This window comes from Henckelia pumila, chromosome 2 (genome assembly GCF_033568475.1).
Source record: "Henckelia pumila isolate YLH828 chromosome 2, ASM3356847v2, whole genome shotgun sequence".
Taxonomy (NCBI): domain Eukaryota; kingdom Viridiplantae; phylum Streptophyta; class Magnoliopsida; order Lamiales; family Gesneriaceae; genus Henckelia; species Henckelia pumila.
Window position 1 is genome coordinate 157,098,563 of NC_133121.1, and position 72,089 is coordinate 157,170,651.

The 72,089-nt window shown below is 36.2% G+C and overlaps 2 protein-coding genes across 2 annotated transcripts; one reads left to right on the forward strand and one right to left on the reverse strand.

Moving 5' to 3' along the window:
* The first annotated feature begins 18,264 nt into the window (after positions 1-18,264).
* Positions 18,265-27,497, forward strand: LOC140885295 (uncharacterized). Its single transcript, XM_073292256.1, has 15 exons — positions 18,265-18,465; positions 18,608-18,702; positions 18,822-18,935; positions 19,305-19,409; positions 19,525-19,596; positions 22,274-22,386; positions 22,585-22,716; positions 23,843-23,911; positions 24,223-24,310; positions 24,429-24,500; positions 24,591-24,691; positions 25,252-25,369; positions 25,840-25,899; positions 26,017-26,127; positions 27,046-27,497. Exons 1-15 carry the CDS (start codon positions 18,306-18,308, stop codon positions 27,154-27,156), a joined length of 1,521 nt encoding a protein of 506 aa, XP_073148357.1. The 5' UTR covers positions 18,265-18,305; the 3' UTR covers positions 27,157-27,497.
* A 3-nt stretch (positions 27,498-27,500) lies between these two features.
* On the reverse strand, positions 27,501-47,689 carry LOC140885294 (ALBINO3-like protein 2, chloroplastic). Its single transcript, XM_073292255.1, has 14 exons — positions 47,358-47,689; positions 46,773-46,879; positions 45,121-45,248; positions 43,963-44,034; positions 39,313-39,414; positions 38,036-38,095; positions 36,673-36,738; positions 35,316-35,363; positions 33,577-33,753; positions 33,348-33,403; positions 33,158-33,275; positions 28,916-29,005; positions 28,052-28,161; positions 27,501-27,887 (listed from the first exon to the last, which is right to left on the reverse strand). Exons 1-14 carry the CDS (start codon positions 47,657-47,659, stop codon positions 27,695-27,697), a joined length of 1,629 nt encoding a protein of 542 aa, XP_073148356.1. The 5' UTR covers positions 47,660-47,689; the 3' UTR covers positions 27,501-27,694.
* Positions 47,690-72,089: the final 24,400 nt, after the last annotated feature.

Consider the following 72,089-nt stretch of genomic DNA (forward strand, 5'->3'; position numbering starts at 1 on the left):
TCTTAGAACCAACTCTCCCTTCTCAACATCAACTAGGGCTCTACTAGCAGCAAGAAAAGGACGCCCTAAAATCAGTGGAACCTCACAGTCCTCATCCATGTCAAGAATAACAAAATCTACAGGGTATATAAAGTGTTCTATCTTGACTAGGACATTCTCTACGATCCCTCTCGGATATTTAATAGAACCATCAGCAAATTTAAGAGAGATAGCAGCAGGTTCTATATTTTCAACTCCTAATTTTCGAGCAATAGAATAAGGCATTAAATTAATGCTCGACCCAAGATCACACAACACATTCTCAAAAGACAAACTTCCAATATGACAGGGTATAGAAAAACTCCCTGGATCCTGAGATTTTGTTGGAAGCTTCTTTTGCAACACCGCCGAGCACTCCTCCTTCATTGTGACTTGCGTAAGATCATTCAGCTTCTTTTTATTTTTCAGCAAGTCTTTCAGAAACTTTGCATATCTCGGCATCTGAGCTAAAGCATCTGCAAAAGGTATGTTAATATGCAGTTTCTTGAAAATTTCAAGAAACTTTTTAAATTGAGACTCAAATAATATTTGCTTAGCTCTAAGGGGGAAAGGTAAAGTAGATAAATCAACATTTTCATTAACTTCAAATTTTGAACTCTTACCTTTCTTACTTGCCTTGGAGGAATTTTCAACCCGCACATCTTCCATAACTTCTGTACTTTTCGGCCTCTCCATGGTCTCTTCTTCGTCCATCTGCTTCTCCTCAGACTGTGCTCGAGTCACGACCATAATAGCATTCACGCCTCTTGGATTTGGTTCAGTGTTGCTAGGCAACGCTCCAGTAGGACGAGTAGAGAGTTGGGTTGCGATTTGACTCATCTGATTTTCCAACCTCTGCATCATAGCTTCTTGATTTTGTAAACGAGCCTCAGTACCCGCCACATATTTCATCATTATTTCCTCGAAGCTCGGCTTCTTCTCCTCTTGCTTGGACTGCCAGTTTTGATTATAAGTGTTGTTGTAGGAGTTGTACGGCTGCCGTCCTTGATTTCCCATAAAATTTACCGCATCAACTTCAAACAACTGCTAATCTTCTTTCAGATTCCCTTGTGCTGGCGCTGTTTTCATGAGTGCCACTTGATGTGTTAGAGAGTCGATCTTAGCGTTCAGGGCCATCAAAGCATCGACCTCTAGAATTCCACCCTTCTTTTCCTTCTTTACATCTGGCCACCCAATATTACTCTCTGCCATGTTGCCAATGATCTCCCAAGCTTCAGCTGGCGTCTTCCTGAATAAGCATCCATTGGCGGCAGCATCCAGCATAGATCGAACCGACTGATCGGCTCCGTTGTAGAACGTCTGGGTCTGCTGGCTTTGAGTAAGATTATGCTGAGGACATGTCCTCAACATCTTTTTGAACCTGGTCCACGCCGCATGTAGAGATTCTCCCTCCTTTTGCTTGAAAGATATAATATCAGAGAATAACTTAGCCATCTTCGTAGGAGGGAAATATTTCTTTAAGAATTCTTGGACAAGTCCCGTCCAAGTAGTAATAGAACCAGTCGGCAGGTCATCAAGCCACTCCAAGGCTTCGCACTGTAATGAGAAGGGGAATAACCGCAGTCTCACTGCATCAGAGGTTACCCCATTGACTTTGAAGGTGTCGTAGATCGACAGGAATCTCTCCAGATGAGCGTAAAGATCTTCAGTAGAAGTGCCTCCAAACCGTGCTTGAAGTTGGATCATCTGAATAGTGAAGGGTTTAAGCTCAAAGCTGTTCGCCTCAACAGCGGGGCGAACGATGCTGGATCCATAACCTTCAACCGGAGGCCTAATAAGATCCCAAACAGTGCGGTTGTCAACTTCGTCAGCCATCTCTTCCTCAGACTCAGAATCAAGCTCCAAATTAAGATATTTCCTAGCTCTCCGAATCCTGCTAAGTGTGCGTTCTATCTCCAAATCGAGTGGTAGAAGATTTTTGAATAGTCTAGATCGACGCATGCACTAGAAGATGAGTACCTGACAACACAAATAAAAAAAAAATTTAGAAAGCAAATAAATAAAAAAAAAATAGTCTAATCTCAAGAGAAATAAAAATTTTGATATCAAACAGTCCCCGGCAACGGCGCCAAAAACTTGACCGCGTTAATCGGTGTGAATAAATTCAACTGGCAAGCGTACCAGGTCAAGTAATAATATAGTGGACAAAGGTCCAAGTGTCGAACCCACAGGGACTGTATAAAAATGATTATCAAAATAGATTTATTTCTACTTAATCTAGACTAATTAAAAAGGATGATTTCATATTTTATAAAAATTAATAAAATTGCAATAAAGATCAAATTAATTAAAACGCAGCTGAAAACTTTGGATTAACTTAAATTTGGAAAAGTTTGATCAAGGACTCACGTAGGTACCAGACAATTCATGTAACAAGCAGTAAATCTAAGATATCAGACTTAATCGTAATTCACGGGAATTTTCCTAATTTGTTTGAAGGACTATTTCTAGAACAATCAACCTATTCAAATATTGATGAACTAATCTTTCGTAATTCTAATCAAATTTGAATGCATAAATTGCTGTGAAAATTCAGTAAAAACCTAAACCGCATAATGAAACCGAATTCTATTTCTAGTCAGTTTTACACTATGTTGATTATCGAAGTGATCAAAATCGAGACCTCCTCTGTCGACTTGGAATCGATTAACAAGCAAACAAATAACTGGCCAAGAAATTTGTAAGACAAATATAAATTCGATAATTAATAAATTCAAATCAAGTCTAAAAATCCCAAATAAACAAACAAGTTTTATACATAAATTGTCTGGCCCAATCACCTGGCCTTGATCGAAAAAGAAAAACTACTCACAATTCATAATTCAAAACCAAGTTTTAATCATGAATTGATAAAAGAAAAATAAAAGAAAAGAGAAAAGAATTCTTCTCCCAAGCGTGTAGCCGTCTCTGCCTCCGTCTCCAACTCAGAAAAATTGTGGAACCCTTGTAAAATAATAAAAACTCCTATTTATAGTGTTTGGAAAGCCTTAAAAATTAATTTCCTAGTTGAAATATAATTTTTGGAATTTTCTGGCCCGTCAACACGCGCGCGTGCGCCTTGGAGTCCTCGCGCACGCGCTTCATTAAAATACAGAGACTCAGGTTTCCTCTCTCGCGCGCGCGCGAGATAACAGCTCGCCCGCGCGCGTTCTTCTCAAAATTCTCTGGAAATTTCTTCTGCGCGCGCGCGAGATAATGCCCTCGCGCGCGCGCGTTATTTAATTGCTGAACATGCGCGATAGCGCTGCTTCTTGCGCCAACCACGGCCATAAAGCGCGATAGCGCTAATTCTTGTGCTAACAACTTGTTTCTCAGCGCGTTAGCGCTTCTCCCATGCTTATCAGCGCCTAGACAAGGGCAAACGCGCAACAACTCTCATCATCAGCGCAACCTTCAACCTGCTCCGAGCGACGATTTTGAAAAATTCATATCTTGAGTTCTAGCCGTCGGATTGAGCTGAAATTTGGAATTCAGCTTCAAAACATCTTGAACTTCATTCTGACTGGTGGAGATTGGATTTGGATCTCTCAAAAATTAAATATGATTTTTAGATTAAGGTTGCTCCGTTATTCGCTCTTCAAAAATCTAATTTCCTACAAAATTAACCGGGGAAGTGAAATACACACATATGAACTAAAACACATAAAAACACATAAAAATAATATGAATGCACACAAAATAGACATAAAAATAACATGAAATAATGCATACAAAATGCACTTATCAATGATCCTACACCTCAGGAACCATTGATGGACACGCCTATACCTAGAAGATCCGAGAGGACTTCTAGACCTCCTATTCGATATGGTCTTCTTCTTGAAGGGGATCAAGATGAACCCGACGTTGGATGTGATCCAAGAAACTTCAAGGAAGCAATTTCTGATGCGGATTCAAATTTATGGCTTGAAGCTATGCAGTCGGAAATAGATTCGATGCATACAAACCAAGTTTGGTCTTTAGTAGATCCTCCCGATGGAATTGTTCCAATAGGGTGTAAATGGATCTACAAGAGAAAGCTTGGGCCTGATGGTAAGGTATTGACCTACAAGGCACGATTGGTGGCGAAAGGTTATACTCAAAGACAAGGAGTTGACTATGATGAAACCTTTTCACCAGTTGCAATGTTCAAGTCCATAAGAATCCTTATTGCCATAGCTGCTTGGTATGACTATGAGATATGGCAAATGGATGTGAAGACTGCATTTCTTAATGGAAACATTAAGGAAGAGATCTATATGACGCAGCCTGAGGGATACACATCCATGGGAAGCGAGCATAAGGTATGCAAGCTTCAGAGATCGATCTATGGTCTCAAACAAGCATCAAGAAGTTGGAACCAGAAATTTGATGAAACAATAAAGGATTTTGGTTTCATCAAGAACCCGGAGGAACCGTGCGTGTACAAGAAAGTAGTTAAGGATGCTGTGACATTCTTAGTACTTTATGTTGATGACATCCTACTCATTGGGAATGATGTAGGGATGTTGTAGTCAACAAAGATATGGTTATCAGGTAGATTCTCGATGAAGGATTTAGGTGAGGCATCCTATATTCTAGGGATACAAATCTATAGAGATAGATCTAAGAGAATGATAGGACTCACTCAAGCAACCTACATTGACACAATATTGAAAAGGTTTTCAATGGATGGGTCCAAGAGAGGACATCTACCTATGTGTCATGGAGTTTCTCTATCCAAGTCCATGTGTCCCAAGACTGATGAAGAGATAGAGAAAATGACACATGTACCATATGCGTCAGCCATAGGTAGTATCATGTATGGAATGATATCTACCAGACCGGATGTAGCATTTGCTCTGAGTGTCACAAGCAGATATCAAGCAAATCCCGGTCAAATGCATTGGAAAGCCGTGAAGGACATTCTTAAGTACTTACGAAGGACTAAGAATATGTTCATGGTATATGGAGGAAGAGAACTGAAATTGGAAGGCTATACCGACTCTAGCTTCCAAAGTGACGTGGATGACTCAAAGTCAACCTCTGGATTTGTGTTCATGCTCAATGATGGTGCTGTCTCTTGGAAGAGTTCCAAGCAAGACACCACAGCGGATTCCACCACTGAGGCAGAATACATTGCGGCATCAGCTGCTGCTAAAGAGGCCGTTTGGATGAGGAATTTCGTCCAAGAGTTGGGCGTCATTCCTGAAGCTGTTGGTCCAGTCCCGGTGTACTGTGACAACACGGGTGCCGTTGCTCAGGCAAAGGAACCAAGGTCTCATCAAAGATCCAAACACGTACTGAGGAAATACCACATCATCCGGGAGATCGTGGAAAGAGGAGACATCACTGTCGAGAGAGTGGCCTCTACAGACAATATCGCTGATCCACTTACTAAGCCCTTGCCAGGACCATTATTTGACAAATATCGCGAAGCAATGGGACTGCGTAGTATGACTAGTTGGCTTTAGGGCAAGTGGGAGATTGAAAGAGTGGGTGCCCGGTGAGCCAACTTGTGGCTAAGGGCTTTTATGACTCTATGTATAAACAATCTTTTGTTTAATATAATTTACACTTTTATAATGGCGTTTACTTTATTTTTTATCATATTATTATGTTGTGACATACTATAAGATGTTTAGATGAAGACCTTGAATATACTATAGTGTATGTAAGATGTGGTGGCACATGGGGATGGCTATCATGAAACACATCTTATAGTCACTGTATATTCTAAACAGTTCCTAGTCGATTGAGCCGTCCGTTAATGAGGATAAGGATCGCTCGAGATTGAGACTAGCATTTGCGATGCCGAGTACCACGTTTCATTGGTATGGAATATAGAGATGTTCAAAGCATGCAAATGGATATTCATACGATGAATGATCGAACTACCCTATCCGGACTTTCCAAGTGGTTATCACTTATCGAGTGGATAAAGTCCGCGGTTTTGGTTGTACACCATTAGTCCTTACTACTTGAAACATCATTGAGACTCTATATGCTAGTACTGTACTTTGACTCGTTTACCGACTCTATTGGGGTCATCAGGTGTCGGGATTGGGTGCAGTTACGACACATAGGAGTCGATGCTTTGTTGTCAAGGATTCACCACATACTTGCTAGTGTGGATATCCTATGCAATCTGAGGAGATATTAGTGTGACGAATCTCTGGCCAGAGTACATGATGTGTTTTAAGAAATGGTTTCTTAGTAGCACATGCGATGTCACTATTTGATCTTCAAGATGCATTGCATAGTTATCGAATCTCGAACGACTCTCGATTTACCAATAGTTGTTGATTCGATCGGGATATATGGATGAAGGGACCGTACTGTACGCTAACCAAAATCTATTGGTTCTTGCAGGCACTATCAGTGATACCTAGGGAATCATGGGGCGATGTTGCTAGGCGCTCTTACCATGATTCGATGGGCAAGTCGGAAATTATTGTTCCGAGTCACAAGGAGTTGTGAGCCCACGGCTAGCTGTATCCCTGAACCATTGAGGGTCACACAAGTAATGGATTTTTAATCCCCGTTGAGATAATTAAATTTAAAGAGTTAAATTTAGTGAATAAAGAAGTGGGACTTCTTATTTAAGAGTAGAGGGAGTAAGATTTCCTAAAATGACATAGGGATTGACATTTTTGGAAACCACTGAATTCGGATTCAGAAAATTTATCTTGACTCTAAAAGATGCAGAAATGGTTTCTGTGCACATTGGTGAAATTGGTTTATCAATCTGAGTCACGATGAATTTTATATTAATTTCTGAACATGCGGGCTTTGCTTGTCAGGCTTGAACTTATGACTAATGGGCCCTAAGCTGTTAGCAGCCCACATTATAAATAAGTTATTGCAGTACAGAAATTACACAACAGAGTTCACAAAATTTTCGAAAACCCTAGCTGTTTTCTCTCTAGTGGCCGCCGCCCCTCTCCTCTCTCTGTCAGAAAATCCAGCCTGTGAATTTTGAATTTGCAGTCTGGTTTAACGGATCAAATTCGTTAATTCTCTTCGTAGAAACTTCTGATAGATTTTCTAATGCAATCTATCAGAGGGATTAAACTTCTGTTCGTGGACCTGATTGAAGAATTGTTCGTCCATCAGTTCCTGGGATATACGACAAGAGCAGAGTAATCTGTTGGTGTCCATAATCTCGTTTCGAGATTTCAAGGTAAAAATTTAATTGTTATTTAATTTTTACACGCACAATTTAATCGTAAAGTTTTGATACCCATGATATGGAATCGTTCCATATAAAAATTTAAAACTTCCGCTGCACCGGGTATCAATTCTGATTGATCTGAACACAGTTTTCCAACATGATCAAGGTGCGGGTCACTACATAACTTATCTGAACTGCAAAGCCTTGATATCGAATAGAAGGAATAGTGATCATGGCAGTAAGAACTTTGAACAGTACCTCAAACCAGTTGATTTTTGTACTGGTGGAGATGGCTGACATGACATCAAACTTTTCCACTGTAATAACATCGAAATATCCTGCTTTGTCCAGGAGAGATTTGGATACAATATCATTAAGAAACATGAATTCCATCTTGAGTTCATTCTTCTTGCAATGAATCTTGATCGGAGATGCAGTGTGGGAATACATAGACTTCATCTGAGTCTGTTGAGCACTAATGATGGTAGAAATCTCTGTCAGTCCAGAGGTAGGCAGATCAAATGCTGTGGAGAAAATGTCTTGAGAGATAGTGATAGATTCTCGTTCGATCAATAGTACTTTTAATCGAACCGTCGGCAATAGTGACAGCTTGAAAGAATTTAGGTAGAGCCTATTTGAAAATATGGCTTCTGTAACTTAAGAATTTTCGGAGACCAGAGGCTTCGACAGCGTGGAACAAATCCTCCAATCATGGGTCTTGAAGATCAAGTACTGTATGAAAATCAACGAGTAGAACGTTCTGGGTGATTGGAGAACGTAAGGTGAATGGTAAAATTGAATTTTTAGTAAATTAAGTTATTTATAATAATTCATGTACCAATGTATCAATTTATCAATAGTTCGTGCATCAAAATATTTTATAATATATATATATATATATTTATATAATATATATGTTATCACTTTATATAATACATAAGCTTGCACCTTATACTAACTATAAAGCCATTATGTAATTTTGGATTTACCTAAACATCATCCATCTAATCAAACTAACATTATATTTTGATTGCATATTTTATATTTCATTTTTCTCTCCTACCATTTCAGTTTTAAAAATTAATAACTTTTATTTTAATTTTTTTTTTAAATACTTCTTTCTTTGATTTTTTTTTTAACAAAACACATGAATCATGTCACCATCGAAAAACATTACATTTTTAGATTTAAAAAATATATATTGCTTTTAACTTTATATTTGATTCAACTAGACATGTCTCAAAAGATAACCATTTAAAAAAAACTATCTTAATTTTTCCAAAAAAAAAAAATCTATCTAAAAATATATGTATACCTATATGAGGAAACCGATTCTTTTTCCTATATTAATCATCATGTCATAAAATGTATATATATATATATATATATATATATAATTTTGATCTCCTGCACCCTAATTTTGATCTCTTGCACTGAATCTGTGAGCAATCACTAAAACCCGGTAGTGGATTTTAGTGGTGCAAAAAAATAAAAAAAAAGGCCACTAGAACCCGGCCTGCATCTTAAGGTGCAGGGGATCATTTTTGTATATATATATATATTTGGAAAAATATTGAATGAATTGTATTGAATGAATTGTTGGAATAAAATGGCTTGAAATGAGCTTGAAATGCTTGTCCCAAAGGCTTGTCCCAAGTGTTGAAAATTTTGAATTTGGTGAAATAAATTGGAGGGAAAGTTGTCCCACATTGGAACAACTCCAATGTATTGCTCACCTTATATAATCCAACTTTGAATTATGGGATTGGGCCCTTAGGGAACCGATGTTTTGTAAAGGGGCAAGACGTTAATCGATGCAACAAACACATGCGCGCGGCCGCCCGCCCGGCTCGACGTGGCGAGGCGAGGTCTTATGATCTTATTATTCTTTTTGGAGAAGATTTAATCAAAAATATGTGCAGCCGAGCGGTTAAATATTCCAAAAGTTGGCCGCCCGAGCGGTCAAAAATTACCGCTCGGGCGCAGCGCCAAAAGTGCGAGGCGGTAAGTTGGCTAATGTTGGCTGCCCGAGCGGTTGTTTTATGCCCCTCAAGCGCACCATTCTTTTTCGAGACATAAAGGTTGGGCGCCCGAGCGGTAAAATATTATCGCTTGAGCGTGCCTTCTGGGCTCCGACAAGTTGCGTCTCTTTTGGGCTTTTTCTGTCATGAGTTGCATCCTTAGGCCATAAAACGTTATCTTTAGAGTCATCGTATATATATATATATATATATGACTGTTATAACGCAGAGAAGGGATCTGAAAAACATCTGATAACGTGTAAACATCAAATTTGTGCTTTCTCTGTGATTTCTCCCTCACTCGCTCAAAAGAAAGTTTTGCTTATTTTTAATTCGCTGAAGTTCGTGATATTTGTAGTGCTGTTATATCACGATCGTTAGTCGTTGTATCTTAGAGACGATTGTCGCCAACGTTGAGCACTGTTAACGGGCAATTTCGTCTTGCGGATAGAGAGTTTCTCTCGCCTCGACTTGTTTGCTGCTATTGTTGTTGCTGTTGTTAAAGTTTTTTAGAATTCGAAATACATCCTTATAACAATCGCAAGACAAAATTTTGTGTTTCTTGGATTCTGAAGATGTCTACCGTTTCATTCACTCAGCTCGCTTCCGCCCCCGCACATGGAGAAAAGCCGCCAAAGTTTTCAGGTGCCGATTTCAAACGTTGGTAGCAGAAGATGCTATTCTATCTGACTACACTCAATATGTCTAGATTTCTCAAGGAGGATCCCCCTGTTGTTGTTGAAGGCGATTCTGACACCCAAAGAAGGACCGCTGTTGATGCATGAAACCACAACGATTTTCTGTGCAGAAACTACATCTTGAATGGCCTTGATGACACTCTCTATAGTGTCTACTCCTCTGTGAAGACTGCCAAGGAACTCTGGAATTCCTTGGAAAAGAAATACAAAACTGAATACACAGGCATAAAGAAGTTCGTGATTGGCAAATTTTTGGACTTCAAAATGGTAGACTCAAAAACTGTGATGAGTCAAGTGCAAGAGATACATATCATTTTGCATGACTTATTGGCCGAAGGGATGTAAATAAATGAACCATTCCAAGTCGCGTCTATCATTGAGAAGTTACCTCCGATGTGAAAAGATTTCAAGAACTACCTTAAGCACAAATGTAAGGAGTTGAAACTTGAAGATCTGATTGTGAGACTTTGCATCGAGGAGGACAACATGAATATCGAGGCCAAGTCACATAAAAATATGTTGGAAACCGAGGCCAAAGTAAATCTGGCGGAATCTAGTACGATTCACAAGAGGAAGCGCCCCCATGAAGGAAAACAAAAGGGGAAAGCAAAGAAATTTCAAGGAAGTTGCTACAACTGTGGCAAACCGAATCATATGACAAGGGACTGCCGAATTCCAAGGAAAAACAACAAAAATCTGAAACCAAAGCAAACGAACATGGTTAAAGAAAGGTATGTACCTTGAGCAATTTCTGATATTGATATTAGTGCTGTTATTTGTGAGACCAACATGGTGGATGATCCAAGAGGATGGTGGATCGATACCGGCTCTACGAGCCACATTTGTGCCGATAAAGATATTAATTCCACATATGCCACCATTGGTGATAGAACATTGTTCATGGGAAACTCTGCAACTTCGGATGTCGTTGGAGTTGGCAATGTAGTGCTGAAGATGACGTCGGGCAAGGAGATGACGCTAAAAAATGTGCTACATGTGTCAGACATTCGTAAGAATTTAGTTTCGGGCTCTCTTTTGAGCAAGGCAGGGTTTAGAATGATGTTTGAGTCTGAAAAGTTTCTGTTGACAAAATTCGGTGTATTTGTTGGTAAAGGGTACCAAGATAGTGGTCTCTTTAAATTGAATGTAATGAATGTTATCCGCCATGAGGCGAAGAATAAAGTTGTTGGTTCTGCTTACTTGCTTGAAAGCTATGAATTATGGCATGAACGATTACGACATGTTAACTTCAATACGTTGCAACAACTTGCAAATTTAAATGTAATACCTACGTTTAAAAGAAATCCACAAAACACGTGTGAGATTTGTGTTGAAGCGAAAATGGTTAAAGCTCTATTTCATAATGTCACGAGAAGTACTACGCCACTTGAATTAATACATACTGATGTATGTGATTTAAAAATGGTACAAACATGAGGTGAAAATAAGTACTTTATAACATTCATTGATGATTGCACCAGATTTTGTTATGTATATTTATTGAAAAGCAAAGATGAAGCAATTGAAGCTTTCAAGAAATATAAGACTGAGATTGAAAATCAACAAAGTTCAAAGATTAAAATGATTCGAAGTGATCGAGGTGGAGAGTATGTGGCTCCTTTTGAAAAATTTTGCTCAACTTCGGGCATCATTCATCAAACGACAGTCCCTTACTCACCTCAATCTAATGGCGTTGCAGAACGCAAAAATCGAACATTAAAGAAAATGATGAACGCGTTGTTAATAAATTCTGGCTTACCTCAAAATATGTGGGGTGAAGCGATTCTCTCAGTAACTCACATTCTAAATAAGATTTCAATCAAAGAGAAAGATGAAACACCATATGAACAGTAAAAAGGTCGTAAACCTTCTTACCAATACCTCAAAGTGTGAGGGTGTTTGGCTAAATTACAAGTACATAAGCCAAAACAAATAAAAATTGGGCCTAAAATGGTTGACTGTATATTTATTGGTTATGCATACAATAGTAGTGCATATCAATTTTTAGTACATAAGTCAACGATTCTTGATGTACATGAAGGCACAATTATGGAGTCAAGGATGTTGTATTCTTTGAAAATATCTTTTCATGTAAAGAAATGAAAGAAATAAGTTCGAACAAGCGAACTCATGAAAACACAACTAAAATTCCACAAAACAACGAGGAACCAAGACGCAGCAAGCGTGTAAGATTTGAAAAGTCGTTTGGTCCTGATTTTCTAACATACATGTTAGATAATGAACCAAGAACTCTTCAAGAGGCTTTATCAAATCCTGAGAATCTTTTTTGGAAGGAATCGTGTTCTCATAGCTATTGCAACATTGCATGATTTTGAGATACATCAAATAGATGTTAAAACAACGTTTTTGAATGGAGAGTTGGAAGAAGAAATATATATAAAACAACCAGAAGAGTTTGTTGTACCCGGAAAAGAACAAAAGATGTGTAACTTGTCAAGTCATTGTATGGACTTAAACAAACACCTAAACAGTGTCATCAAAAGTTTGGCACTGCTATGTTGTCAAATGGTTTCACAATAAATGAATGTGACAAATGTGTCTATATTAAAGGTACTACAAATGCATATGTAATTGTTTGCCTTTATGTAGATGACATGTTAATCATTGGAAGCAACCATGAATTGATTGTGAAAACCAAGAAAATGTTGAGACAACATTTTGACATGAAGGATTTGGGATTGTGTGATATTATTCTAGGGATTAAAGTCTCTAGACTTCCTGCTGGAATTATGTTATCCCAAACTCATTATGTAGAAAAGGTTCTTGAACGATTTAATGCCACAAATCGTCCTCCGGCTAGAACACCTATGGAATTGGGTATACATTTAGTCAAAAATAGAGGAGAACCTGTTTCACACGTGGAATATGCAAGGGTGATAGGAAGTTTGATGTACTTAACTAACTGTACACGTCCTGATCTTGCATATACAGTAAACAAACTTAGTCGGTTCATAAGTAATCCAAGCGAGAATCATTGAAAAGCATTAATGAAAGTGCTTGGATATTTGAAATACACTTCAAGTTATGGAATAGTGTATACAAAATATCTTGCGGTCCTAGAAGGATATTGTGATGCAAATTGAATTTCTGACACAAAAGACTCCAAGTCTACGAGTGGATATGTATTCACAATCGGTGGAGGAGCGATGTCATGGAGATCCTCTAAACAAACTTGTATAGCTCGGTCGACTATGGAGTCCGAGTTCATTGCTTTAGATAAAGCTGGAGAAGAAGCCGAGTGGCTTCGAAACTTTCTAGAAAATATTCTATGTTGGAATAAACCGGTGTCTTCCATTACGATTCATTGTGACAGTCAATCAGCAATAGAAAAAACACAAAGTAGTATGTACAATGGTAAATCTCGACATATTCGTCGGAGACACAATACCATTAGACAATTGATCTCGAATGGGGTTATTTCGGTTGACTATGTGAAGTCAAAGGAAAACCTTGCGGATCCGCTTACAAAAAGTATAAATAGAGATCAAATGTACAAACTACTTGGAGGAATGGGTTTAAAATTCACAATGGTTCAATGGGACAACTAAGTTATAAATATTAGTTTGAGTGCTTGGAATTGTTACTTGCTCATTCCTGAAATATCCAAGTATAAATGACCTGTAAAATGTGGTGAGGTTAAGTTTTCTTTTAATGATTTCTATACCTATGAGGTAGAGTAACACATGATACTCTTGATAGGAGATTACCTATATAAGTGCAAAGTATTGGCCGCTTTGATTGAAACGCTTATGAATCTAAGATATGGTCCAGGGCCGAAATGGACACAACGTGAGAACAAAATATATTAGAGCATTGTTATGTAAATACTATTGACTTGGTTTACATAAACGGTTGACTGGTTCAAGACATCGTATCACTATGCAACTAGTAAATCCGATAGTATTTTACTAAGGTAGATTCAAAGCCACAAGCTACCTATCCTGATGTACCAATAACTCAAAAAAACTTTCTACTGAGAATGCTAATATACGTGAAATTCATTCATGTGAAGGATTGTTTGAAAAATATTGAATGAATTGTATTGAATGAATTGTTTGAATAAAATGGCTTGAAATGGGCTTGTCCCAAAGGCTTGTCCCAAGTGTTGAAAAATTTGACTTTGGTGAAATAAATTGGAGGAAAAGTTGTCCCACATTGGAACAACTCCAATGTATTGCTCACCTTATATAATCCAACTTTGGATTATGGGATTGGGCCCTTAGGGCACCGATGTTTTGTAAAAGGGCAAGACGCTAATCGATGCAACAAACACATGCGCGCGCGGCCGGCCGGCGTGGCGAGTTCTTATGATCTTATTATTCTTTTTGGAGAAGATTTAATTAAAAAAAAAATAATATTTGTTATTATTTTTGTGTGCGTCCGAGCGGTTAAATATTACCGCCCGCGCGCAGCACCTCGTCGGTAAAAATTTACGCTCGGGCGCAGCGCCAAAAGTGCGAGACAGTAAGTTGGCTAATGTTGGCCGTCCGAGCGGTTGTTTTATACCGCTCGAGCGCACCCTTCTTTTTCGAGACAGAAAGGTTGGGCGCCCGAGCGGTAAAATATTAACGCTCGAGCGCGCCTTCTGGGCTCCGAAAAGTTGCGTCTTTTTTGGGCTTTTTCTGTCATGAGTTGCATTCTTAGGCCATAAAACGTAATCTTTGGAGTCATAATATATATATATATATATATATATATATATATATATATATATGATTGTTTTAACGCAGAGAAGGGATCTTAAAAACACTGATAACGTATAAACATCAGATTTGTGCTTTCTCTGTGATTTCTCCCTCACTCTCTCAAAAGAAAGTTTTGCTTATTTTTAGTTCGCTGAAGTTCGTGATATTTGTAGTACTGCTATATCACGATCGTTAGTCGTTGTATCTTAGAGACAATTGACGCCAACGTTGAGCGCTGTTAACGAGCAATTTCGTCTTGCGGATAAAGAGTTTATCTTGCTTCGACTTGTTTGGAGCTATTGTTACTGCTATTGTTAAAGTTTTTCAGAATTCGAAATACATTCTTACAACATATATATATATATATATATATATATGTACACACATTCGTTTTTTAAAATAATAATAATAATAAGCAAATAAATAAATACAGTTGGACTTGGAGTGAGGGGGTGGTTAAAGAAAAGGGACTTTCTTAGGTATTATTTAAAAAATAAGGATTTTGACTTTTTTTTTTAAGAAAAAAGGAGTTGACTACCCACCCGTACACTTTTTTCAAAAGAAATGAATAAACCAAAAAAAAATTTGAGTCGACTAACCAAGACATCAAAGTTGGTCGAACCAAACTTGAAAAAATGCTTGGTTGACCCAAGCATTCATTGTGCTTGGGTCGACCAAGCACAATCATATGCTTGGGTCAACCTAAGAATTTAAATGCTTGGATTGACCCAAGCATATATGTTCTTGGTCGACCCAAGCACAATATTATGTTTGGATCAACCCAAGAATTTAAATGCTTGGGTCGACCATAAACCTTGGGTTTATGGTCAACCCAAGCAAATACTTGGGTCAACCCAAGCATGGGTTGACCCAATCATATTTTATGGTCGACCCAAGCAAATATTTGGGTCAACCCAAGCATGGGTTGACCCAAGCATAATCATATGTTTGGGTCAACCCAAAAATTTAAATGCTTGGGTCGACCATAAACCTTGGGTTTATGGTCAACCCAAGCAAATACTTGGGTCAACCCAAGTATGGATTGACCCAATCATATTTTATGGTCGACCCAAGCAAATATTTGGGTCAACCCAAGCATGGGTTGACCCAAGCATATGCTTGGGTCGACCATAAACCTTATATGTTTGGGTCAACCCAAGGTTTATGGTCGACCCAAGCATATGTTTGGGTCAACCCATGCTTGGGTTGACCCAAGTATTTGCTTGGGTCGACCATAAACCCAAGCATATGCTTGGTCGACCCAAGTCAAGTTAGTTGGATTGACCAAGCTTGTGCTCCGTAAAAATGGGTCGACCCAAGATTGTGCTGGGTCGACCAGACACAATTGATACTTGGGTTGACCCAAGTTTGGGTTTTGTGAAATTAGCAGATTCATATGTTAATACATGTATAATTATATAACATATTTGTGATATTAGTGGATTCATATGTTAAAATATTTACGAACATACTTGTTAAATTACTGGATTCATATGTTAAAACATATATCATTGTAGAACATAATCGTGAAATTAACGGATTCTTGTGTTAAAACATATATCATTACAGAATATATTTGTGAAATTAGCGTATTCATGTGTTAAAACATGTACGGTTATATCACATACTTGTCAAATTAGCGGATTCATATGTTAAAATATGTACGATTATATAATATAGTTGTGAAATAATTGGATTCACATATTATGTATCATTATAGAACATACTTGTGATATTAGCAGATTCATATGTTAAAACATGTACGATTATATAACATATTTGTGAAATTAACGGATTCATATGTTAAAATATATACGATTCTATGTCAACATACTTGTGATATTAGCGGTTTCATATGTTAAAATATGTACGATTTTAGAACATATTTGTGAAATTAGTGAATTGTATATGTTAAAACATGTACGATTATGGAACATACTTGTGGATTGTTGAAATATGTACAATTATCAATGAACATCGGACAAAATGTTGTAATTATGAGTCAAATTTATTTAATTATTGGTCAAACTTATATAATTATGTTACAATATGTATAATCATATAACATAATCGCGAAATCAGTCAATTAATATTTTACATGTATAATCATATAACATAATCGCGAAATCAGTCAATTAATATGCTACAATGTTTATAATCATACAACATAATCTTGAAAAATAATGGATATATATGTTATACTAACTAATGTTATAGTTTGTGAAATAAATGGATTCATATATTAAATCATGTATGATTATATAACTTGTGACATTAGCGGATTCATATGTTAAAAATTGTTAAAAATACAGATAAATATGTTATAAAGAAAAATGTATTATTGAATTGATAAATGTGTTATAAAATGTGGATACTAATGTTATAATTTGCACGATTATATATCAAACCTTAAATTCATAAATTTGAAAGAAACTAAATATCAAAACAATGTCCAGTAATTATCAAGCATATTACAAGCTAAAAAATATATAAACTCAGTTACAAGTCTATCATATGTTAAAATATATACTTGTCAAATTAGCGGATTCATATGTTAAATTAGCGGATTAATGTGTTAAAATACTTACGATTATATCACATACTTGTCAAATTAGCGGATTCATATGTTAATACATGTACGATTATATAATATAGTTGTGAAATAATTGGATTCATATATTTAAAAATGTATCATTATAGAACATACTTATGATATTAGCAGATTATATGTTAAAACATGTACGATTATATAACATATTTGTGAAATTAACGGATTCATATGTTAAAATATATACGATTCTAGGTCAACATATGCTACAACTTAAATTGTAAGTCACCCAAGTGTAGGTTATCATATGTTAAAACATGTACGATTATCGATCAACATTAGTGGATAAAAACATGCATGTGAAATTTGCGGTTTCATACGTTAATATGTACGAATATAAAACATACTAGTGAAATTAGTAGATAAATTGTTAAAAAATGTACAATTGTCAATAAACATTAAACAAAATTGTGTAATTACATGTCAAAATTATGTAATTATCGGTCAAACTTGTGAAATTAATGAATTCATATGTTAAAATGTGTACGATTATTGAACAAACTTGTGAAATTAGTGGATCAAATGTTGCAACATATACGATTATATGTAAAAATTATGTAAATTTTGATCAAAATTATGTAAAATTAGCAACGAAAAAATTATTTAACTGTCTAATTTTTTTTACAAACATAAATGTTAAAAATACAAATAAATGAGTTACAAACAAAAATGTATTATGGAATTGATAATCAGCATATTCTCTTATGTATCGCATCCTGAATTTTTGCGGCACGCAAATGCGCGCTGCGAAAAGGGTTTTCCACAGCGTGCAGCGCGCTGCGAAAACATCTTTCCGCAGCACAAGTTGAATCGACGCAAGCATGAGCAATCTTGGGTCGACCCCAAGCAGGTCGACCCAAGATTGCTCTGGGTCGACCCAAGATCTTACTTGGGTCGACCCAAACATTAAGAAAATTTGGTTTTTAAAATTTATTAATTTTTTTTTATTTTTTATTAAGTAAACAGAAGGACATACACGTAAATTACATGTCCAATCCTTTTTTTTAAATTGGATAGATTTCACTCCCTTTTACCTAAATATCCCTTGGAGTGTGTCGGTACGTTTGCCTCGTCTAGACGTTTTAGGAACAAGAGAAAATAATGGCCACATCAATGGAGGAGGAGACCACCACCACAGACGCCGCCGCGGCGGCCACCACCACCACGAGGAATCATAGGAAAGAGGTTATCCGGTTGGAGAGAGAATCCGTCATTCCGATTCTCAAGCCCAAGCTCATCGTGCACTTGGCTAACCTCATTCGTACGTATTAATTTGTGCGCCTTTTTGCTTTGCCCGATTATTTTAATCTTCTCGATCGATTTAAACCATTTTGTGGTGAAAATGCTGTTTTAATTTTGATAATATCTGAATTCGAGCGCTTTGTTTCGACAATTGCTTGCAGAACATAATTCTGATCGTGCCGAGTTTTTGAAATTCTGCAAGAGAGTTGAATACACAATTCGAGCTTGGTACCTCTTACAGTTCGAGGATCTTATGGTGATTTCCTTCAAACTTCTTTGTTTTTTAGCTGCTGATTATACGGACATTATCATACTTTTCTTCTTCTTCTGGGTTACGTTCCATAATTTGTTTATATCCTTATTATTTGATTACAGCAACTCTACTCCCTCTTCGATCCTGTACACGGTTCGAAAAAATTGGAGCAGCAGAATTTAGCTAAGGATGAAGTTGACATTCTTGAACAGAATTTTTTGACCTATTTATTCCAGGTAACGTGGCATCAGGCCAACGGGTGGAGGCTCATTTCTGATTCTGAAATTCAGAAACCTTGTCATCATGGTCATATATAAGATTCCACAAATAAAAATCCGTAATGTTAAGTATACCTGCCTATGATTTTGCTGCAGACCACCATCCGTTAAGTGGTCTCAGCTATCACTCTCTAGTTAGGAGTTTACTTTACAGTTGGGACTAAACTTTATACTCTTCTGCCAAATCTGTCTGTCCTAGGGGACCGGGGGGGTGGGGTGGTGGAGGGGGGATTGGAGAGGGGAAATAAAATCCTGGAACAACCTTTCTCTTTTTGTTTCTCCTGAATACTTTTTTGCAGGTTAACTACAATTTATTTGATCATGCAGGTTATGGAAAAGAGCAATTTTAAGTTAGCCACTGATGAAGAAATCGATGTTGCACAGTCAGGGCAATATCTTCTCAATCTTCCCATTACCGTCGATGACTCGAAGGTGAAACTGTAAACATGAGTTTCATTGGAAGACACTGTGCAAAAATAAGATTATTCCACTCACATGCATATACAAAACAATATTTGTTCATGTTACAATTGTTTTCTGAATGCAGCTTGATAAAAAGCTTTTGAAGAGTTTTTTTGAAGCACATCCTCATGAAAACCTCCCCAACTTTGCTGATAAGGTCTGTCTGTCACTCACTCTCTCTCTCTCTCTCTGCGGCATAATGCTAAAGGGTTTTTTGAGATGAATATCATTTTGATCCTTATATAATCTTGACTCTGGAAAAATTTTCGGTATTCCTTAAATTTGACCTTTCTAATTACTATTCTCAATTTGTTGTCACCAACATAAATTTGTTGCACTTTATGTAGAGAATGATAAATAAAGAAAAAGAGAAATTAGATTATATAAAAATCTTTAATGATATTTCATAATGATTAATGAATGAAATGTTCAAATTATATAAATGCAACTGAAAAAAGAAGAAAGGATTAGCAAATTCATGTAAACAAGTAAAGAAAATAATAACAAGATCAAACAGCAATCATCTAATAAAATCGAACAGATTGTAAATCAACTTATCTATCTTTGTTATGGATGCAACTCCAAAACTTATTCTTGAAGGTTTTCAACACCTTGCCTCAAGCTGAACTATATATATTTATGAGAAACAATAATATATTATATACGATAAAGATATGATTACAGAAAGCTGACAAGAGGTCCGCGAATGACAAAAAGAAAATACCGACTCCCTAATCATATCAACAGTAAGCAAAAATCCAATCTCTCAATAAATCTGAGATGGAAACATTCTTAAACTCTTTTAGAGATCTACTCCATGTAGTATTCGTAATCTTGATCTTTTCCCAACACTCTTACTCTTATACCGTTAATTTGGTATTTTCGAAGATTCTTCCATTCCTCCCCAACCACACCGACCAGCAAAAACCATGAACCACCATCGTCCAAAATAATCTCCCCCTCTTGCCTAGAAGATATCCAAGATCCGTTGCGAATAAATCCTGCGTTGATCTTGGTGTTACCCACATTAATCTCATCTCCCTCAAAGCACTACACCACAATCCATACGTGAAAGGACAATGTATTAGCATGTGATCCTGAGTTTCCTTCTCTTTTCGACAAAGCACACACCAATTTAGACTCAAAGCACACGAAGGCCATCGCCTCTGCATCAAATCCGAAGTCGGCTATTTACCTAGCACTGCTGACCACGAGAAAACTTGAATCTTTGTTGGGATCGGCACTTTCCAGATAACGTTAAAAAAAAAAAGCACGGGAGAACCACTATTAGGAAAGAAAGACTCAAAAAAGATTTGACTGAGAAAAGACCCGAAGAATCCGCGCCCCACACTCTTAAAATCGTCAGCCCCATCAATCAATCTAACCCTTATCAAATCTCCTAACAGTGAGGTTAACTCGACTATTTCCTGATCCCTCAAATCCCTCCGAAAATGAATGTCCCATGAAAAGGGGACGTTAGTCAACGAATTGTCACGAATCACAAAATGAGAAATATGCATATTATGTGCAGAAGAAATCTGAAACAAAGAAGGAAATAACTCCCGAAACGTGGAATCCCCCCACCATCTATCTTTTCAAAACCTAACTTTGGTACCCCTTTAACCACGGTCCTCACTAAAGAATGAAAAGTCTGGTAAGATCTTGAGATAAACTTCCATGGACTCGTAAACGTTACATTTCTTGCCAAATCACCATACCAACCGTTATCTTGTAACCCATACTTGCTCGTAATGACTTTCTTCCACAAACGGAAAACCTCCACCACCATTTCCCCGGCAAAGCCCTATTTCTCAAACCAAGATTCTCTATTCCCAAACCATATATTTTGATCATTCATGGCTTTCCAATTAGCTCTATAAAGCTTGGTTTTGATAAATCTTTTGCATGGTGGCATCATTTCAACCTACCTTTACAGGCATTATCCCCATGATAGATCCTAGGGTCATCATTTATCAATACATGTGGGGTCCACTAAAAAATAATGGACCCCACATTTATTGATAAATGTCAACCGTTAGATGTATGTCGAGGCAGTGCCTGTATAGATAGGATCTAACTTACCTGCATGGAGGTCTACAACTTGTTGCCTGATTGGAATATAATTCATCCACATAATGCCACTTTCTATCCTTTTCTTTTGGAAAATGATTTAGTGTTTATCAATCTATATGTGTTTAGATTAGCTGCATTAATTGGATTGTGAGCCACTCACATTTTTTCCTTGTTACCTCAATACATCATCGGACCATCCAAAGTTGCTTTCAAATTCTTCCAATATTCTTTAACCGGGTACCATCCTTGTGCGGTAGCACGGAATTCAAATTTGGGACCACTCCTTTGCAAAAACTGATTGTCTATCGCTACTCTTAGTTGTCTTATACATATGCACATACTAAAATTACCTAATGCTGCTCGTCTGACAAGTACAGACCCGACCAAATCTGCATCTATTTAAATTTTTTATATTTCTTTCATGATGGTATTAAAAAGCAAATTTTTCCTTGGAATGCATTTAAGATATATACGGATTCTATGAAAGAAATCTTGCTTAGTGTAGTTGCCTTTCAGCAAGTTCGAGAGGGTATTCTTGTAAGCTACTAACAGCATTATCTGAGAGTTATCTACTCCATGATTTTGACCTAATTCATTTCTTGTCATCTCATTTATGTTCTACATCCTGTTAGTCCCACGAAAATTTGAAGTATGATCTGTGAAAAATTAGTTTCAAGTGAAGTACTTTGTTTTTGCTTCATAATCAATTTTAATATGCACACAACATTCTAATATTGTATTTGTGCTCATTTTGTGTTTAGTATATAATCTTCCGACGCGGGATTGGCATTGATAAGACCACTGATTATTTTTTTATGGAGAAAGTGGATGTGATCATTGCACGTTTCTGGTCATGGATTTTGAGGAAAACCAGGTGATTGACTGCTTACGATTTATTGATAATAGCAATATAAAATACTAGGGCATTGATACAAGTACATGTAAAATGCAGGTTATCTGTTCGGGGCTCTATTTGGCACTTTTGTCTTCCCTTTTGCTTACAAAGTATATTTGCTGCATCCTTCCATGTTTATCTAAACTGAACTTGAAGCGATCATTTTTTTTAATATAGGTTAGAAAAGGTATTACGGAGGAGGTCAAGCTCACGCCATAAAAAGGATCCAAAAAAGGATGATGAAGTTATCTCTGGGAATGTAAATGAATTAGAAGTTGAACGCATTCGCCTCGAGAACATGGAAACCAGGTTTGAAAATTTTCTTATTCCTAGTTCTTATGGTCTTTTACCTTTTTTCTCTTATCCTTCAGTTATTTTCTCTCTACTCTCATTCAACTATTGAGATTTTTTTCTTTTAATGTTATACACTCAATAGAACGGAACTTAATCATGGAAATTTTTATACGTGTTTAAGTTTTTAAATAAATTGGGCATCAATTTGTAATTCATTCTGATAATGTTTCCTTTAACTCCTCGTGTGTTCCTTACAAGTATCTAGGCTTCCCTGTATTTTCTCACGAGGGACTCAGGCTGCCTTTTATCCTAGAGGGATTATTTTTCCGTCCTCAGTTGTTTTTTCCCTACGAGTACCATTACCTTCACCTTGTACATAGAAACATATATTTTCTTCAATTTTTCAGGTCCATTTCATAGGCCAAATCATCTTTTTACCACGAAATCATAGCTCAACAACATTTTCCACTGTCTACATTTCTCCAGCATTCCCATGGAATTGGCAGTATGCACTGTCAATAATTTCCAATCAAATCAACTTTGGAAAATTATTATACAAACACCATCTATTAAATATACTCTCTCAAATTTATTAATAATTTGAGATGGAAAAATACGAATTCTAACAGAAAATAGCTTAATATTAACATGCTTTTCCATCTTTTGAATATTCATGAACATAGAGTTGAGTTATGCTAAACTGTTAATTTCAGCATGTTGTATAATCATGGTTCGCAAAAACGGTCGCGGAACGGGAACGGCAGCTGCCGCCACAAAGTTCCGGGTGAAAACGGTTGATTAATATAACGCTGTTCTTATTTAAAATATCGGCGATTTCGCGGACGTCGCGGAACGGAACGACGATTTCACGGATTTCGCGGCCATCACGGAACGTTTTATGTAATTTTTTCAATTTTTTTGAATTAAAAATATACCAAATTATATAATTATTTATATTTTTATTATTATTATTAAAATACTCCGCGACGATAACCGCGACCGTTCCGTGAAATATCAATGGAACTGGAACGGCAGCCTCCGCGACGCTCTCCGCGACCGCGATTGCGAACCATGTGTATAATATATATTATTTGTATATTGATAAGAGTATCTTCTTAATTGTTTTTATTGTATGATTCAGCTTTCGGAATTTTCTGAGCAAAATTACAATTCAAGAACCCACTTTTGATAGGATCATTGTTGTCTACAGGTAATATCTGATATCTTGTTAATGCATACGATTCACATTCTTTTGCAAATTTTTTCTTGTAATTTTCATGTTCGCCATTATGAAAATTCTCTAGATGAGTGCATCAGTCTATAAGATCATTGTCTGAAAGAAACTCATGAACAACCTATTTGACATTCTTCTTCTCAATGTTATTCATTGGTTTTTACCCAAGGTGGCGTGCTTACCAACAGCTTACACTAATTTGAAGATCTTGGGTTTGTATGAACAGCAATTGTCTATCCTTTGTTATAAGTTAGGCTGAAGGTTAATGGAAATTAGTTGTTGTGTAGGAGAGCTACTTCCTTGACAAAGCCAGAACGAGGCATATTTGTGAAGCATTTCAAAAACATCCCTATGGCTGATATGGAAATTGTTCTTGTGAGATATATTTTTTCCTTGTACTTACCTCGTTTCCATTTGTACTATTTTGTCTACTACAATCATATTGAATTGCAAAGGCATTAACCAATTTCAAACTTTTGTTCTCTTTTGATAGCCAGAGAAAAAAAATCCGAGTTTAACCCCGATGGACTGGGTTAAATTTATTGTATCGGCTGTGGTTGGACTGGTTAGCTACCTCATGACATTAATAATCGTTAGTTGGAGTATCCTAAAAACATTAATGTTTTTGATATGCATGTGTCATGGACTCTTCCAGGTTGCTGTAGCTGGTTCTATTGAAATGCCCAAAGCTGACCTCTGGGTCATGTTTGCTATCCTTTCTACGGTGATTGGTTATTGTGCAAAGATATACTTCACGTAAGCGTTCCTTTCATTAGATTTTGATACTTGTAAATTATATTATTCCGTTGAAAATACTAAAAATCTGAAATCAGTCTGCAAGATAAACTGTTTACTGGCGTTAATCTCTTCGAGAGGAACAATATGTTATTTGTAAATCATAAACATAAATATCCACCATGGGTGTCCCTTAATGGCCATTTCTGGAACTTCAGGATAAAATAGGTCCCATGTCCCTTAATGGTCATTTCTGGAACTTCAGGATAAAATAGGTTCTCCATGTCCAGTGGAATTTTCGAATACTGTTTCGTGATAACTTCTTGCTTGCTAGTACTTGACCATGTAATGAACTGAACCACACTCTACTCTTAAAACTTTACTGAGAATTAGAACGGGCCAACCTTTTCCATATCATGTGGCAGCTTAAAATGATCTTCTCCATCCATCATCCTCATAGTCTTTAACATGAATTGTCTGATTATTTGATATTCTATGGTTGCATCAATATTTATTGCCCTACATTGCCTTTTTATTGTTAATTCTATGTTTCTAACTAAAGTTTGTTTAACTACCCTTAGGTTTCAGCAGAATATGGCTACATATCAGAACCTAATCACACAGTCGATGTATGACAAACAACTGGATAGTGGAAAGGGCACTCTTCTCCATTTGTGTGATGATGTTATTCAACAAGAAGTAAGTTGTAAGAATGTTCTTTTTTAATTAAAAGTTGGTAGCCAACTTATACTTGGTTTTTTTTGGCCAAAAAGAAAAATCCGTCTATAATGTTTTGGTGGGCTTGTTTAAACAACTTTGCAAACTCGATATATGGGGTACAACTCGTGCAATATAATAATAGCTTACATTCATCAAGTAATAATCGCAAACAAGTGTCTGTTAACATCATATTGTTTTTTCACTCTGTTTTTTGTGAGGCTGACAAGGCTCAAGAAATTTATCGACTCTTCCAATGGAAATGTACTGACTTGCTTGGCAGGATATAGGAAGTTTTGTTTATACATGTGGCTCATTTGGTTTTTTGTATAATTGTTTTCCATGTTCGTTCATGAATTTCAAATATGCTAAAATCCATGTTTCTTAATGACATATGCTGCCATTTATTTAGATGCTTCCTACTGCGTAACCTCCATGTTGCAAATGTGCAGGTAAAGGAGGTCATTATTTCATTCTTCATACTAATGGAGCAAGGAAAGGCTACTCTAGAGGTTCGCAGACTGTTGGGCTGGTCGTATGGACATCATGATGTTTATGTGCCTGTTTGATTTCGAGTTTGAAATGCTTAGATCTACAAGTACTGACATGTCATTTTTATTACACAAAAGGATCTTGACCGGCAGTGTGAAGAGCTGATACAAGATGAATTTGGCGAAGAATGTAATTTTGATGTTGATGATGCAGTTCACAAATTGGAGAAATTAGGCGTTGTTTGTCAGGTGAGATTCTTTTCCATCTGTTTTGTGGGGAGTCTAGGGGTGTCCCCAGATACAAAACTAGGGTTGAAATTAAATTTAAAAAATAATACAGAAAAGGCTTCGAGCTTTGTAACGTATGTTGCTGACGTGACCATTTTGCCCCAGGCATTCCCTGCAACTATTCTCGTGCACAGGCACTGTGTGCCACTACACAAACCATTTAGTTTACTGCTGTTTGAAATAACGTCATTTTTTGGGGGCTCAGTTTAAAGGCTTAAAATCGTGCACAAGACATGTTGGAGGGCAAAATATATTTTGATTGATTTTGATCGTGATCAAGTTTTTTGTTTTTTCATTTAACTTGACCATAATTTTGTAAGCTGGTTGAAAACGTCATGAGTGAAAAATAATCACTAGAGTTTTTGAGTATAGAAAGAAAAGTGTGGTGGCCCAAGTCTGGAGAAAAAGATTAAATTGACCATTTTGATTTGAAATTGAAAGGTGCAGTGGCAGATGTCACTTCTACAGAGTGGCAGTGCCTGTAGATGTGGAAAGGAGGAAATTAGAGAAAGAGGTTAAGGGTTTTTAAGAAGGTTGAGTTTTTAAGTTTAATTTTGAATCTGGTATTGTAGCTAGCCAGGGTCCAAATATAAAATAGAGGAAGAAAGAACGATACAGAAATTAAAAATAAGAGAGAGAGAGAGAGGATGATGGGAGTTGCAGAGACTCGTTGATTGTTATATAATTTAGTTTCTACATGTTCTTCAATGATGATGATGGTTCACTCAGGGTTTAACCCCAGTTTTGAGTAAAGCCTTTTTTACGCCTTAAATTTTCATGGTGGTTTTGGCAATGCTAATAGGCGTTGAAGATGTGAATATTTCAAGTAAGGCTTACTTATTTTTAACATAATAATAACGGAGTGATTGTTTATTTTAGGATACAATTGGAAGGTATTATTGTGTTGGCCTAAAGCGTGCCAATGAAATTATCGGTACTACGACTGAAGAACTTGTGCTGAAAGCTAAACAGGGTTCTGGTAATTCTTGATCCTTCACTGAATGTCGGGCTACAGTAATTCTTGATCCTTCACTGAATGTCGGGCTACAGCTGCCAAAATCAAAGATTGATTGTTTACTGTGTGTATATTCTTTTCCTTTGCTTATTAATCATGTTTCGGTTTGAGGATATGCTCGAGTTTATTTAATGTTAGTTGAAATTGATTTTGTAAATTAAGTAGAAGTTTTGTTTGTTTTATATGAGGTTTTGAGATGAGTAGTAGACATGGAGCTTCGACTTGCGCAGTCATGTAATAAGAGTGTATCTGGAGTAATTTAAAATTATGAATTTAAAAATGATATCAAATCTAATGTAGTTACGTGGATTGTTCTGACTCAGCAGAATCTCAATTTCATTCTTTATTAATTTGCATCATTATAGTAATCAATGCAATCAATTTCAGGGTTTCAGCTGAAAAGTGCCAATATTTTATGGTCGGTAAAAATGGTAAAACTCAAAAAGTCACATCATATCTTCGGTTAAAAAAATACAAATGACGACTAATCCCAAATCATGAACGGGGCCGGGCCTATTTCGACGAGGTTTCAATGGTCTTGAAGCATAAGTTTTTAACATCTCCGCTCTGAATCAATAAATGATTAGCAAAATCATCTGTGTCTTCTTCACATTGTTTTAAATACACATGGTAAGTAGGACTATAGGCAGCGGCTTTGCGCAAGTGCTTCAAGGCCTCAGCTTTGCGTCCCATATTCAGTAAAGCACTGAAAGCAAGCCCAAGTTACATGGAATGGTCGTTAGGTAGAGTGACTCACCAAAAAGCAAATAACAAATTTAGTTTTGAACTGGTGGATCAGAGCAAAATAATCAATAAAAGCGTTTCAAAATGTAAAAGTTGAGAAAAAGAAATTTTACATCAATCTCATACCTTGCCAAAATAATCAAACCGTCATAGTAGTAGGACTTGGTCTTCAAACCCTCGGGCTCTGTCAGCTGCGCTATTCTTTCCAGATGAAAAAGACCTTCATCCATTTTTCCCTGCACAAGAGACGAAATGTAGTAGTGGAAACAAGAAAAATTGTCCCCAAATGGTACAATTTAAACCCACTGGATACATGAAGTGATTGGGTCAACACACAATTACGTCAAATCCAAGATCCTTACTGTAGGAATAGAAACCACATCAGCACAATTGCAAGTTAGGCCGTATCCATAAAGCAATGTATAATACATTTATCCGCAGTTTATAGTTGATGTTCAGGGTGACAGTACATAATGATTTTCTTGAAGGCTGATGCAATGCCTGAAGATTTAGCAGCTGTAAAATGATTACGATAGCAATCTGTAGTGTCTCACTGGACCAACTTTCCTCTAGAAATCATAATTACTTAGATTTGTTTGTTATGGACCACAATAAAAAATCTCCCCGGATGAGTATATAGCAGCTAACAAGAACTATTATACACTATTTTTGTGGCTTCATATCATCACTTCTCCCACTAGCTAATATAGTTACACAAACACAATGAATGAGCAACCTCTTGTAAACAACTAGCTATATCACTATTAATTATGTACCCCTTACATTTGGGATATTTTCGGAAACAGTAATATGGGCCTTATACGGAACATCGCAATTATAGAAATGTCTTTTACCCCTCAAGTGCTGGTTCTTCTGGGTAAAAGTTTCTCATTTCATGTATGAAAATAACAGCCATTGTGATCACTTTCACTCTGGGGAACAAAATATACAAATATGAACAAGTATAAAATAAGCATTGTTCTGTATTACCTGCCGCATGCAAGCAATACCAGCCCATTGAGAGGACAGAATCAGAAGATCAAGTTCTTCAACCTCTACTGGATGGCCAGCAACAAGAAGCTGAATCGAAGTTCGAACCAATCCTCGAGTCAGAGACGGTAAATAGAAGAGTACATGTTATAAGCTAAAAGGAAAGAACGATAAGATTCAAAACTTAAAATGAATTATGTGAAGTAGATAATAGAGTACAGTCATAATTAATACAATAAAATCTGTTGAATTTTGAATATTAGACCATTATCAAGTGGTTAAATGATAACTTATCTACTAGTTTAGATTCTAAGGAGTTGATAGACTTTTATCTTATTGTATCTGATCAGATTCCTTACTATAAGGAATTCTTGTACGTTCTCTATTCTGAAATTAATGAGAAGAACCATCTTCTTCATGCCTTTAATTCTCATAAACTACATGGTATCAGAGCGCTGAAAAACCCCATGACAATACGGCATGGCATCCCCATCGGAATCCTTGATCGTCGACCCCTCCAAACCCTCTGCGCCAGTCGCACCTGTGGTCGCGACAACACTCTTGTTCCAATCGCCACAAATTAAACGGAACATAATTATCTTTAGTGGTCACAATCCGTTGTGATGTTCATATGTGGCAGAGGGAAGGATGAACTCTCCGGCGCATCGACCCGTCCAGAAAAATCGAGTTCTACATTCCGGGCCTGGAATTCGGAAAGCAGTATGGTCATGTCTTGGTTAATTAACTCCATGACTACGTAGATAGGTGAAAACTTCCTCCTTTATACTACTGGAAAGGATATTTGGGACGCCGCTCTAGATACTTTTTCCTCCAAGTAAAATAGGTCCAAACTCTTTGAGAATGAAAGCATCCTAAAGGATCTCCGGCAAGGTGAATCCACTGTCACCACCTACTTTACCTCTCTCACTCATCCACTGGCAACAGCTAGACCTCTTTGAGGTCCATGAATGGAAATGCCCAGGGTCCCAGACGATTAACGTTGCTACAAGGCAATTGTGAAGAAGCGACTGATCTTTAAATTTATATCAGACCTTAATAGCACACTTGATGAAGTTCATGGTCAAAGTTTGGTCACCAAACCTTTACCCAACCTTCGTACTGTGTTCTCCGATGTCCGACATGAAGAGAACTGCAGGAAATTTATGTTGGGTTCCACAGCCACTCTGCCTGTTGACTGCAGACCCTTGTTGGCATAAAACACCGATTCCTCACCCAAGTGATTCAGAATCTGGATGCCTTACCGAATTGTTTGCCACCACTGGAAGAGACAAAACCCGAACCGGCTTTGGTGTCCAAAATGCAAGAGACATAGTCATACGCTGGAGAACTGTTCGAAGATCCATGAGAAACCCGCGGATTGGAAACCAGCTCGTGAAAAAATAATTCGAAGGGGCAGCAACCCTTCACCAAAGAACTGGATGTACTCCAAAAACTCTTCAGTCAGTCAAACTCTCTGGCTCCAAGTACTTGTAATATGATGCATCGAGCTAATTTCTCATGTGCTTTACTTTCGCAGCACGACCTATGCACCTCATGGACTGTTGACTCGGGTGTTTCAGACCATATGACTGGAAACTTGGAATTTTTTAAATCATTCAACCCATGCACAGATTCACACAGTTCGCATTGTTAATGGGTCGTGCAACAAAGTAGTCGGTTACAGACTGGTTCAGTTGACACCATAAATTTTGCTTCAACAAGTTCTATATGTGCCTGATCTTAATTGCAATTTGTTGCCGGTGAGCAAAATGAATTACCCCAAATCCACGTAAATTCTATGTTAACTCGTGTGTTTTTCAGGATTTGGCGTCGGGGAAGACAATTGGCAGTGCTGATATTTGTGATGGACTACATCTCCTCAAGGTGAATGTTTCCATGAGAAGTCTGACCACCTCTTCCCTCGCACCCTTGATGTCTTATTCTCTATCAGTTACGGCATCCGAATTTCTTGTATCTTGAAATTTTTTTTCCTTTTTGTTCAATAATAAAGTTTCTCACTCTCTTCAAAGTGATATTTGCCATTGGCTAAAACCGCTCGCATTACATTCACTCAACTCCATTACAAACCACCTAAACCGTTCTCTCTCGTATACAGGATATCTGGGGTCCTTCCATTTGTCCATGACCATAAGCGGTTGTCTTGGGTTTTCCTAATGAAGGAGAAATCTGAAACTTCTGGTATCTTCATACAATTCCACACCATGATCCTTTTCTACCAAAATCCAGGTTTTACGAATAGACATAGCCTGAGATTACTTCAATCCAATCTTAGGTGACTACTTGGAATCCCATGGAATTGTTCACCAAAGCTCTTGTGTTGACACCCCACAACAAAATGAGGGGATGTCATTCTCAAATCCCAATTACCTTATCCATAAGATGCCTTCTCAGGTCCTCAATTTCAAAACTCCAATCCAATCCTTCTTGAATTTTATCACCAAGAAAGAAAACAGTTGGGTGCAAATGGATCTTCGTAGTCAAACATAAGTCTGATGGAAACATAGAAATTAGAACGGCTTAAGGCATGACTTGTAGCCAAAGGATATACACAATCCCATGGTATTGACAATCAGAAGACATTTGCTCCAGTTGCCTCTTGCCAGGCTCAACACAATCCAGATACTCTTATCAATTCCTGCTAACTTAGATTGGCCTGTGTATCAACTTGACGAGAAACCTTAATGGAGATCTTTAGAATGTAGTGAATATGGACATTCCTTCAGGTTTTGAGTCAGAAAAAACAACCAATAAGGTGCACAAATTAATGAAGTCACTTTATGGTCTCAAACAATCACCTCGGCCAGGTTCTTCCGATTTACCAATGTTTTGAAAGGAGATGGCTACACACAGTGCCAAGCTGATCACACCTTATTTGTCAAAGGTCCCGAGGAAGGTAAAATAACATTTCTTATAGTCACATCCCGAGGAAGGTAAAATCACATTTCTTATAGTCCATGTCGATGACATTGTTCTCACACGAAATCATGAAGAAGAAATCATCCATGTGAAAGTCTGTGTGGTCAAAAGAATTTGAGATGAAAGACCTCCGGCACCTAAAGTATTTTTTGGGAATGGAAGTGGCAAAGTCATCTCTCGGTATGTCAGTTTCACAACGAAAGTATGTGATAGATCTCTTGAAGGAAGCTGGTATGTTGGGGTGCAAACCAGTGGATACACCAACGGATCCGACAATCAAGATAGGATTGAAAAAGAATTGTCCACCCGTTCACAAACGAAGATACTAGAGACTAGTTGGCAAACTAATATATCTGTCACACACAACAAGATATTAGCTTTGGTTTGAGTGTCATTAGCCAATTCATGAACAATCCAACTGAAAAGCACATGGATGCAACATATCGAGTGTTAAGATATCTGAAAAACTCCACGGAAAGAGCTATTTTTCATAAAAAAAACTCCACCTCCGGGTATTGCAAGTTTGTATGGGCCCTATGGGGAAATCTAGTAACCTGACGTAGCAAAATGCAGTGCATTGTTGCATGGAGCAACGCTGAAGCTGAATTTCGAGCGTTGACACATGGAATTTGTGAAGGAATGTGGCTCCGGAAATTACTTGGCGAATTATGTGGAAGGGAGTCATTTAGTAGAGTTGATGTGTGACAATCAGGCAACCATTAGCATAGCAAAAAGTCTTGTACATCACAATCAAACCAAACATATTAAAGTGGATCGACATTTTATAAGTGAGAAGATCGAAAATGGGAGTTTCTACCTGAACTACATTCCTACCAAATTGCGAGCAGACATTCTGACAAAGGCACTTTTTCGGTCTAATTATGAAGATTCGTGTTCCAAGCTAGGCATGATCAACCTATATGACCAAACTTGAGGGAGAGTGTTGACTATTTGATTATTAAACCATTATCAAGTACTTAAATAATAATTTATCTGCTAGTTTAAATTCTTATAAGTTGATAGACTTTTATCCTATTGCATTGACAAATTCCTGACTTTAAGGAATTAGGTAGATGCTTTTCTGAAATTAATGAGAAGAATAATCTTCTTCATGCCTTTAATTCTCATAAACTACACAATCTACAAATTTAACTCTGTAATTAAATGAGAGTTCTTTAAAATATCAAGTTACTACAGATAAATGCAGATATTAATCACAACCAAAATAAAATAGAACACATTATCCATAATCTTTCTTCACCCCCAAGATAAAATGCGTAAATTGACTTTAAAATGGAACAAGACCTTTGAAACAGCACTTTCTAAATACACAGAAGCCTCGACAAGTTCTTGTTTCTGCAACAGTATCTGCCCCATGATAAGCAAAGCCCTAACACATCCAGGATCCTTTTTAAGCGCAAGTCTGCATTTGTATTTTACAAGAAAACCATTAGAAAGGAGGTAAATTATCCCAAGAACAAAGGATTTTTATTACCTTAATAATTTAATTGCCGCATCTTTATGGCCGTCAGTTAGAACTTTGACTGAGAACTGTTGAAATGTCTTGAGATAAATTGATTGGAAATTTTGACATGGAAAAGTAAAGCATACTAAGGTAGTGTTTGGGATTGCTTCTAGGAAGCGCTTTTGAGCTTTTCCTTCACAAATTTCTAGAAGCAATCACAAACACTGCCTAAACATTGTGGCATAACATCATAACTCACAGCAACAAGTTCTTTTGGCGACAAGGATTCAGCAGAGATTTTTCCCTGCTTTGTTGATACAAATATCTCCGGTCCTTCATTATTGCCTCGTCGGTCATTGATTGGAGCTGTTACAGAAGTCTTCTTTACAGGAAGCCCTAAATAGTTTAGAACTTCAGGATTTTTTAGACATAATTTCTGTGAAAAAGAGAAAATGGATTACCAGATGTGCATCCAAATACAAACCAAACACCTATTTCACAGACGGGCATTCGAATATTCACACTTTTTGATCGACTATCATGCGCCACACCTTATCTTCTTCATTAACTTAAAATATCTGAGTGTCACTTTCATAACTGCCAGATCCCGTCTTTCATCGTACCATCATTTATCTTCTACTACCTAGCTTATGCGAATCTTACTCAATTTCATGTAAGTTAACAGTTTAGCCTTCTATCCGCCAATTACATGAAGGCTCTCTTCCACTTCCACTTCTAAAACCAAGGGCATGGATGACTCTACATATTCTCAGGGAAAAGCAGGACAAATTACTTTCAACACCTCTGTGAAAATTTAAAAAAGCATAAAACCCAACATGTAAAATAAATTGTCTTTTCTGAAACCTATATTTTTAAAAGTCAGGCATAACACCCTCACAAATGGAACAAATGCATCCGATTTTTTAAAACACAGTTTAAAAAATTATTGATTTTATATAGATGTTTTTGTGTTTTTTATTTTTTATTTTTTATTTTTAGGAGGGTACCAAACCCCATTTACCTAGGGAAAGCATAAATACGTGGAAAAGTATATTCTAGTCAACAAAACTCAAATGTACCTCCCAAATTTCAGCTCAAGTTTCTATAATAGAAATAATATACCAAGTAGAGGTCTCTTATTTCATAAAGCACAATAATCAAATTAGAAAGAAAACAAGTCATTTGAACCACTTAAAGTAAAGAGACAAAAGAAGATGCAGAAGAATGACGATCACTGCTCTAGAATATCATAAGTTACATACATTTGATGTTTTGAGAAAGATTTTAATTTTTTTTTCTGTTAAGAATAATATTCCAGCACTGGATGTCAAGTAGTCACTGAAACTTCTGAACACTTGACTGACCAAAACCTTTAGGAGTGGAGTTTAAAGTACAGCATTAGTCAAGTCACAAAAAAGTAATTACGGCTAGAGGAGGTTGCCCATGAGCAACAAAATAAAGTTAAAATTTGTTGGAGAATATTGAAAATATATTCTGTTGTATTTTTTCCTTAGATAGAATAGGAAAGTATCAACAATATAATTATAAAGATAGAGTAGGATTTGACTAAGATCAATTAGGGATTTTCTTATAATTTGCTTCCTTAAATTGTACATAGACAAGCATGTATATATTGTGTATCTTTGTTAATGAGAAGCAAGAAAGTTTTCTTTCTAATTCTTGTTTCAAAATTTAATAGGAAAAATGAGTAACGTAGAAAATGGAAACCAAGAGAGATGTGAGGTGACTAAAGGCTTGCTCGGTTAGTATCAGATCTGAGCAACCAAAAAATGATTAAAGAATGGTGTTAGGCTAGTTTAATGTAAAGTAACTAGAAAACTTAAATATATAGTTAAAGTTCAGTAACTACTCACTGAATGGATGATACATTAATATAACTAATAGTACCATCATATTTTTCTCAGACATGAAAAGATACAAAAATCAATTGAATTTCAAACATATTTGGGGCTAATTTGAAAAAACAAAAGTACCAACCTGTATCAAAGTCAGTGAACTATTTGTAAACCAGTATACCAAACTTCCCTGAAAGTATGAAAAAAAAGAGAGATTCAAATAAACAACCTATGATAAAGAAGATGAAATAATTCAGGACAAACTCTTTATAAGATACAAAAGGGACGAGTTAAGAAAGTCATTGTCACACCACTTGATTGGAGAGATCCATTGTATGATAGAGAGATCCATTGTATGATACGCCTTTTAAAAGAAAAAATATGCACATTTTGAAAGTCTTCCAATGATGGGAAAAATAAGATTTTAAATTCGTAATCCATTTACATTCGCAAAATTCAGTAATTTGTACATGAAACTTGGACCAATAAATTCAGAAGCTGAATAAAGACTTGTTCATTCCTTAAACCAGTGTTCTAAAAGGCGCCACCTAGACTGTCGGTGGGCGGTTGCCCACTGACCCGTTTTTTCCCATAAGTGTAGCCTCTAGGCGTAAGGAGACTAATCGGGCGGCCCAAAATCCGCCTAGGCAGGCTTCCGCCTAGGCCTTTCATTTTTTTTTATTACTTAGCCCAACAAATAATCGGTTCCCCCCCCCCCCACCAACCCCCCACCCCAAAATTCCCCTTTCTTATTTCTGCCTAAACTTGTACTGGCCCAGCCAGAGACTATAGAGAGAAATTTTTTCTCTCTCGCCTCCAGACGCCGTCGCTGCCCTCAGCCACCCTTGTTACCCGCGGCCACCCTCTCCCGCGCTCTCTCGTTGGCCGCCGTCGCTCCTGCCGTTAGGTAATAGGTATTTTAATTTCATGTTTAATTTTGAATGATTTAATCTTCATTCTTCACATACAGAAAAACAATGGTGTACTATGAGCTAACATTTATCGATTAAAAATTTAAAATATAGATATATTTTTTATTTGCATTATTATTTGAGCGTGTGATATGAGGATTTCCTGGGTTTAAGGTTTTCTGCATATTGGCTCTTGATTGTGTTATCAATTAAGATATGGAAAAGCAAGATTGTTGGTACTTTTTAGTTTTAATTGAGGTGTATAATTGAGAATGTATAATTGAGATGCAAGTGCAAAAGAGAGGAACACTTTCATAGTAAAACTCATGAATGTCTAAGGTATTTACTATTTAGGCTATTAAAAAAAACCGCCTAGGCCCCACCTAGACGGTCACCCAGGCGCCTAGGCGCTAGGTGGTGGGTAGCCGCCCGCCTACCGCCTACCGTTTTTTAGAATACTGCCTTAAACAACCCTCCAAAATAACACAACAAAAAGAAAATAAATGAATATGTTAAGAGCTCATTTTTTAGATAAGATCAGCATGCCCGACCAATCCAAGAAAGGACCGAGATATAATTACCATTTACCTGGGGAACATTGAAGGTGATGAACAAAATTGGCAGTGTCAGCAGTTGCAGATAAAACTCATAACCCTACAAAGCAAGTAATGCAGTCCATTTATCATCCTTATTTATACACCTGACAGATAAAAACAGAGAAAAAAAAACTCATTGAGGTTTTCTTTTGCATAGTTTGAAACCTATGTTGCATGGATACGGGTACGAGTATCGTATCGGACACGACACGGATACGGCGATGCGGAAAATTTTGAAAATATAAGACACGATACGGCTAGGATACGGCGAATATTAAATAATATAAAAATATTATATATATATATATATATATAAATTTAGTATTAGAAATTAAAAATCTTAGAAACTGGAGGGCGGCGGGTGGTGGCGAGTGGTGTTAGGAATTTGTGATGATCGATGGACGATGATGAAAGAACGAGAGCATCACAAGAAATAATTGGGAGAAGAAAGACCGAAGAAAGTACTAATTAGGGCTTTCTAGGCCCAATTCATTTTAATATATTCATTAAATAGTCCTCAGAAATTTATTGCTTTTCAATTTAACCCTTGAAACTTTAAATTTTTTGCAATTGAGCCCATACGTATCCGAAAACGTGTCCAATCCGTGTCCGACTGGTCAAACTTCAAAAAAGTCAATGACACGGTTTTGGCCGTGTCCGACACGCGTATTTGCGTGTCGTGTCCGTATCCGTATCGAATACTTCCAAAAAAAAAATCTGCCGTGTCCATGCTACATAGTTTGAAACTTATAGTAAACCTTGATGTTTTCGCTTGGTTAAAAATTCATTATCCAGAAGTTGGATCAAAAGAGGTACAAATGGCAGGGACAGCTGCACATCTTTCGGGAAGTATTCATGTCTCTACATTTAAGTCACTAGGTCACCAGAATGCACGGATACTCCTAAAACATGCCAGTCAGTATAGTACATGACTTGAACAGGCCAAGATTATCCACAATTTTTTTTTTAAAAAAAACCACACATTGCTGTTGTACGCATGGGATACAGGTCCAATATGCTGAAGATATGAGGGGTTCCTCATTTTAATTTGGTTTTTAGTTATTGATCGAACTTTTACCTTTAAAGGCTGAATCATAAGTGCATGTGGGACTTAGCCTGTTGCATCTATCCATGTCTGCATAACATAGCGAGATTTAAGTGCTGAAGTGACTGTCACAACTGCTGCTTCACCTTGAATAATCGTTGGATTGAATTTATTTTTTGATAATCATTGGGTTGAGTGTTTTTCAGAAAAATTTAGACAGGTAGACCAAGCAGGCTAGATTGCAAAAGTTACTAAATAGGATGTAATAAAGAGGGAGAAGAAAGAACAAGCACAAGTTTCATGAACTCACCTTTGCTAATGATCCTAAGGTGCCAGGCAACTCTTGAAATGATGATTTTTGAATTGTGATCTAAAAATTAAAGAGAAGACTCAATACATGCCAATTAAAATGCAAAATAACTAAAAACATATGTCATTATGTAGGAATTCACAAATTCAATCAAAAAAGAAGTCCTACAAGTTACCATATTTTGCAACATCAAGGTTATTAGGTCTGTTTTGAACTACAAAGAAGTTAGCAACAACGGTTAAAGAGAAACTGAAAAGAATGTGAAGCAATGATGGCCATCATGGGAATCAGATGAGCCCAGTCCTGCTTTCACCAAGGAATGCCATTTATAGATCTAATTTAAGAAATCAAACAGCAAAGATCTCATCGAATGTAAACCTCACTTTTTTCGTTACAATTTTCAACTGCGTCTAAATGTGCTCCTCTCATTTATAAGATAGCGGGTAATAATGTCTTCCATCAATGCAAAATTACATTAAATATCCACTTTTTCAAGTCTCACCGACAATTCTAGATTAATTGATCTGATGGGAAAGCCAAAAAATAAAACAATAAAAAATTTATTTCCTCCATTTGAATGGAAAGAAAATGAGTCTAAATCAAAGAGAAGCACTGTTTGATTGGCCTTTTGAACATACACTTCTCAACTCAAAAGTTAAAATGTATTTTTTGGTTTCATCATCTTCAGAACAAACCATCAAAATAAAATTAATCTCCATATCACTACATTCCCAAAAAAAGCACACCATAAATAAGTTTTAAAATTTTATTGTTTCTTCTCCATCCAAAAACCAAACTAAACACAATTTCAAATAACAAATCATCACATAAACTTCCAAAAATTTCTTAAGAGACACTTTCAGAAGATCCACGAAACTATTTGCAAAAAAAAAAAACCTCTTAAAATAATAAAAAGACCAACAAAACAGCAAAACCATGATGGAAAATTAATAAAACCATTAGCTAGTTATCAGAGAATTAATAAGTTGGAAAAACTTAACAGCGAGCAAATTACAATACTGACTCAGAGATCCAATGAAATAAGTCATAAATTTATGTCCCACATCAAAGAATTATCAAGCGCTATTATGGCAAAGAAAAAAGAACATTCTGATGATAGCATAAATCAATTCATCTAGAAACCAAAATCTTTTTCACAGCACAGAAAATGATAATTTCTTGGGACATTGATTCTTAAATCATCATCGACCCTGTATTCCAAAAACATTGAAAATAATAACATTAATAGAGCTTGCAAATGTTGGTTGTTCTTGTACCTGAACATTACTGTAATGCAATCCTGCAATGAGTAAAGGGAAAATGGGACCCAAAACACCATTTGGATATTCAGTCAAGTTTTGAAACCACAGAGTTCCTCCCTGTAAGATTATGAGAGACTCTTTTGTTAGTTACCCAAAAAACAAAAAAACTCAAAAAACAAAAAGGATTCGTAGATGCCAATCAACCAAGTGTGTATTACAAGATATCAACCAAAAAAATAAATACAAATAGATACGTGAACACAACATATGCTGTCACCTATATTATTACCGGGGCTGAGAGTATTGTAGTATAGAAGAGACAAAAAAGTAGTATTCATTGTACAAGTCTCGATGGCTTCTTGGTTTTGATTCTGTTTATTCCAAAGCCTTATATATAATGATCCAGTAGGTGAATGGCTAAAGGGCTCATCAAGCAAGCTAATAATACAAGATCTTTGCTAGTTAAAAAAAAGTCTTAGATACTTAAAACTACTAAAACCTATGATTTTTTTCTTATGTTGTATATCTGCAATACACTACCCTCGAGAGAAATGCTTTCCTTACAGCCAAGTACAAATATAATCCCAACGAGTCTTGATACCAATCATTTGCCAACTTAAGTTCAAGGCTAGAAGTAGAGACAAGAAAAAGGTTCAAACAGGAAGAATATAATCAGTGTAATTGGAGTTAACAGTTAAAAAAAGGATTTAGAGCTTCTCGCATCACACCAAATCACTATCTTAGGTAATTAGATAATGCTCATTATCAAACTTTCAGCATTTTTCTGCTTAATAAAAACATTTAACATTGCATAAAAGTCCAAAAGAAGATTCTGGCATGCAAACCTGTCACTCAAAACCGCTACTGATAAACTACACCAATAAATGTTTGAATGGAGAGAGTTAGAGAAGGGTGGGGGGTGGGGGGGGTGGTGGGTGGGTTTGTGATACATGAAATTCAAGGTTATAAAATCCGTTAGGCGCTAGTTGGGCACCAGACCAGCCTAGACCGCCTAGGCGCCGCTAGGCGGATTCCATGTTATCTTGAAGGATCAGAAAAAGATGGGTCTGGATCTCCTGCGGGAATGATTTGAAAGATCCAAAATAAAAAAAAGACGGTATCTGCTAGCAACAACATAATGGAGGCAGTCATCGGCGCCTGACCTTGTATTAATATTTAAGATTGATATTATCAGCCGTGTTTTCGTTTGGGGTTGTAAAAGTACTTAAGTTGTTTCCGCTGTTTATTTGTTGTTGTTAAGTCTAATTATGCATGTTTATTAGTTTATTTCGTGGTGGCTCGAGTAAGGGCGCTACGGTTGGAGTTTAAGAACTTGAGCTCTAGTGGTTTCCCCATCTTTCGATGTAGTCTTTTTGCCGCTGGTTTGAATCCGGCAAATCGAACGAATTGTTAGGAACAATAATTCCTAACGACTCAAACACAGAAACAACTCAAGATTCAATATGTAAATCTGAGTATTGCTACTCAGGCAAGGTTTTATTCCCTTTACAAGAGGAAAACTCTTGCCCCTAGCACAAACTCGTCTAGTTCAACCAAATAAACGTGAATGCCCCTCCCTAACAATCTCCTCTCTGTTTATTCCCTCTCCCGATCTAGATCCTTCTGATGACTCTTAAGATAAGGGCTTGGACCTTCTTTTGGGCCTGCTTGGTCTATTGAGCCTAACAATACCGCTCTCTTCAAAACAACCTTGTCCTCAAGGTTGGTGTAATCCGAATCCTTATTTGAATAAAGTATAATTCAAGATGACATTATTAATTAATCGGTTAATTGAGGATCAGCATGTGGGGATCCACCGGGCAATAATTCAGATTATCTTATCCCAAGTAATCCAACTAGACGAATGAGATTGTGATACGTGCCAGATAAGATAAAGTCGGGATCTTCTGAACTAATCTGGATCCAGCCAATGAATAGGAGTCGATTTCATTGATTTCCTTCACCGATTTCCCTCGAGTTCTAGCCATATACCTTAGGTTTTATAGCCAGTACTAGGGCAGTTTAGTGTTGGAAAGCTTCAGAGCTAGTGACGGCTTGAGGAGGGATCACCATCAGATTGAGGCGTCATCAGCGGGCTGACGACGGACACAGTAATAACCCTAAAGCCTTCAGTAGTGAGTTTCTGGATCTGGTTTGATAGTAATTTCAGTGTTGGTATTGTTAAGGTTCAGACGTGTAGACTTTGGTCAGATTGTTTAAGTGAGGTACGTGATGTGCTGACTGAGATATTCAAGCGTAGTATATACACTTATATGCTGCATTCTTATCTGTTGCAAATTACACGATTTACTGCTTTGGCGTATTAAACATGACATATCACGTTGGACCTGATATCTTTGAGATATGCCTCATTGTTTGGGCCGCTCAACCTGTTATGTTTTGTGGACGGTTGGGTATTGAGAGTTACAGTGTCCGACGGGACTCGCGAGCTCCGATGACCCTGGATTATCCAAAGAAATGGGTGGATTGGTTATCATGGGCATTTGTTATAACAAGAGCTTTCACTCATCCTTGAAGGTGACACTGTTCGAAGTTGTTTATGGCCAACAACCCCCTCGCTTTTTCATGCCCAGAATGTGATGAAGACCAATTATGATGCCAAGCACAAGGATGTTCAGTTCCGCTAGGGAGAACTGGTCCTTCTGAAGTTGCAACCATATCATGAATTGAGCCTAGCTGCCCATGCAAATAGGAAGTTGTATCCTCGCTTAAGGGACCATTCAAGATCCTATGCCGTGTCAGCCAAGTGGCATACAAATTAGAGTTCCCTGTTTCAGCCAAAATGCACCCGGCGTTTCATGTTTCGTGCCTCAAGAAGTACAAAGTGGATGAGCACAACAATCCAACTTTACCACCTATGCAACCAGGAGACAGCCACCTGATTCCGCAAGTTGTGCAAGATATAGGAGTCCATAAGGGCAGAACTGAGATGTTAATTGATTGGCCTGCTGAAGCTTCTTGGGAGAATGCATCTTGGTTGACTAATAGTTATACTTCCTTCATGTTAGAGGTCAAACACGCGTCTCAAGGGGGAGGTGATGTGATGGACGCATCACAGATTCTGGATGATTCCACGCTGCACGTCTATATGCGTTTATGTAGCATGGACGCACTCCAAAAAAAAAAGATTTGAAGTGTCGGACACGAACACGACACGTAAATACGCGTGTCGGACACGGCAAAAACCGTCATTGACTTTTTAAAAATTTGATCAGTCGGATACAGCCAGGACATGGCTGGGACACATTTCCGGATACGTTTGGGATCAATTGCAAAAAAAATAAAAGTTTCAAGGGTTATATTGAAAAACAATAAATTTATGAGAACTAATAAATAAATAAATTAAATGAATTTTTTTCTTTGATCAGAAACAAATGTCATGTTATCATTCTTTCTTCAGTCTTTCTTGTTCTCGTTTCTTTCCCGCTCTCGTTCTTTCATCATCGATGAAATATGGTTTTCTATTCTAGGATTTTTAAATTTTAATACTAAATTTATATATACATATATACAATATTTTTATAGGTTTTAATAATCGTTGTATCTTAACCGTATCGTGTCATATATTTTCAAAATTTTTCGTATCGCCGTATCCGTGTCGTATTCGATACGATATCAGTATCCATGCAACATAGATATGCGGTGCACTCATGGTTCAAGAAGCAACGGTAGAATACAACAATTTCTGATTTCATTCCATGTAGAATGGATAGGCTAGGATTTGGTTTATATTTGTTATCTTTACTTTAATTTTTAATTCTTCCATTGAGTATTGGGACTGGGATAGGAATAGAGGAGTTTATCCTCTAGATTTGTTTTATCCTTTGGGTTGTTTAGTTAGAGGATGGAGTACTGTCTAATTAAACAAGGACGTGAATGAATAAAGCAATCTACATTTTTCTCAAAATTCTCTAGAATAGATCCGATTTCTCTAGTTAACCAGCCTGTAACGCCTCAGATTTGACGACTGTTCCCCACCGTCAAGACGGGTCTTTCCAGCGTGCTTATGTCCTCACTCACATGCACCCTGAGAAACTTCCTGGGAGTCACCCATTTAGAGTTCTTATGTGATGAGCTCCCGAAAAGAAGATGCAACTTCGTGATATTAGTAGTACTTATCAAATTTTTTAAGCTCTCCTCAACTGTGCAGTCTCATACCTACACAAACTCATAATCCCTCTCATTCCGACACGGGATCGGTTCATTCATGTCTCCCTTCGCCTAGAAGCCTGCCAAGAGCCGCTCATTGTCCGTGCAACCTCTTGGCACCGGCAATCACTCTCCGCCCTTTTATCAACCCCGGGCGTCACAAAGCCTCAATTACAACTATCATCATAGGGTGTCAAGGGCGAAAAGCTAACAACAAAGGAGATCTTTCTGACTTGGAGGAATTCGCGGTTCGTCGTCCCTTAATTAGATCCAAATTAAGAAATGCAACACATAAGACAATTTATGGGATGAGACAACTATGCAAATCTAGAGGCTATTCAAAATCAAAATAAGGCAATTACGGAGGCTTCTACAGCCAAGTATTCCAAAACCACCACGAGAAGCGTCCAGCTTCAAAAAAATTAAACGTCAAAAAAGTCAAATCATGCCAACAAACTTTCATGCCAATGATATAAGTGGCATCTAAGTACCTACACAATCAAAACCGGAGTGATGCTCCAATGACATTCTCCGAATACTCATGATCCACAGAAGAAAGCAAGGGACCTACAAATTACAAGAGCATGAAAAGAAAAGGTGAGATGCATCCCATTTATTTTGCTCAAGTAGATAAACGAAAAAAAAGGGATAAATTTCCAGTAAAAATCATTTTTAATTTTCTTACACAAAGCAAAAAACGTGAAATAAATGTCAGTTAGTACCCTACACATCAACTGAAATTATCGTTGTATCATTTATTCATGCTTCTGACTATACATCAAATTTATCTTTTGTATTATCATTTTTTGGTTATATCATTATTTATCGACAAAATTTCTCCACACTAGGATCCTTGATAGAGAGTATGACTCTTTTGGACAAGTACTTTCAAAATATTTTTAGTGTTTTATAAGAGGAAAAAACCCTTAAAATATGTGTTTGGATAAGATTTTTGTAAATTATTTATGAATTATTTTTCAAAAAAATTGATTCTCAAGTATAATTTCTAAAAAAATAATTTAGAGGTATTTTTTATGTTTTTAGAAATAAAGACAATGGAGGAAATCAAAACAGATTACTTCTTATATTTAAAAACGTTTTTACAGAATAGTAGTCCAAATCATATTTATTCTTAAAACAACTTTTAAAATTTTTATAAAAATAAAATAAAAAACACTTTTATAAAAACGTTATATAAGTATTTGTCCAAACGAAGCCTATTATTTTTTAGGCCACATTGCATGCCGTTTTTGGAAGATATTATGTTATATGTTTGATACATGTCCATATAATGGTCCGGTATTTTAAAATATTCCACATTTTGGCATGAATATATATTGGACGATACTTATTTTTATTTCTGTTATTCATCGATGGCAGAACTATATATATATCTACATATAATAATTTAAAATTGAAAAAATGATCGTCGTTTTAAATGGACCTTAATAATTAAAAAGAAAATATTCTCCATATCATATCGTCATCCATTAAAGCTAATCAAGTTGCATGTTAATAACTAAACCAGGCTCAGGGCCTCACATCACAGTCCACCCAGCATACAATATATACTTTAGAAATATAGAACTGTTATAAAACAAAATTTCATTACTGTACAAGCAAATATGAAAGTCTCATAAAGAGGTGTTTAACCTGGACAGAAAATGATGCAAAGAACCAAAAGAATGAAGGACAACCAGCAGCTTGTTTTTCTTTCCAAAAAAAGGTAATTTGATCTTTAAAACTTCGTCCGGATAGAGGTGGTGGAAATGGTGGAGGCACTATGAGATGCAAAACAAAGGGTGATATTTCAACATCAGAAAATAATAATATATGGCTTACTTTGAAATCATATGCATACCAAATACTGATTCAAAAAATAAATCCAAAAAAAAAAAGCTCTTGCTCTTACAAATTGTCAGTGTTTCATAAAACTAATCGTAGGAAAGATAAAATTGTGGTATCATGTTCAGTGGGGGCTCTTAAACCCATGACTCATAGTGACTTGACATGTAAAAGTAGCAATAGCTTCCTACATAACACACCAATACTGGACCATGAATGATGAGGGCCATAAGGCTAATTCCAGACTACCTATTCCACGAAGGGAATAAGGATATAATTAAGTAAGTTGATCATCAAATCAGCAGAAGTAAAACAACTATTTAAAACCCAGGTTCTGGGCCAAATTCATAAACTGGTAGCACATATGAAATGATAAAAGCATAAAAAAGTAGAGGGGATTGTTGGATGTTATCTTAAAAGTGTTGAATGATAACAAATCATATTAACTCAATCAGCCAAGAGTGACAAATCAGTTAAGAAGTCTTCAAGAAAATAGTTACGACACTGGCAATGGCAAAGTACAGGAAAGAGCAGATCAATCAAGGTGCATAAAGATAGCCAAGTGTTTTGACCGATTAAGACAAAAGATCAGATTACCATGTCCATGAATATTAAACAACACAAACTATAACAAATAAGATAAAAGTTTAGTACTGGTCTACTGGACATAAATAAATCGGTTTATATAGCAACTGTAGGAAGGTTCAGAGCATCAAGGCATGAGAATCAACTGCTCCAATGTTCTAAATCCTAAAGTTATGCAGATAATCTGATGAGCCAGTTTTTTTGGCCAAGATGGTTATTTTAACTTATTTTGTAACCAAGTTAAATTGTTGTCATTGAAGATGTTCATCTAATTAAAGAACAAAGAGAGTTCACCAAGCCTTTAGTTATAAGAACATACTAAGTTTTGCAATATGACATCCGAGAAGTCAAGCTCACCCATGATTGGAGAACCATAAATTCTTTCAATATTCACTTTGTGATAATTCTGCCGTATATTCAAGTGATCCATCTAGTCTAGAACTCAAATTGTTGTATGGAATACTCTTAAGTAATCTGAGCAGAGAGAGTATTATAGACTTAGACGACTTAGACAAACTAAGTAATGTCTTAGGTGGTTGACTGGAATTACCCTCAGGTGTTTTAAAAGTGACCCTAAAGGATTATGCAAAATCAAATCTTCTAGTGGATTTCTTCTAAAGAAGAAGAAGAGATTACACCAACTTTGAACCTCTATAAAGTCTCTTGTTATTGTTTCTTCCATGTTTTATTGTTCTATTAATTTGATGTTGTCCACACATCTATTCTCTTAGTAATTCAATTTAACCGGGACCAACAAAAAGCCAAGTACTTATTATTTATGAATTACAACTGTTCAAAATCCTTCTAAATCATAAGCAAAAAAAATATTCCTAAGACAAGTTAAAATAAATGGTTATATGTTGTATAAAACTCACATTTGGGTAAGAGTTCTCCAATCCTCTTTAACCTTTTTAGTTGCAACACAAAAAAAGGAAATAATAACACTCTCATTGCCAGAGTGGACGAAGAGATTATAATCCACCTGAAAAAAACAACTGAATTATTTATCCGAGAAGTAGAATGTACTAAACACAACTCTGGCAACTAGAAGACAAATCCTGGTTAATAAGATGCATAGGTAAAACACTATAATCTATAATAAAGAGTTGTCCAAATTAAGTTTTCACTAAATTAGAGTCGCTCCCTTCACTTAACTTACATAGTGAGTCTCCTGCTGTCCAGAATCTCTCAGCATAGAGACGAATGAAAAGTTCAAAAAAGTGATCATACAATAACTTTTCCAAAATAAATTGAATGCGAAAGGAGCAATTGGGAAGAAAATCAAGCAATAGAAAAGGGTTTACTGCGGCGCAAGTCCAGCTACAAGATGACAGATCATTCTTAAGCAAAAATGTAAGCAATATAGCTGATGTGCTTCGTACACAATAAAAGAAACCCCAGAATGAATTGCAAAGAGATAAATAGCGATGAAATGTAGAAGGGTGGTGGTTTGTAGTTACCAAGGAAGGCCAGTATGATCGTGATAACCGTCAAGCAAGGAAATTAAGGCCCGAATAGGAAGAAGAGGCTCCTCCGGTTGAGTTGATAATCGGCGGCAAAAGGAAAAGCAAATGTGAGGTGAAAGCAAGTGGGACCTAGACCGCAATTGAGGTCCACCAACATGATTTAGTTGGTAGAGAGGGACAAAGTGATGAGAAAAAGGAGATGATGAAGAAGTAAAAGTAGAGAGGCATTGAAAGAGCGGCGGCGGCGGCGAAAGGCGGATGAGTTTCGATAGGAGGCGTCTCGACGGCGCCACCATTGTTGTGAGAATGTTTTTCTGTATTTTGGGTTTCCAGTTTCCACAGGAGTTGCAAATCGGAAGAAATGGGGATATATATACTCGCTCTTTTTTTAAAAAAAAATTTTAAATAAATTCAATTCCATAGGTACATGTTTGAGCAAAAGGATCATTTAAAATATTACATAAAGTCTACGTATGTGTAGAGGCGTTTAAACTTCGGATAAAATCGAAAAAATCGTAAATTCAAACCGAAAAAGCTAATTATCGAACCAAATCGAAAACCAAAAGTTAAAATTCGGATATAAATGTTAAAATCAAAATTTATTTGGTTCAGTTTCGGATTATATATCTCAAAATTGAACAGTCCCTCAGTATTCCAAAACACAAAGATTGAGTGCACAAATTAACAACTTGAATATGATTATTGAAATTGGAGATTTTCAATGTATCGTCAATTTGAGGATGGATCGAAATTCCTTTGCACAGTTATGTTACTTACTCACTCATGTTGGAGGAGTGAGAGATTCAAGATATGTTAGGATTGAAGAAAAAGTTGCCATGTTTTTGTCGATCATAGCACATCAATAGAAAAATCGGATAATTGGTCATGATTATATACGAAGCGGTCAAACAATTTGTAAGGTATAATTGCAGCTTATCTTAAATTCGTGTAGAGTTCGTGTTGTCTACGGTGTTACAATACCAGAGACAACATGCAGTGGAATTAATAAAACACAAATATTTAACAAAAATAAATAACATAAGAAATTAATTTTGCATGAATAAAAACTCGTGTGGGTGCCTTAGGGCTAAAGAACCACTAGAAAAGTGTAGATAAGTCTTACAATGTAATATTAGTATTTTACAAAAATAGTAAAACTCAACTTCATTCGGGTCATGGACGAGAAATTGAAATCCTCATTACTATGTCCAAGGCTAAGTATGCGGATTAAATAGGGTTGATTTTCCAATAAAGATAAATAAATTAATTTTTTTTAAAATTAATAATAACAACTCCATCTGGGTTTCAGACAAGGGATTGAAACCATAATCATCTTGTCTGAAACTAAGTATGCGAATGCAATGGGGTTGATGCTACATTCGGGCTATAGACGAGGGGATTGAAATCCGAATTCAATCAAAGTTATAGCTAAGTTTGCGAGTAATTTATGGGGCTTAAGAAATTCGGGTACAAAATCCGATGGTGCGTAAGTAAAATCTCGAGAGAGCCCAAGATTTTGTTGCATTTTGGTATGAGTTTTAGTGGCATTTTCGAAAAATTGATTGTGGTGTTGAAGGGGATACCCTAGCTAGTTGCTTGTGATCTCATTATGGTGTTTTGAATGTGTTTGGAGTGGTCCAAGTGTGGTCATGAAAGGCTGATCGATTAGGAGTTAGAATCTTGAGGATTGGTTGGTGATCGAAGGAAGTATGGTTGTGTTGGGGATCGACTTTGGGTGACTTTGATAGCTGCCTCATGAGGTCTAGGGGCTAATGATGGTTATAGAGTTGTCTCGTGGTGTGTGGAAAGGTCTGGTCTTGAGTAAATTTATGGGGAATTGGTTCGTAAAAAGTTAAGATGAGTTTGGACTAGAGCAGAATTTTTGTTGTCCTTGAATTGGTCTCAAGTGTTTGGTCTGGTGGGTTAGGATAAGGAGGTCTGGACGGGGTGTAGATTGGTCCTAAGTAAGTTCAAGATGTTGTGGTCATGTCGATTTAAATTGGGATCAATTCGGTTAAGTTTTGGTTAAGATAAGGATAATTTAAGTTAAAGCGGTTGGCGCATATTTTTTTTGGAAAGTTAGAGGCTGTCCGGAAATTCATTTCTATCGGGCTGCTTGGTTTGTCATTGGAGGTCATAACCTGGTCCTTGGGTTAGTTTAAAGTGTATAGAAAGTGCCAGTTCAAGCAGGATTGAATTCGGTTAAGGTAAGGTTGAGTTAGGGACTTTTCGGGAGAATCGCTCGAGATAAGCCATGATTGAGGAAAAGAGAGCATCGATTGGGTAACCATCCTAGGGACAGCCACTTAATCACCAATCTTTCTTGTTTTTAAGTTGTGTTTCATACCCTAAGGTCGCTTGTTCGCGTGTGTGTTCTCTTCTTCGAGTTGAATAAGGTTTAAGCAAGTTGAATTATTCCTTTGCATTTCGAGTAAAAGTTAAAAGTTTAATGTTAATGAAAGTAAAGTTTGAATAATGAAGTGTGTTGATTGTTACACTAGACATGCAATGATGGGTCGAGGGATGTCTCGGCTTTCCTACCAAATCAGGCATGTAGTATAGGATTGGGAGGCATCTCAACTTCCCTACCAAATCAGAGGGCAATGTGGGGCCGAGAAAAACTCGGTTTCCTTGTCAGTATAGTACTATAGCCATTGATCGATCAAAACCATGAGTCACAATCGAGGATTTAAATTCACAGAGGAAAGTTAAAGGAAAGTTAAAATTAATGATTATGAAAGTCACAAAGAAAGTTCTAAGTAAAGTTTAAGAAAGTTACAAGTTTAAAGTGAGAGTGTAAGACCCAAAATTATTTAATTTGAATTCGAGAATATATAATTTGATAATATTTAGAGTTTGAAATTAAATTATAATATACTTAAATTATTTAGGATTGAAATGAAATCGCTTGTCCGGGGACTGATTTTCAATTATGTCAAAGTTCAGGGACTAAACTGCAATTTGGCTAATATATATCTTAAGACCCACTTGTTTCTCACCATCTTCACGTGAATAGAAGAGGAAATAAAGGGAGAGATCAGATTACATACAAGACGCCAGTTTCATCCTCTTCAACCTTCGATTTCTTGTGATCCTGCAATCAAAATTTAGAATTGATCGTATATTTGCGATCACCGCTCCGAGAGCTATGTTTTGACGTAAGTTTTCTAAAGTTCTATCATACTTGATTTTAAATTTGAAGATGGAATTTAATGATTTTTGGTTATACATGTTCATGAGATAGCCAAGATTATGTATTCGAATACAGATCGGAAAAAGAACGTCGTACGAATTTGTTATGAATTATTGAAGCATTCTTGAAAAATCTGAAAAGTGGGGCTGTGCAATTTCAAAAATTGGATGTTGGGTTGTTGATATTGTTGAGTTTAGAGTGATGAATAAATGATGTTGCGATTGTTGGAAATGTCGGTTTTAACCGTTATGCCGCCGATTTGACTCCAAACAAATTTATCAAGTATTTAATTAAAATGGATATTGAAATGAGTTTGGAAATGATATTGATGAAATTATATTATCCAATTCAGTGTGGACTTGGAGTTTATCGAATTCGAGTTGCAAGAATTCGAGTCGTTGAAGAATCGATCAAGGTTTGGATCGAGTATTGACTTGAGATACGCTTGTTTGAATCGATATGAGTTTAAATGCTTTATTGAATGAATTGATATGAATTTCAGATTGGAATTGAAATATATCGAGTCGAGTTCGCAACGATTCGAATCAATTGAAGATTGATCAAGGTTTGAGTCTAGCTTTAAGATTGCTGCTATTCTCGCTAGTGAGTTAATTCAAGCCTTGTGTATTGTAGTTTGAGGATTGGAGCTACTTAGCTATCAAGATTGAAAGATATGATTCAAAGATAATTGAATTGGGGAATGAGTATCGAGATATGTTTGCCTTCTCGATCCCTTAAATCACACAATTTTTCTATCTTATATGTTTATTTGTTTTGATATGCCTTGCTTGAGTTTATAGCATAGTTGTTAGGCCTTGTATGAGGTGATTGTGTATAGTATCATCTCTTGGTGCATGTCGAGCCTAACTTTCTTTCAGCCTTGTCATGATAACGTCGATGATCTATTAACTTCGATATCAAGTATCAGTGATGAGCTTGTAGCATTGATACTTCGACTACGATATAACATCAGTGATGAGTTTTTAGCCTGATGATGAGTTGATGCGCTTTAGCATCTAAACCATTGTCGTCTATTGATCCTTGTTTCTTGATAGCCTTGTCATTTTCCTTGCATTTCATAGTCGTGATTTATAATTGAAATGCATGAATCTTGCCATATACGTTTCATTATATGTTTCCATTGTTTCATACTAAGTTTTATACTTACCGGTTTTTCCGGCTGTTGCTTTGTTTTTGTGTGTGCATTACAACAGATGATTCAGGGTCAAGTCATAGGAGGCCATGAAATTTGGAAAGAGTTTAGAAGTGGTACTCCGGGTTGTGTTATAGAAGATTGTCAAACACTTACGTTTAAATTTGTTGAGGTTGTAATGTATACATCATTTGTCTTTTCTAGTGATTGCATAGCCTAGAAGATTTATATATGGTGTTGCATTCTTTGTTGGATTATGTTTTTGGGTAGGTGTATAACTTCTTGTTGTTGCGGTATTTTTGAATATGAAAGTTGGAACCATTTTATCAGCCAATTTCACGATAGCAGCAGCAAAGGGCTGAACCATCGCAATTCTCGCTCGAGCGGTTGATTATCGCCGCTAGAGCGAGCGTTGTTGTTAATCTCGGGCAGAAATTTTCTCACTCGAGCGGCAATAGATTGCAGCTCGAGCGAGACATTGTTCATGATATAAAAAAAATTTTGTTTGCTACTGAGTTTATATACCATATTTATTTAATCATGGTATTTTAGTAGACGAGCCCCGGGATCCCACATTGTTTGGTATCAGAGCTTAGGATGTCTTGAGTCGACATTAGAAGCTGAGCAGGGTAGATTGAGTCGCATGAATTCATTATGCATGAGTTTAATGCATTCCTTGATTACGTGAATTCAATGCGAGCATGTTTCTACCTTTGAAAATTTCATGGCTATATGCTAGCATGTTCAGTTTTAACAATTATGTGCTTACATGCTTGTGTGCCTATTTGAGTATTTTGGAGCTAGGTACATATGTGATTTTCTTAGCCATGATTTTATTTTTAAAAAAAAATTGTGTGAATTAAAGGCAAGAAAATCAGACTCGAATCGGGGTGAGGATTGCATGCTCATGAGTTTTATGAGCAGGGAACCCGATAACGGTTGGATGAAATATTTAATGCTTGAGCTTAAAGAGCTGAGAATGATTGAACTGAGATGCTAAGCATGATCTGGATTGTGTTGTATGATCTCAGTATAGCAGATATATCTCCCTGTCGACGAGCGAGAAATTTAATATTCTTGAGTTTGACGAACGAAAATATGATTGAAAATGAGATTAAATCTATTCTCGAGGAGACTGATTTAAAATCCTTTAAGACCTGTTGTGGCCAGGATTGAGCGAGGTAAGATCTGATGTTTTGATTCCTATCGATGAATGAATTGATTTTGTCAGATGACCTCAAGCAGAACAGATATAAACCCTCGAGACTGAGGATTTCAGAATATTTCAGAAATTGATCAGACTGGATCAGCGATTGTCAAGATGTGGTAAGAATTCTTGAGGTTAGAATTATGTGGTTTCTAATTATTTTGATTGTAGGAATGGGTTGTAAGCTTTGTGATGGTGTTGTAAACACTTCGAGACCAAAGCTAGAATTGAATATACCCCATCCTGAGTAGATGAATCAATTTATCAGTGATGCTAAGTTTGATGTATTAGTAGCAAAGGATTGAATAGAGATGATTTGATGAACCAAAAGTAACCAGTAAGGTGATTGAGTTATTATACCTTTTGGGGTTCATGTGTATGCTTGTAGTGTTGAATGAATGAATTATTTCAGACTGCTTAGATTTATCGCGCGGATATTTTGGCGATATACTGAATTATTGAGAATTGATCTAAGCATGTGATATATTTGAAAGTAATTCGAGAATATCAGCACTCATACTCTAAGGATTGGGATGAGTTGAATAATAGAATGTCTTGAGAATTTTATTAGAGACCAATCAATTGTATCAAGAATTTATTGATTTATCCGATACTGTTTTGTGAGAATGATTTTACGATTGAGTTATACTAAAATATATTAAATTCTAGCATTGAATTGACTTGATGAGATATTGTGTACTGAATCATTGAGATATGGGTTTGAAAAAATGTTGAGGAGAAACTCGATTCCTCTAGAACAAGAGGATGAAATTAGTGCTTTGGGATGACACAGAATTCAGTTACACTTGAGCCTTTCTTCGATTATTTTGATGATACTTGAATCTTATTTTAGTCATTTATCCTTGATTTGCATGACATTGAATTTTATGGTTTTGCCATTCGATAGTGATTGCTATTCGAGTTTGAACTTGGAATTCATTATTATTGATATTTAAATAAAAATTCTGGACATTGATATCGATTCGAGTGAGTTTCGATTATTTGATTCCATGGTGATCTTATTGTCTTTGTTGCAATAATTGAAAATGCTTAGGACTGTGTCCTAATTGATAAGCGTGTGTGGATATATCATCATAAAGCCGCGCTATCGACCCTGATTTGGGGTATTGATATAATATTGATTATTGATGAATGATCACCAGATATAATTGTTATTGATTGGTTCGTCTTCTTTATGCTTAAAGCCATGATTTGATTCACTCACCCTTCATATTGACATGCAAGTGAGTTATTTTCACTGAGCAGAGTTTGTTGTCCAGAATTTATTCTATCAAGTGATCATGATTTGAGTGATCTCCTTCAATCGTGAAATCATTTCTGACTCTAAGTGTGACGCCTGGGGCTGAAGAGGCAGGGAGTGATCGTCGGTGCCAAGAGATTGCACGGACAATGAGCGGCTCCTGTAGGCTTCTAGGCGGAGGGAGACATGAATGAACCGATCCCGTGCCGGAATGAGAGGGATTCTAAGACTGTGTAGGTATGAGACTACATGGTTGAGGAGGGCTTAAAAGATTTCATATGTACTATTCATATCAAGAAGGTGCATCTTCTTTTCGGAAGCTCATCACATAAGAACTCCAAAGTTAAGCGTGCTTGATTTGAGGCAATTATAGGATGGGTGACCCCTTGGAAAGTTTTCCAGGATGCGTGTAAGTGAGGACATAAGCACGCTGAAAAGACCCGTCTTGATATAGTGGGTCGTTACACTAAGAGTCATTTATTCGTTGACGTATATCTTCAGTATATTTTGAAGTGATGACTTGTAACTGATAAATATTGATAGCCAAAAGATACGTTAAACCGTGTGTTCTGCTTTGAAACTCTTTAATGCTAATTGCGAAGAGTAGGATGAGTCGATGAGATGGTGTTTCGACTATAGCCTAGTGAATAAGGCCACGGTAACGAATAAAGATCCTTTGCACCGAATAGACAATTTGTTTAACCAATTACATGGTGCTATTGTTTATTCAAAGATTGATTTGAGGTTGGATATCATCAATTGAGAGGCAAAGGAACATATGTGCTTAAGACTGCATTGGAACCAGGTATGTCATTTTGAGTTCCTGGTTATGTCATTTGGAGTGATGAATACTCCAGCGATGTTTATGAGTTTGATGAACAGAATCTTTCGAAGATTCATTAATGAGTTTATTGCGATATTTATCGATGATATCCTGAATTATGCGAAGAATGAGTAAGTATACAGAGCAATTGTATGCCAAGTTGTCCAGATGCAAATTTCGACTGGATAGTGTGGATAACACAGAAGGATATGAATTAGAAAAGGCGTTGATTAGTTTAACGCCCAAAAAATTAATTACCGAATTAATTAGCAATTAAAATAACTATTGAGTTGATGAAATAATTATTACTGCTAATGAGATTATAGAGTGTATTTACAAAATACACGTGTCAATTAATCAATGGGTTTGACTATTTCTGGATATCTGGTAATTTTTGACACTGTGAGATAATTATTGTATTATTGGAATTGTAATAATTATCTATGCCATATTATTTAATTTGGAAAATATTGGTTGAGATGACTGGTCAGAGTCTAAGTTGGACTTAGTAATTAATTTGGAAAAATTATGAGTCCAATTGACTGATCAAAGTCAATAATTACAGAAACTGGTGTTAATAGATGTGGAGTATGTGTACCGAAAAATATCGGATTTAGGACTAATTTTTACCAGTTGAGTATCAAATAAATTAGTCCGAGACCCAAAAATATCGGGTTACTATAAATAGAAAAACACGCGCTGGAACATCAAAAAGCAAACACAGAGTAAAGATTTTTCCCCAAGTTTTGAATTTCCAACTTTACTGTAGCAACCTTTGATTTTTGCTATGCCGGCCATTTGTCGGAGCTCCGATCAAAAATCCGAACGGTCATCTTGTAGCTAACATCAAGACGAGTCAATTGGTATCAAGAAATCAAAGATCGGACGGTTGGATCGTTATGAAATCGACAAAGAACAGACGGGTTTGCGCAGATACTGTTCATCGTCTCTTTCGTCCGAAATTTCGCAATTTTGAGCTCTTTTTTTTTTTTTTTTTTTGGTTTTAAAGCTAGTAAACGATTCTATGAGATGGGTAGAACATTTCCCTAGCTTTTGGTAGCTTATTTCGGCGTATATAGTGTAGATCGACGTTTTGAAGCTCAGCCGCCGCCACCCAGTTTTTCTCCGATCGCCGCCGCGTCGGACCTCCGTTCCGGTCGTATCTTAGATGGTTGAAATCGTCTCGTCGAGCTCTACAATCATGTCAAATTTCATAATTTTTGGAGCACATTTGGATCGCAGTCATCGCGCCGCCGCCGTCGCCGATATCTTCCCCAAATTTCGGTGACCTCCGACGTGTTACCCATTTTTTATCGTCTCGACGTGATAGATCCAAATATCCAAGTTTCGAATTGAGATTCGAAGTCATTTAGCGGTGAGAACGCAATAAAGTTTGCGAATTATCGGTCAAAGTTTGACTAAGGTTGACTTTTGACCATTATGTGATTTTTCGCAGATTGGAAGCTAATTGAGGATATTTAGAGGTAGAAATAAGCAGTCTAGGAATTTGAGCTTTTCCAGAATTTCGAAGATTGAGCTTAGAGCAGATTTGAGCAATCCGAAAGCAAGAAAGGTATAAGCTGACATCGAATCAAAAAGGGATGAACACTCGAATTGGTTTTTATTTTTCGAATTCCCTGAAATCACATACCGGCGTGATTATTTGATATTGATTAAATATATGCTTTTATATGATTTTATATGGTCTATTATTTTAATTGATTGATTTTTGTTATGAATTGAAAAACATGAGTTGCCTATATGTTTTTGATGAATTATTGATGCATGTAATTAATTGAAAAGTCATGAGTTTCTTATTCGAATTATTCGATGATTATCGATATTATATTCATGATTTTGAATATACGAGTTGAATGTGTTGGCATCTTTGATATTTCGATGTCTGAATACACAGCTTTGTTATTTTGATTTGATTAATTACATATGAGTCATATGCATTCATATTGAACCAGCTTCTCGTCAGAATTTACAATATCGATACCAAGATCGGATACGAATCTTGATGCCGGGTCGGATACGAACCACGAGGAGTTTATTTACCTATACCGAGATCGGATACAAATCTCGATGTCGGGATCGGATACAAATCTCGATGCTTGATGACCGTCCTTGCAAGCCAGTACATCATTGAACATGCATTTCATTTATTTCTGTTATATCCTGATTCTGATATATTCGTTGATATTGCATGTTTACATCATTTATACTGGGATTTTTTTCTCAGCGGAGTTATCCGGCTATTTTCTAGTTTTGTGTGTGTACTTGACAACAGGTGGGGCAGGAGCTAGTCAGAGTCAACATAGTTAGCTCGGGATCGAATGATAGATGTGAGGTGTTGATTTAGAGTCGAATAATTTTTAGAACTTGGTTATATTTTGAAGAATGTATAGAATAGTATTTACTAAAATTCTTATGAATTGATTATTATAGAAATCATGCTAGAAATGTTGAGATTATATTTCCATTGCATGTATTTTTATATCCGCCGTGCATGCAGCTCGATTTTTTTTAAAAAAAATTAATTTTCTTGTCTCATTTATTTATCGATGATTGTTTTACTATTCGAGATTAGATTATTAGAATCGAGGCCCTCACATTAGACTTACTCGAAGAGTATTATCCAGAGAAGTCTAACGTAGTTATCGATGCTTAAGTAGAAAGGTATGCGATTTGACCTTATCTACTATTAGTGTGTCGACATTGATCGAGAATTATTGTGCTTCTGGCTTGGATTTTGCGATAGATGTGCAGCCGATCAGAGTCTTTGCAATCCAAGATGAGCTAAAATTTCTTGTGAAAATTAAAGAAGCATAGAAATTTGATAAGATTATTATGAACTCGATAGAGAAAGTCAGACTTAGATGTGAGTCTGAGTACCAGTCGAGTGTGGATGGATTTTGTTGTCTGAGAATACACATATTGATATGCCCAGTGTTTCAGAATTGAGATAATAAATTCTGAAATAGGCACATTGCAACAAGTTTAGCATTTATCTAGGTGTGATTATGAAAGCAGACGTGACAGAATTCGTATTCCGATATCAAAACTGGTAGCAAGTGAAAAACGAAGAAGAAAGCGACCAAGTGGTATCTTACACAGTTTAGTTATTGTAGTATGAATATGGAATCATATTTCTATGAAATTTTGTCACTAAACTACCGAAATCCTAGAGAGGATGCGATGCAATTGGGTAGTTATTGACAGACTGAATAAATCTGATAGTTTATTTCTTATCAGATGATGTACCGACATGATCAAATGACCAATCTTTATGACTGAAATGTGGTGAGATTTTATATTGTGCCGAAGTCTATTGTGTCAGATCGAGATTCTCAACTCATTTTGCACTTTTGGCATAGTATGCAGGAAGCTTTTGTACTCGTTTGCTTTAGAGTACAGCGTAACATCCTTAGATTGATTGACAATTAAAAGTAGTTATCCTGATTCTAGAAGATATATAAATTGCACCTACATATATTTTCTCAGCATCGATGATGATTTATAGCATCGATGATGATTTATAGCATCGATGACACGCATCAATGATGAGTTAAAGCATCGATGCCAGGATGCCGAGTTTTAGCATCTATTGTGAGATCAGCGAGAGAACTTGAGGTTCAATTTCACTCTTAGTTGGTAAGCTTATTTTCCATTTGTTGAATTTCTACAATAACGCTAATAAGCGAGCGTGATAGTGTTGGAGATCGGTTAACTCATGCCCGAAAACGCAGCGAAATTTCAAAATTTTATAGTAAACATCGAGCACTTGTGTAGCATTCAAAATCATCAAACATCCATAGGGTTTTTTAGAAGATTTTACCTATCAATCTCAAAATATTGATTTATGGCTCCAACCAAGTTGTGAACAACTTAGCTTTTGAAATGGTAGACACAATCTACAAGCTTCCAATAGCAAACCTTGCTCAAATGGATTCAAGCCTCCAAGGATGCACCTTGTTTGAAAATAGCTCCTCTTTAAATTAAGTCCACGACTAGTCGAACTCGATCTACTCTAAATATGAACTAGAATATTTAGAGCATTTTTCATTGAGATTTTTCTTGTATTTTTCTCCCAAAATGAAAAGACAAAACTTGAGAATTGTTGGATGGAAGTGCACGACCATGTATATGTAATTATATGTGTGTGGAATATTGATAATAATTTTATCATGGTCAAGGATTAAATGATACAATTAAACCATGCATGGAAAAGTTAAAAGTTTGCATGAAAAATTGCATCTATTCTTCCAACCCTTCATATTCCCTCACACACATATCTTATATATATATATATATATATATATATCAAATATATACATACATGACCCTTGAACTTAATATTTAATTAAATATTAAACTTAAACCCATTTAAGCTTAAATAATTAATTAAATCCAACTTGAACTCATTCAAGCCCACTAGTATAATTATTCAACACTACTTTTATTTTGAGCTCTACTAGACTCAATAGTGTTTAATTAATCCAACACTTGAATTAATTTAATTATTTAGACTCTACAAAGTCTACTAGAGTAAAATTAATTCAACACTTGAATTAATTTAATTAAGTTCAAATAATAGTTTTGAAAATCACCATTTTCAAAAACTAATTATTTATTCAAGTCAACTTTTAATCTTGGTACACATTCACAAATTAAAAGTTACTTTCCATTTATTCTCCATTAGAAGTCATACTTCTAATTTAATTTACTTATAAACTCTTTTATAAGTTGTTCAACACATTGAACTAATTTTAATCTCAACAGGATCTAGAAAGCTAGTACTTGTGTGACACTTAATGGTTCATTGATACAACTAGCAGTGGGTTCACATCTCCAGGTGATTCGGGATCAACAAGTCTCTTATGTGAGCATACCCTATATAGCTCCATTCTTATTAATCAACCATTTGATAATAAAAACGTCAGAAAACTCAAGACTGATAGTACCCAACCAGTCATGTTAAACATCTAGCAGCATCGCTTACATGACTCCCTAGGTATCAAATGATAGTGCCTGCAAGAACCAATCAATTATGGTTAGCGTATAGTACGGTCCCTTCAACTCATATATCCCGATCGATTCGACAACCATTGGTATATCGAGAGTTGTCAATGAATCGATAACTATGTGTCATGCCGTAGTTGCATCGAAGATGTAATTCAAGAAACCCTTTCTTAATTACCACCTACTCTGATCAAAGATTTCAAGCTACATATGCATGAGAACACATAGGATATCCATACCCGTAATTAAGCGATGAATCCCCGACTACAATGCATCGACTCCTATATGTTTCGACACAACACCCAACATTGCCACCTGATGACCCCAGTTGAGTCGGTAAACAAGTTAAAGCAAAGCACTAGCATATAGAGTCTCTGTATTGTCCCGGGTCATAAGGACTAATGGTGTACAACCATAAACTAGGACTATTCCACTCGATAAGTGATAATCACTTGGAAAATCCTTTAGGGAGGGTTGTTCAGTGCACTCTACAAGGATCACCTATTTGCATGCTTGGGCATCACCATGTCCCCTACCAATGAAACGTGGTACTCACATTGCAAATACTAGTCTCAAGCTCGAGCGACCTTTATCCTTCTTTGTAGCGGCTGAATCAACTAGGAACAACTTAGAATATACAGTATTCCAAATATGAGTTTCATGATAGTCATCACATGATCATCTCATATTCTTTCTACTATTTGTATATTCAAGGGCTTTATCTATGCAGCTTGCATGGGTATACAGATAAAGGTGTGTCAAATTAAATAATGTCAAATATTATAAAATAAAAATTGTCATACAAGAGTTCTCTCAAGGACCATCGGCCAACACTTGGCTCGACGGGCACCTACTCTAACAGATAGTGCTTTTGTTATAGCGTTATGAGGTAGAGATTATAGATCTTCCCAGTGGTGGAATGGTATTTCTGAAGTATTCAGCAGTAGGAAATGCATATTTTCCTTATTTTGGGACGATGTTTTAGTAGCACGAATGACTGAGCCATATATGATCATGAAAATGTAAGATAAGGTGAGATTGATTTAGTCTAGAATGAAGCAAAGCAAGACAGAGTTGTGTATCGAGCAAACAGATTATGAGTATAAGCATGGGCCTCCGGACGAGAGCAAGTCACGGAACGTACCCAGTTTAGAGATTAAATTTCTCTCCAACTCTATCAGATATACACAACGTGTTTTACGTGTTGATGTGAGGAAGTATGAACTAAATACTTTCCATGTATTCCATCCAGGTGAGACATAACTAGATGAAATTTTGAACTAGATGATATGCAGCAGAATAGACACAATGTTGAGTAAGCTACCTAAGAGATAGATTAGGATATGAGACAATGATATTCTAAGCTATTTTACTGAAGTGATTTTCTACTTCGGTCATGTATTCAGTCATGTCTTTTGCAGGGAATTTGCATGCGATTTCGGGGACGAAATTATGTATTAGAGGGGGAGAATTGTAAGGCCCAAAATATTTAATTTTAATTCGAGAATATTTAATTTGGGAATATTTAGAGTTTGGAATTAAATTCTAATACTCTTAAATTATTTAGGATTGAAATTGAATGAAATTGCTTGTTTGGGGACTGATTTACAATTATGCCAAAGTTCAGGGACTACACTGCAATTTGGATAATATATATCTTAACACCCACTTGTTTCTCACAATCTTCACGTGAATAGCAGAGGAAATAAAGGGAGAGATCATATTACATACAAGATGCCATTTTCATCCTCTTCAACCTTCGATTTCTTGTGATCCGGCCGTCAAAATTTAGAATTGATCGTATATTTGCGATCACCGCTCCGAGAGCTACGTTTTGGCGTAAGTTTTCTAAAATTATATCATACTTGATTTTAAATTTGAAGATGGAATTTTATGATTTTTGGTTATATATGTTCATGATATAACCAAGATTATGTATTCGAAGACGGATCGGAACGTCGTTCGGATTTGTTATGAATTATTGAAGCATTTTTGAAAAATCTGAAAAGTAGGGCTGTGCAATTTCGAAAATTGGATGTTGGGTTGTTGATATTGTTGAGTTTAGAGTGATGAATAAATGATGTTGCGATTGTTGGAAATGCCGGTTTTAACCGTTATGCCGCCGGTTTGATACCATACGCATTTATCAAGTATTTAATTAAAATGTATATTGAAATGAGTTTGGAAATGATATTGATGAAATTATATTATCCAATTCAGTGTGGACTTGGAGTTTATCGAATTCGAGTTGCAAGAATTCGAGTCGTTGAAGAATCGATCAAGGTTTGGATCGAGTATTGACTTGAGATACGCTTGTTTGAATCGATATGAGTTTGAATGTTTTATTGAATGATTTGATATGAATTTCATATTGGAATTGAAATATATCGAGTCGAGCTCGCAACGATTCGAATCAATTGAATATTGATCAAGGTTTGAGTCTAGCTTTGAGATTGGTACTATTCTTGCTAGTGAGTTGATTCAAGCCTTGTGTATTGTAGTTTGAGGATTGGAGCTACTTATCTATCAAGATTGAAAGGTATGATTCGAAGATAATTGAATTGGGGAATGAGTATCGAGATATGTTTGCCTTCTCGATCCCTTAAATCACACAATTTTTCTATCTTATATGTTTATTTGTTTTGATATGCCTTGCTTGAGTTTATAGCATAGTTGTTAGGCCTTGTATGAGGTGATTGTGAATAGTATCATCTCTTGGTGCATGTTGAGCCTAACTTTCTTTCAGCCTTGTCATGATATCATCGATGAGCTATTAACTTCGATATCAAGTATCAGTGATGAGCTTGTAGCATTAATACTTTGACTAAAGGTATAACATCAGTGATGAGTTTTTATCCTGATGATGAGTTGATGCGCTTTAGCATCTAAACCGTTGTCGCCTATTGAGCCTTGTTTCTTGATAGCCTTGCCATTTGCCTTGCATTTCATAGTTGTGATTTATAATTGAAATGCATGAATCTTGCCATATATGTTTCATTATATGTTTTCGTTGTTTCATACTAAGTTTTATACTTACCAGTTTATCCGGTTGTTGCTTTGTTTTTGTGTATTTATTGCAACAGGTGATTCAAGGTTAAGTAATAGGAGGCTATGAAATTTGGAAAGAGTATAGAAGTGATACTCCGGGTTGTGCTATAGATGATTGTCAAACACTTACCTTTAAATTTGTTGAGGTTGTAATGTATACATCATTTGTCTTTTCTAGTGATTGCATAGCCCAGAAGATTTATAGATGGTGTTGCATTCTTTGTTGGATTATGTTTTTGGGTAGGTGTATAACTTGTTGTTGTTGCAGTATTATTGAATATGAAAGTTGGAACCATTTTATCAGCCAATTTCACGATAGCAGAAGCAAAGGGACAAACCAACACAATTCTCGCTCGAGCGGCTGATTATCGCCGCTCGAGCGAGCGTTGTTGTTAATCTCGGGCAGAGATTTTCTCGCTCGAGCGGCAATAAATTGCAGCTTGAGCGAGACACTGTTCATGATATAAAAAAAATTTGTTTGCTACTGAGTTTATATACCATATTTATTTAATCATGGTATTTTATTAGACGAGCCCCGGGGTCCCACAGTGAGTTTCAATTTATGTTTTAAAGGCGTGAGTTCATTGCATGCTACTTTCTTTTTTAGTCCCAAGTCTCACTTCCTTCCATCTTTATGACCTTTATCGAGAAAGTTTCAAGGTATAGTCTATACTAGTATTTTAAGTATTACGCATGTATTTTTAAACCCTTGTTATTCCATGGTATATACTTGCTGGGCCTTTAGGCTCACCACCTTTGCTTGGTATAGGTTAGATTATCATTAAAGTCGAGGGGCATGACTATCGAGTGGACTACGATGCGAGCACGACACATCCCTCCTACCTATGCTAGACTTACGCAAAAGTTATTCAAACTTTAATTCTTTAAATTCTTTTTTTTTTATTTTTTGATTGGATAAATGTAAATGTAAGGATTTACAGATTTGTATTTATGGCATGTAAATCGTTTAACTATTTCACGCTTCATTTGGAATTGACATTGTTTTGGAAATTTTTTGTTCTTGTCGTTTCGTTTCCCTGTCTGGTGTTAATTTATATTTGAATGCTGAATTGAGACATGTGATTTCGTGTATAAACATATAGGCCATGCCGAAATTTTTGAAAAATCCATATTTTATTTAATTATTAATTATAGTAGAGTTAAGGGTCGTTTCAAAATTTTCCTACAATAACAGTTATCACCGCAGTATTGATATGGCACCCTTTGAGGCATTGTATGGACAAGATGTCGTACTCCGTTATTCTGGAATGAAGTAGGAGAACGACAGGTGGAGGGTCTAGAATTGGTACAACAAATTGCGGACAAGGTAGATTTTATCAAGTAGAGGATCAAAACTGCTCAGGACAGACAAGCCAGTTATGCGAAAATTCACCGCAGGCCACTTCAGTTCGAGTCAGTGAATATGTATTTCTTCGAGTGTCATATTTCATAAAGGTGATGAGGTTTGGTTTGAAAGGCAAGTTATCACCTCGTTACATTGGGCCTTTTCTAGATACTGGAGAAGATCGATGATGTTGCTTATTGGTTGGCGTTACCACCATATATTTCCAGTATACATGATGTTTTTCACGTGTCGTTACAGTATATAGGTGATGAGTCACATATTATCCAGTCTACTGACATTCAGCTAGAACCAGATCTGCCGTATGTCGAACGACAACTCCGTATCCTTGACAAGAAGGAGAAAGTGCTTCGGAATAAGACTATTCCACTTGTGATGGTACAGTGGTAGCACCGAGGCATAGAGGAAGAAACTTGGGAGACAGAAAGTCATATACAAGCTGAATATCCTGAGTTGTTTGCTTTGTATTATTAATTACCATGTATCAATGTAATTACAGTTTATTGTAATAAAACATGGTTTTATGTTTTATATTATTATCTTGATTATTATTTTAGTTTATTTCACGGACGAAATCTCTAAAGGTGGGGAAAATGTAGTAACCTAGATTACATTTTAAGATAATAATATGATAAACATGATTAAGGGTTAGTATTTAATCAATTCAAGGGCTTAATCGGGCTTCATATGCAAGAATTGGACTTCCAAAGTTTGGAAAGGATCGGACGGTCCGAACCTGCAAGATCGGAAGCTCCAAAATGAAGCTGTTTACTTCGGAAGGAAGGCAGGATCGGACGCTCCGATCCAAGAACGGATGGTCTGATATTTTTCGGCCAGCCATGCACGATGACTAAGCCATGAGTTTTGACAAGTGTTGAGTAGTCATCAGATCGGACGGTCCGATATCGAGTTCGGAAGCTCCGATTGTCACGTGTCGTGCATGCAGAGTTCAGATGCTCCGATCTCGAAATGGAGGCTCCGAATGTGGTCGAGATTTTTCCTATAAATAGGGGTCTTCAGAGTTCATTCCGAATTATGAATTCCCGAGTTTTCTTCTTCAGTTATATATAGTGTGAGGTATATACTTGAGGGTCTTATCGATTTATAGAGAGGTTCTGGAATAACAAGGGTGTTGTTATAGTCCTCCAGAACGAGTGACTCCAAAGGGCTTACTTTGGACGAAGGTATGGTCCGGAAAAATATTAATTTTTGGGAGTATATATTAGCTTAGTTATGACTTGTAGAACTCGTGTAGTGATACGGTGAACTTTTGATTATAGGCTTGGAACCTAGGTCCTACTAGACTCGAACTAGCTTAGAGGTATGTACACATTGACTGAGATTTCCAGCGAGTATACATGTTTATATGTTGCATCTCTATGGCATTATTATGTGGCATGATGTATGGTTTACCGCTTTCCATATTCATATGTCATGTGCGCATACACGTTGAGCTTATTCCTTTGATATACCTGTATTTAGTCTAGAGCCGGATGTACCGTTATAGCGGAGTGTTCTAGGAGATATTCTAGAACCGGATGTAGCGTTATAGTTGGGGGTTCTAGGCGAGTGTGGTTGTACCCAGAGGTTTGATCCGATCGGTCACAACACTCATTGTCGCCGGTAGATGACTTATTACCCGTCATCACAAGTGCATGCATCATATTTATATGTCTACTCATGTTTATGTACTGGGCGTTAATCGCTCACGTCCTAGTATTATCTTGGACACCCCATTCCACGGGGCAGGTCACAAGATGGACGGAGCTGGGAGTTTGAGGCAGGACTAGGGAGCAAGAGCCATCAGTGGATATTTTATACAGCAGGACTCGATATAGCTGTATAATGTTTTAGAAAGTTTTATTTTAAAAGTCTCTTCGATGTGGTTGTATCACTACTGAGTTTCAGCTTTGAGCTATTGTACTAAGTTTGTTATGTAAATTATGGGTTATGTTTTCGCACGTTTTACTCTGTTAAGTTCTTATGTTTTAATTAAAATTAATGAATGCTATAACTGCCAGTTAGTAGGTGATTCAAAGCAGGGTCACTACATGTGGAGTGGTGACCAGGATGTGGCAGCGGGATTAACTTTTAGGTTATATTTTATTAAGTTTCATTCGATTGGGTTGTATTTATTGGATTTGTTTAACTGGTTGTATTTTTTTGGTCCAGTATTTATTTTGTTTTCCGCTAGCATAATTCTGATTATGTTAATTACATGCTTAATTAAGATTTAATATTTTTTTAGTAGTGGCTCTGGGTTGGGTCACTACATTTTATGGTATCAGAGCATGCAAAAAGATTTTGGGACATAGTGCTAATTTTATATTGTGATCCTTGTATGGATGATGAGACATTTCCCAAGACTATCATCATCGACGCAATCGATAGGAATTCAATTCATGAAAGAAGTATCGAGTCCGTAGTAGCATTGGATACTGAGTTTGCGAGGCGATTAGGAGTCTTTATGATATGAATCTAGGAGACGTTCAAAGATTCATATTGTTCCGAGATTTTCTCCGTGATTTAGAATCAAGGATTGAAGGATTTGGGATTCATGGCGATCGAGTTGAAGTATTTGAAGATCAATTTGGAGGCCATTGGAATGCCATTGAAGTGTTAGGAGATGAAAAAGTGAAGAAAATAATTTTGGGACAGAAGATGTCTCGCCCGAGCGCCACATTTTGCCGCTCGAGCAAGCTCCATAAAAAAAAAATTCGGGCATAAAGTTTCTCGCTCGAGCGCGGGTTTTTGTTCGCTCGAGCGAGCTCAAAGGAAATTGCGAGACAGAGTGTTTCCGCTCGAGCGAGCGTGGATTATTGAGAAAAAACACACACTCGGCATGTTTGTGTGTGTTTCGGCATATTTTAATATGTTACTATATTTTGCTAATTTTGAGAGTTCTAAGACTATTAGGAAACTTCCTAGTGATATCTTTTGATATATTTTGAATTGTTTTTCCATTATCTTTAAGATTTTGGAATTATAATCCAACTTGGAAATCTTTAGTCTAATTCTATTAGGATTCATAGTCTTTTTTTCTATATATTGTAAAATTTTTATTCTTTCTGAACAATTAATTCAGATTCAGTTTATACACAATATTGAAATTATCTCAAGAATTTTCTTCAAAGCTTTGCTTTGGTTATTCAAATCAAACTTTTCACAGTTTAATTACTTGAAAACGTTTGTCAATTGATTTTTCAATAAAGATTTTCAGATACAAGTTATCTGAATGTTTTCTTTGATTTTGATTGTTCGTGATTTCTGTTGTTAATCGTTCCATCGATTAAATGTGGAAATCTAAATTCTATCAATTTTACTTGTTTCAAAGATTGGGAAAAACTATTTGGATCTTTTGTTTATTGGTTAGAGGGTGCGATTTAATTTATAATCATGTTTGCTAATCATACTCATCAAGATTCATATCATATGGTATCTAAGCCAAAGTTTTGAATCAAGTAAGTATCTTGTCTTCATCCATATCTGTTGTTCGTGTTCTTCGTTCTTCATCTGAGTCTATTCTTTTCTAAATTTCAAAGTCGTTTCTGCGTCAATCTTGTCGTCCAAGTCTTCATGTCTTGTGCTACATGTTATCTAAAAAAAAATTTGGTCAAAAATTTTGAGGGGCCGAAAAATTTGTCAAAAAAAAGGGAAGAAAAGTAACTTGGAGCCAATTCCTTTGTCTTTGTTCATTCTTGGGTGCGAGTCAAAGTCAACTTATCCATAAAATTCCTTTATTGTTGTTGTCAATCTTTGTGAGTCAATTTTCAAGCGTCTAAGAGTTTTAAGCTTGAGGATTTGATCATTTACTCTACAAAGCAAAGCCTTACCACAAATTTGAGTGAAAAAAAGAGTGTTTGAGTGATTCGTTTGGAGTGAACTGTGAGAATTTGTGTGAGAAAATTTTTATTACTAACAATTTTCTTATAGGTACCATGAATTCTAAAGAAGGAGAAAATTCGAACCTAGATTTTTCTAAGGTTCAAATGGAAGAGTTGACCGAGCTGATGAGAAAGGCGGTTAAGGATGTGCTTAAGTCAATACATAAGAAATTGAGTAAGTTGGAGGATGACTATGGAATTGATAGAAGTGAAGATAGTAGGAAAGATTATGGTAGTAGGAGATATTATGAGAGTAGGAGAGAAAAAAAACCAATGGGTTTAGAGATGTTTATAGGCATGATGAGTCATCCACATGGAGGTCGAATCTAGAAGAGGAGGTCGTAACTAAGCCCGTGAGAAATTCAAGGCGTGAAAATCCGAAACGAGAATATCAAGGTACATCTAAACTTTTAATTTCTCGTACTTGTGATATTGTATGCTTATGGTGCTTAGAATTTGGGCATGATATTCGCCGATGTCCTAATGAGGTGATGAAAGTGGTGGATTCTAAAGTAATTGTTGAATCCAATGTTGAAGTTGATGATGAATTAAATGTTGAAATTGAGAAAATTGAGGTTGATGATACTTCAACTATTAGTGATGTTAGTGTTGAAATATGTGCGGTGGAGGATGAATCATTTATTGATGAAAAATCTTTTATTGTGCATGTTGTGGAGAATAGTGGAGTTGATGTTATTAGTGAAGCTAGTAATGAGTTATTGAAAATTCATGTATTGTTTCTTTTCCATTGGTTTCAAAAAATTTTTGGAGGATCAATTGAAAATTCAAAATTTGAGTGACATGGCTGAAAAAAAGAATGATAAAAAAGTGAGATAGTCATAGAAAAATAAAAAGAAAAATAAATAATTAAGGCCGAAAGAAAGAGCGTTCAAAAAAGTGAGATGACCTTTGAGGTAAAAAAAAGAGTGGAAAAAAATGAGAGAAAAGAGACCAAAAAAGAAAAGATTATGGTCCAAAATTGTGAGGTTGAAAATTTTGTGCAATTGAATAAAATCCCTAAATTACTTATGTACAAAAAGGTTTTATCACATTACGATGATATAGCCGGTTCAATCCCGAGCTTTGTTATTTCTTTTTTGCAGGTTATAGGAGATGTTTTGATGAACAAGCAAAGGAGATTTAATGTTAAAAGAGTAAGAAAGATTGATCAATGTAAAGTTGGTCACACACAAGGTGAGGTTGGAGGTTTGCAAATTGTTCCCTTTGTGAGGTATGGTTTAAATTCAAGTCTAAACTACAAATCCAATGTCAACTTCCAAATGTATGAACTCTTATCTATGTTGCATGGATTTTAGTACTTTGTTGAAGGATTTGAGAAAGAGTTAACTATGAATTATGTTTTGATTTCAAATCTTGATATTAAGTCTCTTGAGTTTGTGCATACTAAAAGATTTGATGAGTTGTTATGTCTTGACATGTGTGAGTGTTGCATGAATAGTATAGGTGGAAGGTCATACCTTCTTGAATGGTTAATAGTGACTTTTGAATTAGTCAATGTGCCTAGTACTTTCATGGAATTGATGGATTATATTTTGCATGCATCTATGAGTACATTTGTTGTGGTATACTTTGATTATGTCATAGTATATAACAAGAATTTTAATGTGTATGTTGAGCATTTGAAATTTGTACTAATCATGTTGGATATGAAATTTTTGATTAATGAGCATGTTCGAAAGTTGAGTGTATTTCGTGCAAGAGAACTTGTTGATTATGGTGTGAGTTCTTGATGGAAATATGATCAAGTACCAACGAGGTAAGGAAAATGTGATAGTTACTACACTATCACCAAGGTATGAGTTCTTATCTCTTTTGGTTACAAAGTTCTTATGGTTTGCAAAATACTTGTACAGTGTTAATGATAAATTTTATGTGAGCAAATATTTGTTTAAAGAAAATAAGTTTTTCTTTATATGTTCGCCATTGCATGATTTGTTTGATGAAAGGACATGTGTATTGATTTTGAAGTGTAATTTTGAGAGATCCAAAAGAATGAATCTAATGGATGAATATTTGTTGTGGTTGCATATGAAGAGATATGTTGAGTGGAGTTATGAGTGGCCTATTGCATGCGAATAAATTCTTATTCCTAGGGAGCAATGGTTATACTTATCTATGAATTTTGTGTTGGGGTTAACTAGGTCTAAAAAGGGGAGGAATTTGATCTATGTTTTGTTTAATGGAATTTTAATTATGTTTATGCATGTTAATGATGTTGAGGTGTTTAATTTGTGCATGAGAAATTTCGTGAGTTTTGATATGGTTATGAGTGTGCAAGGTACACTAGTGCATGTAGAAAATATTTTTAAAGTTTCTAAAACTTGTCTGGTTTTTGTAGACAAGAGGCAAGATTTGAGGATAAATTTTTTTGAAGAAGGGGAGTTTGATATAAATCTAGGAGGCGTTCAAAGATTCATATTGTTTCGAGATTTTCTCCGTGATTTACAATCAAGGATTGAAGGATTTGAGATTCATGGAGATCGAGTTGAAGAATTTGAAGATCAATTTGGAGGCCATTGGAATTCCATTGAAGTGTTAGAAGATGAAAAAAGTGTCGGGACAGAAGATGTCTCGCCCGAGCACCACATTTTGCCGCTCGAGCGAGCTCCATAAAAAAAATCGGGCAGAAAGTTTCTCGCTCGAGCGCGGGTTTTTACCCGCTCGAGCGAGCTCAAAGGAAATTGCGGGACAGAGTGTTTCTCGCTCGAGCGCGGTTTCCTTCCGCTCGAGCGAGCGTGGATTATCGAGAAAAAATACACACTCATCATGTTTGTGTGTGTTTCGGAATATTTTAATATGTTATTATATTTTGCTATTTTTGAAAGTTTTAAGACTATTAGGAAACTTTTTAGTGATATCTTTTGATATATTTTGCATTGTTTTTCCATTATCTTTAGGATTTTGGAATTATAATCCAACTAAAATTCTTAAGTCTAATTCTATTAGGATTCGTAGTATTTTTTTCTATATATTGTAAACTTTTTTCATTCTTTGTGAACACTTAATTCAGATTCAGTTTACACACAATATTGAAATTCTCTCAAGAATTTTCTTCAAAGCTTTGATTTGGTTATTTAAATCAAACTTTTCACAGTTTAATTACTTGGAAACGTTTGTCAATTGATTTCTCACTGAAGATTGTTAGATAAAAGTTATCTGAATGTTTTCTTTGGTTTCGATTGTTCGTGATTTCTGTTGTTAATCGTTCCGTCGATTAAAGGTGGAAATCCAAATTCTATCAATTTTACTTGTTTCAAAGATTGGAAAAAACTCTTTGGATCTTTTGTTTATTGGTAAGAGGGTGCGAATTAATTTATAATCATGTTTGCTAATCATTCTCATCAAGATTCATATCACTTTAAGAACTTCATCGCCAAGATTATCATCAAATATTATCATCATGCGGAAGTCCAGCAGTGATGAGGATTCCAGCAGGAGCTGACTGGAATAGATGCTGAACTCTTGGTACTTCTCAGAGTTGATTGGAGCACATGGTGTGTGACTACCCATTCGGATTTGACCAAAGTAGACTCTCCGCAAGTAGTTGGAGGGATTGTCATAAATATTTTGCCTTATTTCCCAGATAATGGACCATTTAATAGTGTGGGGATCCAGGCAAATCTTTTAGGGTTCGTGCAAAAGAGACGCTGTCAGCATGTTTGTATTGATTTTTGGAAGAGGCAGACTGGAAACTGCACGTTCAAATATACCAAAATGTGTACGACGGTGTAGTAAGCAAAATGTAATG

Coding starts and splice junctions, on each gene's coding strand:
- LOC140885294 (XM_073292255.1), bottom strand. CDS start 47,659: ATGGTGGCGCCGTCGAGACGCCTCCTATCGAAACTCATCCGCCTTTCG. Junction 46,880..47,357: donor GATCATACTGGCCTTCCTTG/GTAACTACAAAC, acceptor TGTTTTTTTCAG/GTGGATTATAATCTCTTCGT. Junction 36,739..38,035: donor CCTTAGGATCATTAGCAAAG/GTGAGTTCATGA, acceptor CTTGCTTTGTAG/GGTTATGAGTTTTATCTGCA.
- LOC140885295 (XM_073292256.1), top strand. CDS start 18,306: ATGGCCACATCAATGGAGGAGGAGACCACCACCACAGACGCCGCCGCG. Junction 24,692..25,251: donor TGTGCAAAGATATACTTCAC/GTAAGCGTTCCT, acceptor AACTACCCTTAG/GTTTCAGCAGAATATGGCTA. Junction 25,370..25,839: donor ATGATGTTATTCAACAAGAA/GTAAGTTGTAAG, acceptor GCAAATGTGCAG/GTAAAGGAGGTCATTATTTC.